This window comes from Homarus americanus, unplaced genomic scaffold (assembly GCF_018991925.1).
Source record: "Homarus americanus isolate GMGI-L3 unplaced genomic scaffold, GMGI_Hamer_2.0 scaffold11302, whole genome shotgun sequence".
NCBI classification, from domain to species: Eukaryota; Metazoa; Arthropoda; class Malacostraca; order Decapoda; family Nephropidae; genus Homarus; species Homarus americanus.
This window is the reverse complement of record NW_024736744.1, coordinates 459353-531441: the sequence shown is the minus strand read 5'-3', so window position 1 is coordinate 531441 and position 72089 is coordinate 459353. Positions and strand designations below refer to the sequence as shown.

General features: G+C 44.2%; 3 protein-coding genes across 5 annotated transcripts in view; 1 reads left to right on the top strand and 2 right to left on the bottom strand.

Moving 5' to 3' along the window:
- The first annotated feature begins 15829 nt into the window (after nt 1-15829).
- Nucleotides 15830-32035, top strand: LOC121872471 (trissin receptor-like). Its single transcript, XM_042375260.1, has 5 exons — nt 15830-15914; nt 16054-16198; nt 26519-26678; nt 28862-28927; nt 29335-32035. Exons 1-5 carry the CDS (start codon nt 15830-15832, stop codon nt 30268-30270), a joined length of 1392 nt encoding a protein of 463 aa, XP_042231194.1. The 3' UTR covers nt 30271-32035.
- Nucleotides 32036-40863: 8828 nt separating this feature from the next.
- LOC121872429 lies at nt 40864-61279 on the bottom strand. Of its 2 annotated transcripts, XM_042375173.1 has the most exons (8): nt 60679-61279; nt 49074-49234; nt 48320-48397; nt 47516-47648; nt 46362-46512; nt 44161-44309; nt 43065-43189; nt 40864-42493 (listed from the first exon to the last, which is right to left on the bottom strand). In XM_042375173.1, exons 1-7 carry the CDS (start codon nt 60776-60778, stop codon nt 43077-43079), a joined length of 885 nt encoding a protein of 294 aa, XP_042231107.1. In that variant the 5' UTR covers nt 60779-61279; the 3' UTR covers nt 40864-42493; nt 43065-43076. The 2 variants fall into 2 exon arrangements, 1 of the variants encoding a protein (XP_042231107.1); XR_006090075.1 differs by lacking the exon at nt 44161-44309.
- Nucleotides 61280-66796: 5517 nt separating this feature from the next.
- The window catches only part of LOC121872428 (facilitated trehalose transporter Tret1-like), a 16462-nt gene continuing 11169 nt past the window's right edge, over nt 66797-72089 (bottom strand). For both annotated transcript variants that reach the window (XM_042375171.1, XM_042375172.1), the window contains 4 exons: nt 69176-69338; nt 67937-68701; nt 67709-67835; nt 66797-67258 (listed from right to left, as the gene is read on the bottom strand). In XM_042375171.1, the coding sequence (XP_042231105.1) occupies nt 67076-67258; nt 67709-67835; nt 67937-68701; nt 69176-69338 (1238 nt within the window). In that variant the 3' untranslated portion in view covers nt 66797-67075. The remainder of the gene's footprint in view (nt 67259-67708; nt 67836-67936; nt 68702-69175; nt 69339-72089) is intronic.

The window sequence follows — 72089 nt, the reverse complement described above, 5'->3', positions numbered from 1 at the left end:
CCTTTGGGGAGGCTTTTCTCCTGGGACAGACGGACGTTTGGGGCATTGTCGTGAGTCAGCATTGTGACAGCCACCACAATTACAACACCTGGGGTCAACAACATAGCCCACACCACCCCCAATGAGGTGATCTTTGATTTTTTGGGCACAGACGGAGCAGTGATGGTTACGTGAACAGAAGCGACATCTGGGACGATCACGTCGGCAGCAGGCGGTGAAGGTGAGACCCAAATGGGAACAGATGAGACAAAAAGCAGGCCCGGGGTGATAGGGTTCTGCATACAGTTAAGGGAGGACTGGGTGGGCCTCAACAGTGGTTGGGCACTCCCTCTCCTTCCATTTAACTATGACAGCTGCTTGTGGGGTCTTCCCTCGGTAGTGTCGACATATACTGAGTATACGTGGATTAAAGTTACGAGCATCTTCGACTTCAGCGTATAGGGGGAACTGTTTAACTAGGCAGTGGCAACACTCTTCTGCATCAGCAGGTGGAGGCACGAGGACAACCCCGTGAAATCCAACAGTACTGAGTGTTGTCCAATTAAACCGTTCCTCGACGGTTTTCAATGAGTCCTTGGGGAAGTGCAGATTCATCTTACTTGGTTGGTTGGCAGAGGAGTGGCATTGGTGGCATTGGTGTTGCCACTCAAGCAAGTGTTTCTCATAGAAACATTACCGTTACTGTCACTATCACTGAGGTCTGACTCTTGCAGGGTGAAGGATGCAGTATGACTATCCGTATCAGAAATGTCTGTATCCATGAGAGATGGAACGCCTCTTCTGGGGCGCTTACGTCGACCCCGACCCCCCATCGCTGGCAACACTTGCCGGCGAAGGGGTAGGTAGAGACTGAGGTGGCCTTTGTGTGACGATCGGGATGACAGGAGCACCTATGGGCACACGTCTGTCCCCTTAGGTGGTCAGACCGCGACTGTGCCCGGGTTTAAGGAAGTATTTGATGAATGCTGCTCCCAGGGTCAAATTATTTTGGTAAACATGAAGACTTAATTATTAAACTAGCGCATGAAACCACAAACTTTTATAAAAAGATAATATAGGCTATAGGGATAATACATAGACAGAAGACGAAACTAATAGAGTTAACTTATATCAAAATACGAGACAATGTTGTCAGGACTAAGGAACTGTGACCAGAGACCACGAAAATTGTCGACGAGATCCAACGACATAAGACCGAGATAATTATTTAAGTGTATAAGCGACCTCAGCAAATATGAAGACATTCATTAGTCAAGGAAGGGAGAGGCCTTCATTAAGCATTCAAGTGATCAGGATAACTGTCGATAATGTGATAAAGAAAACAAATTACTTTTACCCAGTGGTCAGAGTCAGAGAGAAATACAAGAGTTGATCGCCGAGGTAAGGAAACATTAGGAGTTACTGCCGTGTTGACGTCATAATCCTCGTGGTGACCTGAACACCTGCCTCACCTCAGCCATCTTAATCACACTGCCTGGGTGTCCGACAGGCAGCGTGTACACCACATGCAACACACTCGATACTCTCACACTACTACTACTTTGCTGTCACTCGGAATCTAGTATGACGATCATCCAGCTACGATATAATGATATTAGGGATGTCACCTGGGTTGGTGAGCTCTGAGGTGACTAAAGTTGCACATGTGGGGGGCTACACACACACACACACACACACACACACACAATAAGCTGGAAACAGGGAAGGATCGTTGCGGCTCAGCCCAGAATCTTCTCCTGAATCCTCCATGTTACCTCGAGGCGTTGCTCCGGCTTCTTAGTTGGTATATTCGAGGACACATGCTTCACTGTATACCAACACATGCTTCATTATATACCAACACATGCTTCATTATACACCAACGCATGCTTCATTATATACCAACACATGTTTCACTATATACTAACGCATGCTTCACTATATACCAACACATGCTTCACTATACACCAACACATGCTTCATTATATACCAACACATGCTTCATTATATACCAACACATACTTCATTATATACCAACTCATGCTTCATTATATACCAACACATGCTTCATTATATACCAACACATGCTTCACTATATACCAACACATGCTTCATTATATACCAACACATGCTTCATTATATACCAACACATGCTTCACTATATACCAACACATGCATCATTATATACCAACACATGCTTCATTATATACCAACACATGCTTCATTATATACCAACACATGCTTCATTATATACCAACACATACTTCATTATATACCAACACATGCTTCATTATATACCAACACATGCTTCATTATATACCAACACATGCTTCACTATATACCAACACATGCTTCATTATATACCAACACATGCTATTATATACCAACACATGCTTCACTATATACCAACACTTGCTTTATTGTATACCAACATATGCTTCACTATAAATACATGCTTCATTATACCAACATGCTTCACTATATACCAACATATGCTTCAACACATGCTTCATTATATACCAACACATGCTTCATTATATACCAACACATGCTTCACTATATACCAACACATGCTTCATTATATACCAACACATGCTTCATTATATACCAACACATGCTTCACTATATACCAACACTTGCTTCATTGTATACCAACACATGCTTCACTATATACCAACACATGCTTCATTATGTACCAACACATGCTTCACTATATACCAACACATGCTTCAACACATGCTTCATTATATACCGACACATGCTTCACTATATACCAATACATGCTACACTATATACTAACACATGCTTCATTATATACCAACACATGCTTCATTATATACCAACACATACTTCATTATATACCAACTCATGCTTCATTATATACCAACACATGCTTCATTATATACCAACACATGCTTCACTATATACCAACACATGCTTCATTATATACCAACACATGCTTCATTATATACCAACACATGCTTCACTATATACCAACACATGCATCATTATATACCAACACATGCTTCATTATATACCAACACATGCTTCATTATATACCAACACATGCTTCATTATATACCAACACATACTTCATTATATACCAACACATGCTTCATTATATACCAACACATGCTTCATTATATACCAACACATGCTTCACTATATACCAACACATGCTCATTATATTGCCAACACATGCTTCACTATATGCTAATGCGTAGCTACTATATGCCAACACGTGGCTGCTGTAGCACCAGCACGTGGCTACTGTATATGACACGTAGCTGGGTATGTGTGACACGTGGCTAAATTTGTATGCCAACACATGCTTCAAATTGTATGCCGCACATTGACTGGGTATGTACTTGACACGTGGCTGCTGTATGCCAACACATTAGCTGGTATGTATGCCAACGTGGCTGCATTATGTGCCAACACGTGGCTTCATTATGTCTACCAACTTTGTGCTTCATTATATATAGCTTGTGTTTCACTAATATGTAACACAGTAGCTTCGCATAATACCAACACGTAGCTAAATTTATGTACTAAACACATGTTCATTATGTCACAAACACATTAGCTACACTAATAATATAACACAGTATTAGCTAGGTATATGCCAACATGTTCATTGTACACAACACGTAGCCCAAATTTAATAACACCAACACATGCTTCACTGTATGCCAACACAATGGCTATATATGCCAACACATGGCCCCAAATTATATGCCAACACATGCTTCACTATATGCTAATGGCCAGCATTATGTCACCAACACATGTACACTATATACCAACACATGCTTCACTATATGCCAACACATGCTTCACTATATACCAACACATGCTTCATTGTGTGTGTACCAACACGTAGCTACTATGCTTTGGCTTACATGCTTCATTATGTCTCCAACTTACATGCTTCATTATATACCACAATAGCTAAATTGCCATACCAACCACATAGCTACTATATACCAACACATGTACTATATGCCAACACGTAGCTATATACCAACACATTAGCCTAGAGTATATACCAACACATGCTTCATTATGTACCAACACATGCTTTACTATATACCAGCTTACATGCTTCATTATATACTACATTCATTATATACCAACACATGCTTCATTATATACCAACACATACTTCATTATATACCAACTCATGCTTCATTATATATCAACACATGCTTCATTATATTCCAACACATGCTTCACTATATACCAACACATGCTTCATTATATACCAACACATGCTTCATTATATACCAACACATGCTATATTATATACCAACACATGCTTCACTATATACCAACACATGCTTCATTATATACCAACACATGCTTCACTATATACCAACACATGCTTCACTATATACCAATACATGCTTCATTATATACCAACACATGCTTCACTATATACCAACACATGCTTCATTATATACCAACACATGCTTCATTATATACCAACACATGCTTCACTATATACCAACACATGCTTCACTATATACCAATACATGCTTCATTATATACCAACACATGCTTCACTATATACCAACACATGCTTCACTATCTCACCTTATATATACCAAGACTAGGGTCCATGGCATTTCATCAAGTTGGTATAGAACGAGGTGGTTTTGGCATGAGTTGATTTTGTATCATATATGTTAACATTAAAAGACTATTTTATGTAGGTATAACGGCGCTGTATACGTTTATGGTAAAAGTTAATCCTGGGGACGGCCAATATATACACCGCAGTATATCCTGAACTTAAAACTATTTAATCACATAATTTAGATTAACCTTAATGGGAAATATAATTTAATTTGTATCTGAATAGCGTGTTGTTGTGTACCGGGGTTTGTGTGACACTGATATAACTGTTTGGTTTAAAAAAGGTTATAGGAGAATATTTGTCAGTATGTGTGGTTTGGTTGATTCACAGCTTTACTTTACAGCGACCATTTATATTAATGACAAATTGATTGTGGCGCTGATCTTCCATCAGAGTAGTGATCCCCGCTGGCCCACGATGGCTCATGCTGATCGTTCCAAACTCCAACAAATATTATTTTCGTAAACGAAATTAATTCAGTATATACAGCGCTGGGAGTTGGTTGGTATGTATGTGAGGGTCTGAGATACGGTCTGTCTGGTTCGGTGTGTGTTGTGAGTACTGGACTGGACTGGACTGGACTGGACTGCCGATTTTCATATATTTTGTGACCTGGTGTGGAGCGGCTCGACTCAGAACAGCTTAGACTTCCCCAGCACTCGCTATTATCTCCTCTACTAAAGGACTTGTTCCTTAATGGTGTTCCTCTTCTACAACACACCGAGTCTTCACTAAGATAGTATAAGAAAAGGGTGGATAATAAAGTAACAAGAAACTGAACAAAACAATAAGTATGTAAATATAACAATGATACAACATAGTTTACAACCCACAGGTCAATACTAACACTCACTCTGGGTGTGGAGGGTTGTTACTCAAGGTGTTATGTGCACATTTTTCCTCTTATTTTTTCCCCTAATTGTGATATTCAGTGTTTACTTTTTATCTTGGGATGGAGGGGCGGCGGTGTGTTTACAAATGTTTGCCTCCTGTCCTGCGTGTGCCTGTTGTACCCGGGAGCCCACCAGTTATGGAGCCCACCAGCTAAGGAGCCCACCAGTTATGGAGCCCATCAGCTAAGGAGCCCACCAGTTATGGAGCCCATCAGCTAAGTAGCCCAACAGTTAAGGAGCCCACCAGTTATGGAGCCCACTTACACACACTCACATTTATCTCAAAACTATTAGGTAAATGATCTTCAGACTTCAGAAGAGTAATGTGATTTTTCTATCTCTTTCAGGTAAGCGTCGCCATTCAGCATCAGTTCCTGTGCAGGTATCGTGATGGAGTCAATTATAACAAATAAATGTGAACAGTTCCAGTGTATAGCTCGTGCACTGTACACCTGTCCCTCCAGGGAGACGTTAGAGGCCTTATTCTCATGGTGGCTTAAGGTTAGGTTAGGTTAACGTTAGGGTAATTAATCTTCAGGTTAAATAAACTATGCTATCAAATATTCAGGTGTTTCAAAGTGACTACTATACCTCAGAGGCACCACAGGTCTGTAGAGGCAGCTGGCGGGATAATATATATTTACAACACACCAGAACACGGCTGACTTCCGCGGTCAACAGCATATTACTCTAACTGTAGTATCCTTGGCGAGGGTTCAGTCAGTACCATAGTCAAATCTGGACCAAGTTTTCACAACATACAATTATATAATGGCTCACTGGAGGTCGTAACTACACCTTTATTTATTTATTTATTTATTTATTCATCGACATTCGTACTCACCCAGGGAAGACAAACCTTCATTCAGATATTATACAAATCTTTTTTTACTAGATACCGTATAATACGTTGAATCAATATGTAACCTTTGCGTAAAAAAAAATCGGTCACTTGTTTTATATTTGTACACACGCTTTGTATACAAGATTTATTCTGATGGTGAAACAACAATGACCAGTGTGTTAAGTTTATAACAGAGGTCGGGGCCCCGTCTGAACCAGCTGTTGTACTTTGACTCTCCAAGACTGACAGGCGTAGGATGTAGTCTCATTACCAGAGTTGAATTAATCTCTCTCTCTCTCTCTCTCTCTCTCTCTCTCTCTCTCTCTCCTAGTGCAATATTTGTTTGTGTATGTTAGTAATTATTTGTATCTATATGCACGTCTGCACATTGTATAGTTGACCTCTGTTCTACAAACCAGTTTCATTTTCCAAAACCCTGTGTGGTAGAAGAGCGTGTGTAGCAAATAATTAATATCTGTGAGGGATAAAATCCTTGTTCAGTCAGTGTTAAGAATTCCCAGATTAATATTAGTCAATTTGATCAAGGAAAGCCGACAAAGCCAGGAGATGTTTGCTGCCAGTAGAGTCCTTATGCTAGGCGGTCACCTATCCAACAACTACCCAGACCCAACGTGAACAAATATTAAATGGTTCGATCCTTACTTACCCAGCAGCGGTGAACACCACATCCCCTGACCTAACAGAGCAGCTCCGGGAACAAGAAAAATCAAATTCCTAATTTGGGCAAATCAACCTCTGAAAATATTAAGCAAGCCTACACACACATCTGCAGTTGTAGTGAGGTAGCGGCTTAGCAGTCAGGTACAACGGCCATCAAGACGGTGGGAAGGACTTTGTTGGCGCCAACATCAGGTCACAAGAATGTCTACAGACCAGCTCCCACAGTACCTGATCTACAGTTAATCTACAGTATATGTTGACTCTGTTTCTTATGTTTTCGTATTGAAAGCTTTTGTCAATCAAGTGACCCACTCCTCGATTTCACCATATCATCTCTGTTCATTGTATATTTTCAGCCTTCGGGCTGCCATATTACCTTAATAAACCGTTAATTATTATTATTACACACACACACACTTCTTCAGAACTCTTCAGAACGCCTCACTTGTCGTTGCTCCCCGTGTCCCAACACAACACACTCAAGATAATCATTATAATTAACGTTCATAAGGTTGACGGTGTGGCAGCAGGAAGTCAGCTTCAGTATCCCCCGACCCTACTACAGTATGTCCTTACATCACCTTCATTATTAACCTTTATATTAAGGAGAATGTTAACTCATTAGTGGTCTCTTTTTCCTGTACCTAATTTATTATGAGGAAAATGTAATAATAACAATAACACCAAAAACAACAGTAAAAATAATAATAATAATAATAATAATAACAAAAGTAATAACAATATTAATACTAAGCAATAATATTAGCCATAAACATAATGCATAATAATATTACAGGTAGGCAAACTCCCACACTCAGCAGCTAAAAGTGATCCACTAAACAAACTCAGGTGAATACCGGGTAAATATATAGGAATATGTTGATCGCTTAATTAACCTCACAGAAAAATCAGTCGAGTTGTCAATGGCAGTGACGCTGAAAATCAGAAACAAATGTAATTAACCTGTGAGGTATTTTATACTTACAAAGGTTCTGTAGTATTTACGTTGTTGAATAAACTGTATCTCTTTCATTCTCTCCTCTTCTCTTCCTTAATAACTCTTCTTTTTCTTCTTCTCTCTCCATCTTCTCTCCTTTTTCTTCCCTTGTTCATCTCACTGATCCTCTCCCTCATCCTCCCTTACTTCTCCCTCATTATCTCGCCCAGTGCCGGATTTAGACCTGTGGAGGCCCATGGGCAGCCTCTTTGTGGAGGTCCCTTCCTTATAACTACCCAAGAGGGTGAGGTGGCGAGCGAAAAGAGCCTAAACATCTGGGAGTTCCGGGGGGCGCTGTAAGCCCCCCGGGAAAATTTTGAAATTTGAACACTTCTTTGGAGAATTTTGAAGCCATATGCAGTTATACTGAGGAAATTAGAACATTGAGAAATTTTTAATTAACTGTATATTTATAGATAGTGTACAAATCCCCAACACACACACACACACAAAAGTGTGTGTGCGTGTGTTGGGAATTTGTACACATGACTTTTAAAGAATGAGAATAAAAATAATCTAAATGAATAAACAAATAAATAAAATATTGTAATATGTGGAGGCCCCCAGATTGTGGAGGCCCCTGGGCAGCTGCCCACTTTGCTCACTCCTGAATCCGGCCCAGATCTCGCCTCAATCAAATTCCTCTTTTTCCTTCTCTCCCCATCCTTTCTTCCCCTTTTCTTACCTTTGTTATCTCACAGATCCTCTCTCTCTCTCCCTCTCTCTCTCTCTCCCTCATCCACTTTCCCTTCCTCCATCTTTTCCTCTCCCACTTCTTCACTTTTCCTCACTCCCTCATTTTTAAGTAGGAATACAAATTAATGGTAAACTAATATAAAATAAACGCTCATAGATGATACTGTACTGCTTTTATCACAGATAGTGGAGAGGCATTAAAAAAATCGTTAACAGATTTGTAGAACGGCGAAGAATATGGGTTAAGAATTAATGCTGTAAAGACCAAAGTAATGGTCTTTTAATTAATAGATCCTTCAATAAGAATTATAAATTCGGCAACAGGAAGCTTAAACAAGTGACAATTTTGGTGCATTTAGGAAGTAACATTAGCTGTGATGGTAGATGTGCAAAAGAAATCAAAACAAGAATAGGTCATCTAAAAATAGCAAACCGTTATCTAAAATATTAAATAAAATGGGATATAAACTGGGAGGGTCACCTGTGAGTGGGGCGAAACAAGGCAGGTGCAGGCAAGCAGTGTAGGTGAGGGCGGAAGCAGTGTAGGTGCTGGGCAGGCAGTGTGGTGCTGGGCGAGGCAGTGTAGGTGTGGGAGCGAGCAGTGTGGGTGTGGGACTGAGCAAGGTGGGTGAGGGCGAGCAGTGTAGGTGCAGGGCCGAGCAAGGTGAGGTGTGGGGCAGAGCAGTGGAGGTGTGGGAGCGAGCAATTGTAGGTCAGACGAGCAAGGTAGGTAATGGGGCAGAGCAGTGTAGGTGTGGGGCAGGCAGTGTAGGTTGAGACGAGCAGTGTAGGTGCAGGGCAGGCAAAGGTAGGTCTGGGGCAGGCAAAGGTAGGTGGGGCAGGCAGTGTAGGTGAGGGGGCAGGCAGTGTAGGTGCTGGGCAGGCAGTGTGGGTGTGGGGCAGGCAAAGGTGGGTGTGGGGCAGGCAGTGTGGGTGTGGGGCGAGCAGTGTGGGTGCAGGGCCGAGCAGTGTGGGTGCAGGGGCAGGCAAGGTGAGTTGCAGGGGCAGGCAGTGTGGGTGCAGGGGCCGGGGCAGGGGTGTGGGTGAGGGGCAGGAGGAAGCAGTGTAGGTGCTGGGCAGGCAGTGTAGGTGTGGGGCAGACAGTGTAGGTGCAGGGCAGGCAATTGCAGGTATGGGGCAGGCAGTGTAGGTGTGGGGCAGGCAGTGTGGGTGTGGGGCAGGCAAGGTGGGTGAGGGCAGGCAGGTGGAGTGCGGAGACAAGCAGGGGTAGGTGTGGGACAGGCTGGTGGGTGTGGGGCCGAGCAGTGTGGGTGTGTGGGGCAGGCAAAGGGTGGGTGAGGAGCGAGCAAGGTGGGTGTGTGGAGCAGAGACAAGGTAGGTGTGGGGCGAGAGCAGTGTAGGTGTGGGGCGAGAGCAGGGTGTAGGTGCCAGGGCGAGCAGTGTGGGTGCGGGCGAGCAAAGGTAGGTGCAGGGAGCAGGCAAAGGTAGGTGGGGCAGAGCAGTGTAGGTGAGGGGCAGGCAGTGTAGGTGCTGGGCAGGCAGTGTAGCAGGTGTGGGGCGAGCAAAGGTAGGTGTGGGGCGAGCAGTGTAGGTGTGGGCAGGCAGTGGGGTGCCCAGGGGCAGGCAGTGTGGGTGCAGGGCAGAGCAAGATGGGTCTGGGGCAGGCAGTGTGGGTTGGGGCAGGCGGTGTGGGTGGGGGCAGGCAGGTGTGGGTGCTGGGCCAGGCAGTGTGGGTGTGGGGCGAACAGTGTGGGTGCGGGGCGGGCAGGTGCAGGTATGGGGCCAGAGCAGTGTGGGTGTGGGGCAGGCAGTGTGGGTGTGGGGCAGGCCAAGGTGGGTGAGGGGCAGGCAGTGTAGGTGCCCAGGGCAAGCAAGGTAGGTGTGGGACGGAGAGCAGTGTGGGTGTGGGGCAGAGCAGTGTGGAATGTGGGGCAGGCAAGGTGGGTGTGAGGAACAGGCAAGGTAGGTGTGGGGCAGGCAAGGTAGGTGTGGGGCGAGCAGTGTAGGTGTGGGGCCAGGCGGTGTAGGTGCAGGGCCGAGCAGTGTAAGGTGCCAGGCAGGAGGCAAGGTGGGTGCAGAGCCGAGCAGTGTATGTCTTGAGGGCGAGCAGGTGTGGGTGCTGGGCAGGCAGTGTAGGTGTGGGGTGAACAGTGTATGTGTGCAGGCAGGCAGTGCAGGTGTGGGGCAGAGCAGTGTAGGTGTGGGGCAGGCAAAGGTGGTTGAGGGGCAGAGTAGTGTAGGTGCAGAGACGAGCAGTGTGGGTGATGGGCGAGCAGTGTAGGTGCTGGGCGAGTGGTGTGGGTGCAGGGCAGAGAGCAGTGGGTGAGGGTGAGCATTGTAGGTGCAGGGGCAGAGCAGTGTGGGTGCAGGGCGAGCAAAGGTAGGTCGCAGGAGCAGGCAAAAGGTAGGTCTTGAGCCGAGCAGTGTAGGTGAGGGCGAGCAGTGTGGGTGCTGGGCAGGCAGTGGGTGTGGGGCAGGCAGTGTGGCTGTGGGGCGAGCAGTGTAGGTGTGGGGCAGGCAGTGTAGCTGTGTGGGCCAGACAGTGTAGGTGAGGGACAGGCAGTGTAGGTGCAGGGCCGAGCAGTGTAGGTGCAGAGACAGAGCAGTGTAGGTGCAGGGCAGAGCAAAAGTGGGTGCAGGAGCGAGCAGTGCTTGAGTGCTGGAGCAGGCAGTGTAGGTGTGGGGCAGAACAGTCTAGGTGCAGAACCAGCAATTAGCCAGGTGTGGGGCAGAGCAGTGTGGGTGTGGGGCAGAGCAGTGTAGGTGTGGGGTGAGCAGTGTAGGTGTGGGGCAGAGCAAAGGTGGAGTGAGGGGCAGACAGTGTAGGTGCAGGGCGAGTAGTGTTAGTGAGGGCGAGCAGTGTAGGTGCTGGGCGAGCAGTGTGGGTGTGGGGCAGACAGTGTGGGTGCAGGGGCGGAGCAGTGGTGTGGGTGTGGGGCAGGCAGGTGTGGGTGTGGGGCAGAGCAGTGTGGGTGTGGGGCAGAGCAAGGGTGGGTGGGGCAGGCAGGAGGGTGTAGGTGCGGGGCGAGCAGTGTAGGTGCGGGACGAGCACGGTAGGTGCGGGGCGAGCAAGGTAGGTGCGGGGCGAACAATGCAGGTGTGGGGTGAGTAAGGCAGGTGTGGGGCGAGTTAGGCAGATGTGGGGCGAGCAAGCCAGGTGTGGGGCAAACAGGACAGGTGTGGGTTAAGAGACAGGTAGAATTAAAATATGATTCATGGCTGAAGAGGAACATTGAAACGCCAATGAGATGTCAACACGAGGAGCAGCACCACTGTAATACCTCAGGAAGAATATGATGATGAGAGGTGGTGACAGTTCTGCTTGCCGTGAAAAAGAGAGAGCAAGTATAGGGAACAAAGAATAGGTGTGAGGGAGGGAAAAGTCTGGCGAGCGTGCTGGTAGAAGCTGCAGCAAGAAGAGGATTCACTGGGATGATGCCAGGATATCCGAAGATACGGGAGGCGGGAGAAAAATAACACCAGGGAACTTAAAGTCCTGTAACATTATTTTTTCAAGGTGATTGAATATTCACTTTTAGGGGCCAAAACTATGTTTAGTATTTAATGTGAATTTACTAGAGATTAGAATATCGCCTGATTTGTTTTCTTGTGGGGAAATAAGTTAGAGAAAGATAACTGCAAATATGGTTTTGGGATGTTAAGCGAGACATGGTGAAGTGGAGGCAGAGTTATCCGTCTGTGGCCAACACGATGAAAACCACAAGTCTGAAACAGAATCTCTCTTTTTTTTTAATACAGTATCCTTTCTCGATAGTGAATTAAAACATTTTAGAACCAGTTGTTACGAGATGGGGATTTAGAATATAGTTAAAAGTCTACCCAGATCCCAACAGGCAACAACAATAAAAAAACAAAGACAATCGGACTATAAAAGGGTAGACAAAGGATGCGAGTTTTTGTTGTGTATAATAAAGTACCATAAATTCCTTAAAAAAATATTCAGCTTTCTATAATTTACCCTTAACCATACTTAACCTAAACATTAACAGTATATACATATTTATACAACATACAATAATTTGAAGCAAGGTGGAGGTGGGGAGGCAATACAAGATTACAAATACTTAAGTGCGGAGCTGAGATGGCTGACGAGTAAGGCTGAGTATTGTAGAAGACGGTAGGTAGTCAATGTGCCGTAGGTTTCCAGGATAGATGATCCTGTGGTCACTTCCCAGAGTGAACTGAACTCTCATCGAACTAGAGCTGATGAGGAAGACTTTGAGGAGGTGACACAACAACCAGGATATGGAGAAGGGAAACCCCGGAGTGGTAACTAAGAGTAGTCATACTCGGGTTTCGTCCCTAGATGGCGTTGCTCGTGGTGCTGGGTAGGTAGATCAGGACAATAGATGGCGTGGTTCGTAGTGCTGGGTAGGTAGATCATGACAATTGATGGCGTGGTTCGTAACACCCCCCTCCAAAGACCTCCGTAGCGCGGGCGCGAAGGAGGTGATCACCTGGTGCGTCTGGAGAGTAGCTGCTGCATTTCCACTGGAGCTCGGGATAAGGAGTCCGCAATCAGGTTGTCCACCCCCTTTATGTGCCGGACTTGTAGCTTATAGGGCTGGGTGAGGAGAGCCCAGCGGAGGATTCGCTGGTTGGAGGTCTTGTTGGTTTGGATGAACGTGAGTGGGTTATGGTCAGTGAAGACTAGGGTTGTTTGTGGGCAAGACTGGAGGTAACATTCAAACTTCTTTATTGCCAACACCAGAGCCAGGGCCTCCTTCTCTATGGTCGAGTAGTTGGTCTGATGTTTTTTCAACTTGGCGGAGTAGTATGCCACAGGGTGAAGGACATCAGTGGTTGGGTCGGGTTGTAGGAGCACAGCCCCCACTCCGACACCGCTAGCGTCGATTTGCAGATGGAAGGGCAAGGTGTAGTCAGGGGGGTGGACTACAGGCTTGGAGGCAAGGAAGGCTTTGAGGCGGTGGAAAGACTGGTCGCACCTCTGGTTCCAGATGTAAGGGACCGCAGAACTGGTAAGGTCTGTGAGGGGTCCGGCCACGCTGGAGAAGTTACTGCAGAACCGACGGTAGTAGCCGCACATCCCCAGGAAGCGCATGAGTTCCTTCCTCGTCCTGGGAGTGGGGAAGGACAAGATGGCTTTAACGTTTGCGTCCTTGGGTCTCACCATACCATGCCCAACGATATGTCCCAGGTAAGTCACTGAGGCCCGGCCAAAAGCAGATTTAGCCAGGTTTATGGTGAATCCAGTCTCTTGCAGTCGTGCGAACAGTATCTCTAAACGCACCAGATGTTCGTTCCAGCCGTTCGACACCACCACCAGGTCATCCAGGTAGGCGAACGTCCCACCTAGGTCCTGAATCAGGTAATTGATTGCCCTCTGGAATGTGGCCGGAGCATTAGAAAAGCCAAACCATACTTAACCTAAACATTAACAGTATATACATATTTATACAACATACAATAATTTGAAGCAAGGTGGAGGTGGGGAGGCAATACAAGATTACAAATACTTAAGTGCGGAGCTGAGATGGCTGACGAGTAAGGCTGAGTATTGTAGAAGACGGTAGGTAGTCACTGTGCAGCAGGTTTCCAGGATAGGTGATCCTGTGGTCACTTCCCAGAGTGAAGTGAACTCTCATCCAACTAGAGCTGATGAGGAAGACTTTGAGGAGGTGACGCAACAACCAGGATATGGAGAAGGGAAAACCCGGAGTGGTAACTAAGAGTAGTCATACTCGGGTTTCGTCCCTAGATGGCGTTGCTCGTGGTGCTGGGTAGGTAGATCAGGACAATAGATGGCGTGGTTCGTAGTGCTGGGTAGGTAGACCATGACAATTGATGGCGTGGTTCGTAACACAGTGTTAACGAATAAGTCGTTCAAAAAACCATCTTTACAAAATTATTTTAGACATTATGAACGACGAGGAATTTTGTCAACCCTACCGAGACAACAAGAGTCACAGTGTTCATGAAATTCATCGACCTCCCCAGTAAAGATAGTTTTTTGAGCGACTGTACCTCTAAGGTCTGTCATCTCATTATATTTATTGTTCAACCTTTATGAGACAGACTGTGTGAATTGGCTTTTCCCATCATAAATAAAATGTAGCATTAAGTAGCCAGCCAACGCATGTATGGTAGAAAACTTATACTAACTGGTGAATATGCTTGTCAGAAGCGCAGTAGAAGGAAAGTGTTGCGAAAATTGGCGTGTACAAGCAGACCGAAGGCAGTTGGTGACTGGGGCCTGTTCACTACTACTGAAAATGAATATAAAAATATACAAGAGAAGAAAAATAATTTGAGCCAGCAAAACAGAAAAAAAAAATTCCTTGATCGGTCATATACTGCTCTCATATCTGGTGTGGCTCCTCTTCTGTCCAACTGTTAGATAGGATGGTATCAAAGTCATTTTGTCCTGTTAACTCTCCTCCTTTAGTCAATGATCTCTCCTCCCTTTCTCTTCGCCGCAATGTTGCTTCACTCTCTCTCTTTTACAGGTACTTTAATGGGCAATGTTCGGTGGATTTGGCATACTGTGTACCGCCGGCAAGGCCGTGGGCTCGTAACACTGGTCCTGCCCGCTGTGCCTGTCGGTCACACTATAATAACCCGTTATAGTATATCCTTCTTTCCTCACACAGCCAAACTGTGGAATGCTCTGCCTTCTTCTGTGCTTCCATCCTACTTACAATCTGCCTCACGTAAAAAAAATAGTTTTCCGGCATCTTCGTGGTGTAGATTAACATACTCTTTTTTTCCTCTCATTATTCTTCGCCACCAGACCCCGTTGTTGGTCGATGACCTGTGCCCGGGTGGACCATTCCCCATAAAAAATAAATAAACCTAAGCTATTTCCTGAAAACTTAAATACTAATCTAAGTTATAATTTCGAAAAATAATATTAACATTCGAATGCAAGGATTTTTAGAAAATATATCTCAGAATTTCCTTTCAACTATGTAATTAAATGTATGATATATTAATGAAAAAAAATGATGTTACACCCTTTTTATGACATTATTAAAAAAAATATATTGTTCCCGGGAAAAAAAAAACATGTAATAGATCTATTATTCTACTTTGGAGCAAAGTTCTTAGCTGAAAAACCCTGGTCCTAATCAATACGTTAAATTTTGTATCTTTTTGAAATGGAGAATTTTAATGTTGAAGCTTTCATAGCAGAGCCATCTACTGTCAAACTGCAGAACATAAATATTACTAAAGAACAGTGGTGTATGGAAGCATGTCATTATGAGGTCAAGTACATAATCTCTGCTGGAAAAGAGAAAATAAAGAACTTCTTTTTAAATGAACTAGTTGCTGGAGAGATACACCTGTACTTCCATGTTGATGATAACTTACCTCTCCCCAGGTAACCTGCTGGTGGTGTTGGTGATGGTGCTTCACCGTAGGATGAGGAGTCATACCAACTTCTTCCTGACCAACCTGGCTGTGGCCGACCTGTGCGTGGCTGTCTTCTGTATCTACCAGAATTTTGCCATGTACGTCATTAAAGAGTAAGTACTGTACACCTGTATATGTACGTCATTAAAGAGTAAGTACTGTACACCTGTATATGTACGTCATTAAAGAGTAAGTACTGTACACCTGTATATGTACGTCATTAAAGAGTAAGTACTGTACACCTGTATATGTACGTCATTAAAGAGTAAGTACTGTACACCTGTATATGTACATCATTAAAAAGTAAGTACTGTACACCTGTTGTACATCATTAAAGAGTAAGTACTGTACACCTGTATATGTATGTCATTAAAGAGTAAGTACTGTACACCTGTATATGTACATCATTAACGAGTAAGTACTGTACACCTGTATATGTACGTCATTAAAGAGTAAGTACTGTACACCTGTATATGTACGTCATTAAAGAGTAAGTGCTGTACAACTGTATATGTATGTCATTAAAGAGTAAGTACTGTACACCTGTATATGTACATCATTAAAGAGTAAGTACTGTACACCTGTATATGTACGTCATTAAAGAGTAAGTACTGTACACCTGTATATGTACATCATTAAAGAGTAAGTACACCTGTATATGTACATCATTAAAGAGTAAGTACACCTGTATATGTACATCATTAAAGAGTAAGTACACCTGTATATGTACATCATTAAAGAGTAAGTACACCTGTATATGTACATCATTAAAGAGTAAGTACTGTACACCTGCATATGTACATCATTAAAGAGTAAGTACTGTACACCTGTATATGTACGTCATTAAAGAGTAAGTACTGTACACCTGTATATGTACGTCATTAAAGAGTAAGTACTGTACACCTGTATATGTACATCATTAAAAAGTAAGTACTGTACACCTGTTGTACATCATTAAAGAGTAAGTACTGTACACCTGTATATGTATGTCATTAAAGAGTAAGTACTGTACACCTGTATATGTACATCATTAACGAGTAAGTACTGTACACCTGTATATGTACGTCATTAAAGAGTAAGTACTGTACACCTGTATATGTACGTCATTAAAGAGTAAGTGCTGTACAACTGTATATGTATGTCATTAAAGAGTAAGTACTGTACACCTGTATATGTACATCATTAAAGAGTAAGTACTGTACACCTGTATATGTACGTCATTAAAGAGTAAGTACACCTGTATATGTACATCATTAAAGAGTAAGTACTGTACACCTGTATATGTACATCATTAAAGAGTAAGTACTGTACACCTGTACATGTACGTCATTAAAGAGTAAGTACACCTGTATATGTACAATTGTACATCATTAAAGAGTAAGTACACCTGTATAGGTACGTCATTAAAGAGTAAGTACACCTGTATATGTACATCATTAAAGAGTAAGTACACCTGTATATGTACATCATTAAAGAGTAAGTACACCTGTATATGTACATCATTAAAGAGTAAGTACACCTGTATATGTACATCATTAAAGAGTAAGTACACTTGTATATGTACACCATTAAAGAGTAAGTACACCTGTATATGTATGTAGGTTATGTATCTAAGCTACTGTGCCGAGTAGCAACCTTGTAAATAAGCTACTGTGCCGAGTAGCATCTACGTATATAATTACATGGCAACACTGCACGTGTTATGTGGCAACATTGCCCAGAGGCTGCCATATGGCAAGGCAGTCTCAGTCTGACTGTGTGAGCCATGCATGGCACACGCTAGTCACCACTTGTATTTCTCCTATCCTTTAATAAATGGACTTCAGTGTTACCCGGTGTTTCCCTACTCATCACTGCCTTCTTCAGGGAACACTTGGAACCTTCATGGCGCAGTGACTAGGATCTGTGGACTTACAAGTGTGTGAACAATGGACAGTTAGCCGGCGATGTGCGACTGCCGGCGATGTGATGTGCGTGTCGACTCTTCATGTGTTGTGTGTGTTGTGTTGTGTTTCGCCGCGATGTGCAGTGTTGGGCCGTGACAGTGCTTTTTAGTGATGGTGGCAGTGTTAGTGTGTCTAGAGCTGAGAGTTGAGCATTGGCCTCTTTTTTTGTGGTACCCACGGAGCATGCAGACGTACACCCTTCTCGTGTGACATCCGGGCAGGCACTAACGTTCTCACCCCCGTGGCGGCTCTAGCCACCGGCATTAAGCCCACCACGAAGTGCATCTGCTGTCTCAGACACACACACACGCACGCACGCACTCACTCACGGACAGAACAGTGGACTCTATGCGTTATTTTTGCGCTGTTTATGTCATATATATGTGGTTCGAGCTGTTGAGGCGCCACTTTATGTACTAAACAGTGCAGTCCACGCACACACTAAGATGGGCGGTAAGAAGGGACAACGTCAAGATGGGAGACACGACTCCCCACCACCTTCCCCTCCACAGGGTGCAGACTCTCATCCTCCACCTCCAGTGACAGACATTGCCACAATTCTGAGGTGGATGGACGACCGGGACGAGCGACATAGAGAGATGGAATTTCAGAGGGAGGAGATACGAAGAGAGGAGGAAAAGGCGCGCTTTGATGCAATATTGGCGACCCTGGCGCTAACCCACCCTCCCTCACTCGCGCACCAAGGCGCCAGTACCCTCCCTCCTCCACCACACCAGCGTCCTCCAGGCACTCTTGCTACTCCAACAGCTCCCAAGGCATCTGTTCAAACCCCACCCGCCCTCTCACCAGACGTCACGTTTCAGCTTTTTCGTGAGTGGAGGCGGCGGTGGACAGATTACTCCACGATGGTGGACCTTGACAGCATGCCTCCAAACAAACAGCTCATACAACTGCGGATGTGTTTGTCGCTGGAGACCCAGAGAGTTTTGGAGCACACGTTGCAAGTGCCTCCCGATTCTACATATTCAGTGACGGATGTGCTCGACCTTTTACAGGAGCACGTTAAAGGTCGGAATAACGAGGCTTTGCGTCGCCGCGCCTTCACCAGCTGCAAGCAGGCAGAGAACGAATCCTTTGACGACTTTTTTGTACGCTTGAAGAGTTTGTCAGAGGAGATCGACGTCTGCAAGGCGCACAGCCGGGAATGTGAGGAAGCCTGGATCAAGCACGGGATCTTGACAGGTGTCAGGCACGAAGAGTTGGTGCAGCGACTCATCCCCCTGGACGCTTCCTCCACACTCCAGATGGTAGTGACTGAATGTCGGTCGTACGAGGCCACCAAGTCCGCCACCTCTGCCTTAAAGGCCCCACCTGCTGTGAGAGCTATCTCACAATACAAGAAGGATAAGAAGGCGGGCAACAACGTGAAGGCTGCCGCACGTTCTTCCACGCCTCCACCTAGTGCTTCCTGTGGCAGCTGTGGAAAGCAGCATGGCCCCAAGACATGCCCGGCCGCCGACGCACTGTGTCGTGGATGTGACCGTAAGGGCCACTGGTCTAACACAGACAGGTGCCCTGCACGAGGCCGCAAGTGTCAGGCCTGCGGTCGTTATGGACACTACGACAAGTGCTGCCGAGATGAGGAGGAAAGCAGCGCACTTCCCTCGGGGTGGTTCGCACGCATCCCCCTTCAGATGGCCTACACAGCCCCAAGCAGCAGCTGAGTCACATCAGGAGGGTGGAATCGACCACACGCCCCAGGGCTACCCCTTCCCCTACCATCCGCGTCGCCGTCACACACGGTGATGTGTCGGGTCACATCGAGGTGATACCGGACACCGGCGCTGATACTACGGTGATAGGCCTGAAGCACCTCCAGAAACTGTGCCTCACCAAAAGCGACCTGGGACCACCGCCGCAGCTGCAGTACTACAATGCGGACAGTTCCCAGATTCCGGACGCTGTGGGCTCCTTTCAAGCAGAGATCACCTGCGGCGACAGGTCATGTCACGGATGGATGGACGTGCAGCCTACTCTCGCTACACCCTTGTTGTCGTGGGAGCACTGCAAGGAGTAAGGTGTGGTGCCCAGAGACTTTCCTGAGCAGATCCCAGCTGCTCGGTACACCGCCAGCAGGGTGTGTGAATCAACGAGAGACGCGCCTGGCGCTGCCGCACAGAGCTGCCCAGAACCCGCGTCCACTCCCACCCACACAGGACGCTCCCCTGCCCAGATCCTGTATCGTCACCCTCTCCGCTCTTGCGTTCCTGCACACGCCAAGGCCTTCGCGAAGGAGGGGCAGACCAGAGCCGAGAGCTGCGACCACCGCGCCGCTACACGTGCCCAGGACGCCAAGGCTCGGTATGACGACCATGCCCGCCCTTTTCAGCCGCTGGAGATTGGTGCCCTTGTCCGCGTCCAGGACCCGAGGACGACACGTTGGGACAAGGTGGGCATAGTGATGGGCGTCGGCCGGTCGCGGGACTACAAGGTCAGGATGCCGAGCGGCCGTGTCTGGTGGAAGAACCGCCGCTTCCTCCGGCCAGTCCCACCCCCTGCTGCTGGCCCCCTGACCGAGGATGATTCACCTACACCTCACGAGGATCCGCCCCACAGTGCACCTCGATGCTCGGAGCGACTCAGGACTAAGAAGTCCGCTCAAGACAAAGACTATGAGCGTGAGGGGGGAGGGAGATGTAGGTTATGTATCTAAGCTACTGTGCCGAGTAGCAACCTTGTATATAAGCTACTGTGCCGAGTAGCAACCTTGTATATAAGCTACTGTGCCGAGTAGCAACCTTGTATATAAGCTACTGTGCCGAGTAGCATCTATGTAAATAATTACGTGGCAACACTGCACGTGTTATGTGGCAACATTGCCCCGAGGCTGCCATATGGCAAGGCAGTCTCAGTCTGACTGTGTGAGCCGTGCATGGCACACGCTAGTCACCACTTGTATTTCTCCTATCCTTTAATAAATGGACTTCAGTGTTACCCGGTGTTTCCCTACCCATCACTGCCTTCTTCAGGGAACACTTGGAACCTTCAATGTACATCATTAAAGAGTAAGTACACCTGTATATGTATGTCATTAAAGAGTAAGTACACCTGTATATGTACGTCATTAAAGAGTAAGTACACCTGTATATGTATGTCATTAAAGAGTAAGTACACCTGTATATGTACGTCATTAAAGAGTAAGTACACCTGTATATGTATGTCATTAAAGAGTAAGTACACCTGTATATGTACGTCATTAAAGAGTAAGTACACCTGTATATGTACATCATTAAAGAGTAAGTACACCTGTAGATGTACGTCATTAAAGATTAATTAGAAGTAAGTATATGTACGTCATTAAAGAGTAAGTACACCTGTATATGTACATCATTAAAGAGTAAGTACACCTGTAGATGTACGTCATTAAAGATTAATTAGAAGTAAGTATTGATGTTCGTGTATGTAATTAATGTCCTTTACAGAGTGTACAGCAGTACTTATTAGTCAATACGGAGTACGTACACTTGTACACTTAAGTCGTTATGGAGTAAGTACAGTTCACCTCTACATGAATATCATTAACCTTTGATTACTAAGTGTTCCCCTCAGCACCTGAAGTAAATCATCAGTTGTTGGCCAGAATAACATTTTAGTCATTGGCCAGAATAACTTTATATTTGTTATGACAGAACTCAGAGAGTTTATTATTAAGGAGTAAATGATCTTGTATACCGTTCGTACTTTTCATTCTCAAGCTTCGTTTTCATAGGTAATTATAGTGATAATACCTAAAGAATGACCCCTTATGACCTACGTGTCACACACAAACTCTTACCACTACCACTTCACAACCAGTACCACTTCCACTACTAGCTCACTGTCACTTTCCTGCTACTATTACTACCATGACCACAATCACTACCACTGTCTACTTCCCTGCCATTACCACTTCCCTACCATTACTATTACCACTGCAATTGCCACTACCATTACCACTTCACTACTAGTTCACTACCGCTTCACCACTAGTTCACTACCACTACATGATCTCATCTCTGGATTTGTTCCAGCTTAATTTTGTCTTTCACATAAACTTGTTTTGAGGCTGTCAGTTGATTGAAAATATTCAAAGGAGGGTCACCAGACTGGTGTCTGCACCTCGGCACCTCACCTACCTTGAGAGATTAGAGCGCCTGAACTTGCCTAGCTTATACTACAGACGGGCAAGGGGGGACCTAACTGAGGTATACTGTACTGTATAAGCATCTCAAGGGGCACTACTCAGTTGAGTGTCCTTACCTGGAGCTGGCGGACGCTCGCCCCACAAGGGGTCACAACTCAAGGTCAAAGAAGTCGCAGGCCCAGAAAACTGTGAGGGGTAACTTTTTTGGAGTGAGAGTTGTGAACTCTTGGAACAATTTGCCAGAGAGTGTTGTGACGGCACCGAGTGTAAGCTCTTTCAAGACCAGACCTGACCAACACTGGAGCAGGTTCAGATACATTCAGGAGCCGGTGCATGCCCAGTACTTGCCAACAGTGCGTAACAGAGACGTGACCGACCGCCCAAGCAGCTAACGAGCCGATCAGTGGCGAAGAGGATAAAAGAAAGTAAAAGTAAATATCCAGGTTTGTTGGCGATCCTTGAATATCCTGTTTCTCACTGTTTCAGTATATACCTGCACTGTCTATGTACATTTTTGGTATAATAGCACTGCCTGAATGCAAGCATTTCTAGCATGGTTATACTGTAGTTTTAATGCAGGTTACAAAATAGAATGGAATGTCGTTGACTCCTATTTGTTATCTGGTAGACGGTGGTGGCGGTGTTGATGTAAGGAGAGGGAGAGGTGCACCGACATTCTGTCGTGTTTAGTAATGTGTCCTCAATCTGTGATTGCTGATATTTATATGTGGATACACTGTAGGTAATATTAGGATAAACCAAAAAAACGTTATTGGATCTAATCTTTATTATGTGGACAACATTCATGCTCTCCATGCGAACATTTTTGCCATACCTGGGTACAATGAGGTAGTAGGCAGCTACCAAACAGGGAGGTACTACCGCCTGGGAAGAAATTGGAAGCATAATGTATTGTTTCATGGTAGACCCTGCTGCCATATGGCATCACAAAAAATTTGACCATGTCCCAAGTTGCTGATCTGACTTTCTGCCTCATTTACACACAATTGCAGGGTCTCAATTGTTTCTCTTACTATTGACAACACAACATACTCGGTCAATTAAACCCGTGGAGGTCCGCGTAAAACGAGGAACGTGTAAACAAAATAACAGAACATATGGGATTAATTGAAATAGAGACTGGGCCGACCCCCAGACTACACTTTTTCCGACACAATACGTACGTTGTAGTAAAAATAACATCTTAATTTTATGATGGTATGGACACACACATAATATATAAGATAAATATCAATAAGAGAATAATATATTGTACAGATGTAAGAGAAATACTGTATCACGGTTATTAACACTCACGTTAGTAGAAGAGATGGCTGGGCACACGGGGATGGCGGCTGGTTCCGAGGCAGAGGGTAGATTAGTGGCCCTCAGGTGAATCACTTGTATCACTATCCACCACAGAGGTTAGCAGGGCCTCCCTGACAAACCCCTCAAGGTCCATATCGTCACTGTCACCATCACTGACTTGGGCTGGCTGTGGTTGTGGTGGGTTGCGGGCGAAGAACTCGGTTATGTTACGTTGACGGCTAGCATTGATGTGGTCGTGATACATCTGGATATACGGCTCCATAGATTGCAACAGAAGGTTATTAGAGACTTCGTATCGGTGATTCACTGGGTCTGGAAAGTATGAGCTTGAGTTTCTCGGCAAACTCGATGGCCTCCTTTACATCACCATGTGTTAACTTCTGTTCTTCTTGTTCTGCCGTACCACCTGCCTCCTCACTGACGTCATCATCTTCCAACATCTCGTCTGCAGTCACCTCAGGTTGCCTGATTACCTCAGGATGTCGTCGTTGGTGGTCTCGGAGAAGCCTGCAGCTCTAACGCTCCGTTCAGCCTCTCTTGCAATGTCCAATGCCACAGTAACAGACTGAGCCTCTCCAGCCACCGCTTGACTCTGCCTCCCACCTGGGATACCCTGCAACACATGCCGCCACGCGTGACGAATCGTTGCCACAGACAGCTGCCCCCATGCCTCCACCAAGAAACCAACAGCTTTCTTGACGTTGAACATCTTCCAAAACTGTTTGACTCGTACTTCATGCTCCGCCAACTCTTGTTCTTGATCCTCGTCCTCACTCTCGCTATCGGTGCCACTCAGAAGGTTCCACAATTCATCCTTGGTGTTGGTCAAGTCGTTCAGGAGCCGAAACTTCTTTGCGGAGAAAGCAGCCTTGACGTTACATATCAACTCCTGATCCATGGGCTGGATTAACAACGTAGTGTTGGGGGGAAGGAAGACCATTTTTACATTGGGGTGACGATCCAACAGTAGGGGCGAGTGTCCTGGTGCGTTGTCAAGGCGCAACAAAATGTTGAATGGCACATTATTTTGAGCGCAGAATTTTTTCACGTCAGGAACGAAACAGTCGTCAAACCAGGAGAGGGACAGACCAGTGAACATCCACGCTTTCCTTGAGGTTAGCCAGTGGACATTTAACTTGCTCATGTCCATGTTTTTGTAGGCGTGCGGCTTGCTGGCTGTGTGGATCACAGACAACTTGAGCTTACAGGTGCCGGAGGCATTGGTGGCGAACAGGACGGTGATGCGCTCCTTCTGCAGCTTCCGGCCCCGACACTTGCTGGCAGACTTGACTACGAATGTCTTGGAAGATAATTTCTTCCAAAAGAGCCCGGATTCATCCATGTTGAACACCTGGTCGTCGGTGTACTGTCCTTCCTCCATAATTTCTTGTAAGAATGGAGGAAAATCCATCGACGCATCTGTCAGCACTCACTCCTTCACCAATAATTTCAACGTTTGTGATCTTGTTACTATGTTTAAACCCTTGCAGCCACCCAGCGGAAGCAGTGAAGGGTTTGGGCTCTGCAATGCCCATCTTTCACGCCACTGATGCGAACAGTTCTCTCGTGTAGTCCTGCACTGCCCGAGTGTCGACCGCCACGTTCCTTTTCGCCTGACGAATCAAATAGCTCACCAATAAATTCTCCTTCTTGAGTAGCACCTTATTCTGACAATACTTGACCAACGAGGCACCTGCAGACTTTGTGATGCTCATGTGTTCTTTTATCTTGGCGGCATCTTTCTTGATGGTGCGGATCGTAGATTCGTTAACGCCATGCTGTCGCACCAGATCCACCTGCCTCGTTCCTTTTTCGAACTCCTGAACGATTTTATATTTCAGTTCGTAGCTTAAGGCGCGTCGCACCTTCTTGGGCTTGGGGCGGCTTGGTCCAGGTAATTCAAGGTTCTTCTGGGGTGGTGAGGGTCCAGCAGATGCCATTGTTGAACAGATTAGCGGGCACAAGAGATACAGTAACTTTATACGCGGAGACTGAGAACAATGAGACTGGCGCACCTTAGGTCAGCGACTGGTGGCAGGGCACGTCATGTTACATGAGACCAATCACAGCTAGCGGCGGAGGGAATGCGTGGGTGGTAAGGATGCGTGGCCCAATCACAGTCCGATACGTCATATGACATCAGCGATAACGTAAGAACGACCTACTGCGCACCCTTCCAGTGCCGCTTACCGCGTATGGTCAAGAATGTACCGCGTAACTAATAATTGGAGTGTATGGACAGCGGTGGCGTGAGGGCGACCAGCTCGCAACCCGTCGTAAATGATGGAATGTACCGCGTAACTAATAATTGCCGTGTCTGGCCAGGTGCCACGTCAATGACCAAACGAGTTAAGGAATCGAGACTATAGTACTGTATATAATTTCTCACTATTGATCTTTTTTTATTTTTTTTATTTCTTTATGGTTCTTTATTATTAGTATTACAGTGTTGTTATTATTATTATTATCATTATTATTTTATTAATTATTTTTCAATTTTGTATTATTTTTTATAAATTTTATTTATCATGAATTATTATTATTATTATTACATTTTGGCCCCCCAGGCCCCGATGTGGGTCACTGACCTGTGCCCAGGTGGGCGAGTCCCCTTAAAAAAAACAAAAAAAACAATACTTTATTATGAAATTTAGCTAAATTTTGAAAAAAAAATTTCTATGCTCTCCTCCAAGGTGACCTGATATTGACTTATTTTACTTTAATCGAGTAAAACCAAGTTTGGTGTCTGTATGAATCACTCATGATGGCAATGAGAAAATATGTGAAGACAAGTTCTGGCACCACCACACAACCTGACACACCATGATAAAGCTAACCACTACCCTATTTGTACACATATATTGGTAGTTAGGTAGAGAGAGTGAACAGTGATGCTGTATTAACATAATAAGTACCACACTTGTGGCTTGGTGTCTCTATTCACAGCTAATATGTACTTTACTCCTACCAGTTCCTGTGCCTGTTGTACTAATATTTTGTTAATCTATCCACAGCTGGTACTTTGGAAAATTCTTGTGCCTCATGTATCAATTTATAAACCAACTGAGCTACACGGCATCAGTGATCATCCTGGTGGTGGTGAGCGGCGAGCGTTACCTAGCCATCGTAGAGCCACTAAGAGCCAAGAGCCTTCTCACCCGCAGGAATATGATAGTAGGTAACACGGCTGCTCTGTTACACCTGTACACACAACTTACCTGCCATTTTTATACCTGTACTACTTTTACTACACCTTTATCCCTGGCCTTGGTACACCTTAATGTTCACTTGCACCTGTGCTACTCCTCAACAGTTCTGTACACCTACTAAAGCCATACTATTGTACCTACACCTGTAGTACACCCATACTACTGTACTTACACCTACATCTGTAGTACTATAACTTTATCCTTATCTCACCCTATTATACAGTACTGTATTGTACCTGCCACTGTTACATCTGTATTTACACTTGCATTTATTTACTTTATTAACCTTATGACCATTTACTAAAGGTGGCCATGCTGAGGGAAGGAGGCCAGTGGCTGCTGTAGGATCCCTTCATTGTATATATGTACTGCACTTGATTCTTTTGTCAAGGGCTATTTCCAAGCCTAGTATTGTTCTTTATTCCACAGCTTGAGCTAGTAGACTAGGTCTACCACCCTCTTTATGAAGAAGTATTCACTTATGTTCATTCTGCATGATAACCTGGCGAGTTTGTAGTTATGTCTATTTGTGTTGGTCGTGCATGACTTCACAAAGAAGTGTCCTGGGTTCATGTATTCCATCCTTTTCAGGACTTTGTATGTTTCAGTGAGGTCTGCCCTGATTTTTCTTGTCTGAAGGGTTGTTACTCCTTAGGCCCTCAGTCTACTTGGATAATCAAGATGACATAGTTCCGGATTCTTCATAGTCGCTCTGTGTTGCATCTTTTCTAGGGATGTTAGATCTTTCTGGTTTCCTTGCCTGTATACAGTAATATACACTAGGATGTACAGACAGCTGAAGGAGCATTTTCCTGCCCTTGTATTTGAAGGTATGCCATATATCTTCTAAATCACAGTTTGATCTTCTCACTGCTGCCTCCACTTGTTGTGTCGCCTTCAGTGAGTGATCTATTATAAGGCGAAGATCTTTCTCCTTATTGACAGTATCCAGGAAAGTGTTATAAACAAGATAGTTATGAATAGGATTGTCATATCCTATGTGTAGGGTCTTGTATTTCATAATGTTAAAGAGCATTTACCTCTCTCAAGACCATTTGAACGGCTCATACAGGTCTTTTTAAATTGTTGTGACATCGTCTTGATTTGTTACCTTGCTAAATGTCTTTTAGCCATCCACAAATGCTGCGGCAGATGAGGTCATGAAATAAATGTTGTTCAAATTTCATATAAAGGTTTTCTTTTGTGTGCTGATGAAGGATTTGGGTTCCTAATTTAAATTTTTTAGTAAATAGTGTTAATTAATGACCATTGCAATAAAAAATCCTTTAAAATTTCTAAAACATCAATTAAGCTCTTCCTGTAAGTTTTAAATCCACCTTGTATATTATTTTCTCAAGAATATAGACTAACTTTACCATTTTCAGTACTTTTACTTACTTTTATCCTCTTCACCACTGATCGGCTCGTTAGCCGCTTGGGCGATTGGGCACGTTGTTTTTCACTTTCTAGAAAAATTCCATAAATTGACCCAAAAAAGGCCAGACCTAATACCTTGCATTTCCGAAGATGAGATCATGACAAATTTTTTTCATATGCGTACCGAAGGGGAGAGGGAGCGACGGAGGCAATCACTCCCCTTGCGCTGATAAATTATCCCAAATAAACATTTTAATAAGAAAAAACAATAATTAAATAAATAAAAATAATAGCATTTCAATTTCAGCAGTAAGCTCAGCATGAACGACCTGTGCAGAAAAAGATTAATTATCTCCTTCAGTATTTCAACAATACCTCGATATGTTTTGCTCAAAGTTTGCTCCTTCCGCCCACTTTGGCAAATTTATGGGTATGCCACTGGTCGTATCTGATCCCTGGTCAATTAATTATACAGGATTAGACAACCTGTTGGCCCAGTGATCTTATTTGACTTGCCTTAATCCATTTCAGCTTAATGTTGCCCATTTACATAATGATTTAATGTTTGTTTTTATTTTGAAGTATTTGTTAATTAATTTTGTGCATTTCTTCATTAAAACTGATTGAGATATTAACCTTAAAAAAGAGGACTCAACAACTTACCTTCCAGTTAAAGACAGAAAGACAGAATAGGTCAGTTTCAAGGTGAAGGTGACCGAGGAGCCTTAGTTGTTGTTAATGCTGCTTCAAATGTCTTTATTTTGGTTACAGATCACAATGGTGTTGGTGTGGATCATATCTGCTCTCTACTCCTGTCCCAGGCTTCTCTACTTTACGGTGAGTGTATGAAAGAATTATTAATTATTATAATCATAATAACTTGCTGCTTATTATTGAAGATTGGACACATTTACGGTAATTAGGACACAAATCACATGTTCACATAATAAAACAATCTCAATAAAAACCACACAGGAAAAGAGAAACACTGGAGCACCTACTTTCATTCCTTAAAGATAAATTGAATCTGTTAGATTTGACTATTGAACATTACATATTTCTCAAATTGATAGAGTTATGCATTACTGACAATGTTTTTAGAGCAAATGGAAAGTTTTACAAACAAATACTGTACTGTATATGTAGATGTACTTATCATTTTAAGAATTTTATTCCTGGGAAACTGTATTATGTGTTTGCCTGTGAGTATAGTAATACATGTAATGTGTTTTATTACATTGCAGGTGCAGGAGTATCCAGTGGAGGGCGGTGGGATAGAAGCCATGTGTTTGCTGCGTAGGGACCAATTTGACACCCGCATATGGGATGTGGTGAGCCTCACACTGCTCTATCTCCTGCCACTTGTCCTTCTGTCACTGCTGTATGCCCGCATTGCTCACACCCTCTGGCGCTCCGGACAGCTCCTGGCCAATGCAACCTCGCCCAATTATAACTCTGTGGAGGCAGCATCAGCGGCAGCATCAGCGGCAGCAGAGTATGGCACGTTCAAGACCCAACACACAGCCTCCGTCAGTTCCAACTCCAGCAGTGCAGGGGCAGCTAGTGCTGGGGTTGAAGATGGTGGACCATCAAAGATTCTGGCCAGAGATGCAACACTCCACGTGACCCGTGGCTCCGTCAAATCAATTATGTCCACTTATGTGTCCATGACATCTGTGAAGGAGGAGGGGTTGCGGGTCAACCATTTTGCTCCTGACATCATCCCCCTGACCCCCCGAGGTCACTCCCGGTTCGATAGGGTGGGGCGGGGCCAGCATGTATCGTCACCGAGGGTTCCCCGCCGCACCATGCACCTACATCCTTCACCACTGGTGTTGCGGGCACGTCGCAAGGTGATCAACATGCTGGTAGTGGTGGTGGTGAGCTTTGCAGCTTGTTCGCTGCCCTTCCACACAAGAAAGATGCTGCAGTATTACTGGGCCAGCTACAACCATAACTCTGATGCCTCCTACATCCTCACACCTGTCACCTTCCTTCTCATGTATGCCAATTCTGCTGTAAACCCCATCCTCTACACCTTCATGAGCCGCAAGTTCCGAACTTCCTCCTGTGACCTGCTCACTTGCCGCTTATGGCAGACACGTCTTTCCCGACCCCAGCGACCCACAGTGGTGGCCAGGCTCACTGGCCGAGACAAGGTCATCACACATTTGGTGTGAGACCACCACACTCTACCTGCTGTGGTTACCGCCTTCACTTCCCCAACAACCAAGTTATATAGTTATATACCTATTCACAGCTGAGTGGACTGGTGCTGCCCAAACTAACGACCTCAAGGACAGGAGACAACCACTTGGTTGATGCACCACTTCTTGACTTGACTGAGGAATTGCTGTTACTATAATTGACTCTCTCGTAGATCCTGTATGTTAGACTTGGGAATTTCACAAAGCCGAAGCCAAAACAAGCTATATAAAAAGTCATGAAGCCAAAGCCAAGGTTTCATGAAACCTTAACTCCATTTCTTATGTATTGTATTAACTTATATGTTGACAGGAATACAAATTGTATTCTAAGTTAAAGCAAGACTTTGACTCTCCCAGTTTACAGAAAAGGGCTGCTTATACTAATATTTTTACTTTCTTTGTTTTCTTTTATTCATTATTCATCATCATTCATTTTACTAATTTATTTCACTCATGCAATTATTAATTCATCTATTTTATCAACTATTTAAAACAAATTAATAATGCAAAACAAAGTCTGCAAAATATACATAAACATAGTAATTTACAGTCACAAATCACAGAGAAGCATATCAACAACTCATCTTAAGACTTTCAAAGGTGCAATGCTGAACAGATTCTACTGGGGCTGAGGAGGCAGAAGTGGTATTTGTCTGGGGTTCAGGTCAGGTTATTGTGAGAATAAACCAATAGAAAAAGGAAAGATCACTTATGATGTCATTGAGGTTGTAACGACCACTGGGCTTTCTTAGCAAGTCGGGTCATTGTGAGAACAGAAAGGTCAGGGATCAGCACAACTGTGATGTCACATTATGGTCAGTGTTTCTGTGTAAAGAGAATAATCGGAAGTAAGGCCTGTGGCTTGGAAGCCGAAGCCAGAACCATGCTTCTGGCTTTGAAGCTGAAGCCTTTAGATCGTTTCAGCCCATGTCTGCTGTATACAGAGTTACCAGTACAGAGGTGTATTGCATTTGATATATGTATATAAATAAGATATAGTTGGTAGCTTTAATATTGAGATATACTGCATGTTTCCACAGTATAAATGAAATAATTTTTATTAACGGTTTGTTGAGAGAAAATGGAAGCCAAGGGCTGAAAGTACGCAATGAATAGAAATTATGTAAATTACATTTTGTGATATTGGGGGACGGGTCATTTAACAAAAGCTTTTGACACAAATGGAGGAGGAAACAGCCAGGTATCTCTTGTCAAACTTATTATCCCACATGACCTCATGTTTCTCAGGTGGTCAAGTAGTTGGGAGATCAAAATCGTGATGAGCTGGTGTGTCAGCGATCGTATCCTTGCCCAAGTCAAGTGTCATTTTAAATGTGAATTTCTAAATTATGGCTGCATTGAAGTTATTGTCATTTTAGTCGACTCTCTCTCCTAACTCCTTCACTATGGGATGCCACTTTTGATATTTTATTTGGTTAATGCCTGACTACTTTGTACAGCACAGACAGGGTAAATGGGAAAGAATTTGATTCCAGTCTGTTGTTTATTTTTTCAATTTAAATCTAATACAAGTTATTGACATACTGTACTGTATTATGGTAGGTGTATTAAAGACTATTAAAGGCAATGTGGTCTTTGTAAAAAGAATTCCATTCTGAGAGATACAGGATATACATACAGTGTAGTGCTAGAATGGCACTTACATTAACCGAGAATAAGATGTCTTAGTACACCAACTTGCCATGATTAGTTTCCCGCCTACACAGCCTCCCGGGTAAGTAGCTACTTCCTATGGTTTAAGTATTCTGATTTCACTCATTTTATATCTCTCTACTGTGTTTCTTATTCACCAAAATTCTTTGTGTGATTCATCATCCTCTCTATTTCCTTTAAACAAGTGAGTTGATCTCTGTGTAAGATGCATTCTATTATCTCACTAGTCACCCAAAGGTCAATCCTAGTTTAAATGCTTATCACCTTTCATGGTTCTATGCCATCAAGAATGTCCATTTTCACACAAAACCAGTCAATATATTGTAGTTTATTTTGAACTAAGTCATTATTTTTATCCCTCATTAATCATACAGTATTTTGTTTACCAGGTGTTTTTTTATTATTTCTTTGATTATTTCTGCTGCAGTAAGTGATAAAGTGGTCATTAAGTCTAATAGGGATAAGCCCCATCCTGTTTGATTTTGTCTTGGCTGTTACACAAAAGAGTATAATATATGGTGACTGAGGAATTTACTATCTTGGTTGATGTACTAATTAATTGTCTATATCCATTTGTATCTAAAAAAAAAAAATTATGCATACCATTTCATTCCTGTCCATTGTATGTACAGTATTGAAGTCTATTTGTACTCAGGTTTCACAGTTTAACCTAATGTATGAAAACTCCTAGCAAAGTGTTCCAGAAACTAACTTTCATTCAGTGGGTGGTACTGTAGTGAATACCATCTAGGAGGGGGTTAAGCCCAGTAGGTGTAGGCCAAGTTGTTTCTTATGTGAGCACGTACATCAACACCTTATCTAATTCATGTTTGAAGATCTCGCCTCACACAAGAAACTTTTTTACTACGAGTTATGGTACAGTATGTTTTGTAACTGAAACTTGAGTTTTAAGGAAAGTTCTTTCTTGTATACATCACAATGTTGACAGGTTCTTAAGCCTCACACTCTCCTCCAAACATATTTGTGTGATGCCAGCCAGTCACTCTGCTTAATCCACTAAGCTATTATGTCTGCAATAAAATACTGATTCACCAAAACAAAAGGCTCTCTTATAAGTTTCTGCATCAAACTAAATACAGTACTGTACTGTACTGTACTGCACTGTACTGTACTGTACTGTACTGTACTGTACTGTACTGTATTGTACTGTACTATTCTGTGTTAACAAGAAACCCCACCTTTACAGTTACCAACTTTATTGTTACACAACTTTACAGAAATTCCCAAACATGACAATACTGTACAGTATTCACATTGTCATTCTTGTAAGTTGTTGAACCTTTTATTGTGTAAATTGAAGTTTATACAGTGTATATATATATATATATATTATATATATATATATATATATATATATATATATATATATATATATATATATATATATATATATATATATATATATATATATATATATATATATATATAGCATTGATAATAGAACTGAAGTATTATATCACTTTAGTTTATAGTATATGTACTGCATTAATATCTATATAACTGCACTATACAATACTGTACAGTATTTATATAATAATTTGTCAATTTATATTTAATCATAAAGTTATCATCACTGAGTGTTCTCGGGTGGTTAGACAGTATAGTCTCGATTTAGGAGGATTTCCTTTACGCTGTTGGTCATTTACGCGGTACCTTGCCAGATGCGACAATTATTAGTTACGCGGTACATTCCATCATTTAAGCTGGAAGCGGCACGGGCAGAGTGTGCGCTAGGTCGCCCAGTCAACAAAACATTACCGAGTTCTTTACCCGCCACCCACCACAGCCAGCCCAAGTCAGTGATAGTGATTGTGATAGTGAGGATATGGATTTTGAGGGGGTTTGACAAAGAGGCCCTGCAAGCCTCTGTGGTGGATAGTGATACAGGTGATACAAGTGATACAGGTGAGGGCCAATAATCTGCCCTCTGCCTCGGAACCAACCCCCCATCCCCGTGTGCCCAGCCATCTCTTCTACTAACGTAAGTGTTAAAAAACCTAATAATTTTGATATTTCTCTTAAATATTAATTGTGTGTGTCCATACCATCATAAAATTAAGATGTTATTTTTACGACAACGTACGTATTGTGTCGGAAAAATGGTAGTCTGGGGGTCGGCCCAGTCTCTATTTCAATTAATCCCATATGTTCTGTTATTTTGTTTACGAGTTTCTCGTTTTATGCGGACCTCCACGGGTTTAATTGACCGCGTAAATCGAGACTTTACTGTAGTATTATCTGTCTCTGATTAATAGGTCTTTAAATTTTACTTTTTTATTGTTTAAATATTGTATTATTTATTTTGTCCTCAATCACATTTTGTCTCTCCTAGTTTTACTCAATTTGTTTATTTATATCTTATTTTCAACATTTAACAAAGGTAAAACACCAAGAAAATAAATCTTGCATCACCCTGATGTGTGCACCAGTGGGTCTGTCACTCCAAAGTCATAACTCTCGACATCACGATAAACTATTTGAGTTATACTGTACTGGATGATACAGCGTTCACACGTTAGGTCACCTCTTGTGACGGCACTCCTGGTGTGACCACAACTGATGAAGTCAAGGTTATGCTGAGGCAGAAAGACAAGTTGATAAAGTAATTTAATTCGTTTTGGATTTTATATGTTTACTAGGCCAATACATTTTTTAAATATAGACAATAATTCAAATAATTTTAAGATTATCTACACTTTCCGTCTTCGTGTAATTTTTAAAGGAGATTTCCGAGGGTAAATTATGTGTATGTGGTATCCGTTGGTTTTAAAAAAACAAAGAAATATTTTCATACTGAAAAGATCATGACACGTGCGTGAACCACATTTTAAAAATTAAAAGACACCTATAAACTCCTGCTTGACTTATCTTGACACAGTTCAGTTAGTTGTGACGTCACTCTAGGACAGCCGGGAAGACGTGAGTTTTTAACTGTTTATTCTGTTTACAGTTTCGTGGTTTTCTCAAGTCAATATAAAAAAGTTTGGAAATTCCCAAGGTTGAATTAAATAATTTATGTAAGTAAATAAATCAAAGTAATGGCTTGTGCATATATGATAAGACATGGAAAGTGTGATGGCGATGCTTGTAAAGGGTTAATATAGTATTAGCAGTGATATCACCTGGTCGGCAGAACAGTTGGAGCAGATCACTTCTGAGGATCAAAGACTTACGGGTAATAGAAAATCTCTCAAATCCAGTAAGATCCCTCATCCCCAGAATTTTTCCAGGTTCTAGGAAAAATATCTCGGAATTTTCCAGAAATTACGCATTATTTCATCCCCCAGAATTTGCTCCCAGACCCGGAAAAAAAAATATTTGGAGATTGTCTTGATATTTTCTCAGAATTGTCAGAAAATGTGCCTGATTTTCAACCTCGGAATTTGTTCCCGGACCCAGGAAAAAAATGGAGAGAGTCCGGAATTTTCCAGAAAATATGCCCGACTTTCAACCTCAGAAAATTTTTTGACAGACCAGGAATTGAGAGAAATTTTCTGGAAAAATTCTGAGCAAATTTCAATTCCGGGTATTGGAGGGTTGTGGCTAAGAGGGTTCCGGATAACAGAGTTTTTTTTATCAGTTTTAAGTTATTTGGTTTATGTACTGTACCATGTTTTACATTACACATTAAGACGCTACAAAAAAATTGACCCATAACAAAGGAGAAACAGATTTACTCGTCTCTTTAGATACGATATGACTTGTTCAAACTATGATATTATTTTGATATTTCAAATTTGTATCCATTTTGTGGATCTGAGGTTGACCTTCAATAATCATGTACTTATTTATAATGTATGTTTTATTGTACTTTTTTTATTTTCTGAACATAGTACTGAACATTATTAGTTATACTTTAGTAATTAAAATTAAATTTTTAATTCATTTCAATCTTTATAAATAAACTTTAATTGTGATGTTGTATCACTAATTATAAATGCTCACAACAATATAATGTTCAATATATATATAATCAAAGTGTGTTTATATTTTGTGTCGGAAATAAAGTATTTCATGTAAAGTTTGTGTTTTATGTCTATATAGTAAACTCTGTAGTGTTCCAGGGTTCACCTGTACCTTTACCATCTTATTTTTACATTATATCTATACTATGAAGAATTTATTAAGTACAGTAAATTACAGTGCAGTACAGAACAGTAGAGTACAGTACAGCACAGTACAATACAGCACAGCACAGTACAATACAGTACAGCCCAGTACAGCACAGTACAGCACAGTACAATGCACCACAGCACAGTACAATACAGCACAGCACAGTACAGGACAGTACAGTACAGCACAGTGCAGCACAGTACAGTACAGTACAGTACAGCACAGCACAATACAGCACAGCACAGTACAGTGCAGCACAGTACAGTACAGTGCAGCACAGTACAATACAGCACAGCACAGTACAGTATAGTGCAGCACAGTACAGCACAGTACAGTACAATACAGCACAGCACAGTGCAGCACAGCACAGTACAGTACAGCACAGTACAGTACAGTACAGTAGTACAGTACAGTACAGTACAGCACAGCACAGTACAATACAATACAGCACAGCACAGTACAGTGTAGCACAGCACACTGCACAGTACAGTACAGCACAGTACAGTACAATACAGCACAGTACAGTACAATACAGTACAGCCAGTACAGCACAGTACAGCACGTACAATGCACCACAGCCGTAATACAGCACAGCGTACAGGACGTGAGCACAGTGCAGCACAGTACAGTACAGTACAGTACAGCACAGCACAATACACACAGTACAGTGCGCGTACAGTACGTGCAGCACGCAATACACAGCACAGTACGTATAGTGCAGCACAGTACAGCACAGTACAGTACAATACAGCACAGCACAGTGCAGCACAGCACAGTACAGTACAGCACAGTACAGTACAGTTCAGTATAGTACAGTACAGTACAGTACAGCACAGCACAGTACAGTACAATACAGCACAGCACAGTACAGTGCACAGCACACTGCACAGTACAGTACAGCACAGTACAGTACAATACAGCTACAGTACAACACAGTACAGCACGTACAGTACAGTGCAGTATACTCAACACAGTACAACACAGCACAGCACAGTACAGCACATACAGTACAGCACAGTACAGTGCAGCACAGTACAACACAGCACAGCACAGTACAGCACAGCATAGAACAGTACAGTACAGTACAGTACAGTATAGTGCAATACAACACAGTACAGCACAGTACAGTACAGCACAGTACAATACCGCACAGCACAGTACAGCACAGTACAGCAGCATAGTACAGTACAGTACAGCACAGTACAGTACAGTACAGTACAGCACAATACAATGCACAGCACAGCACAGTACAGCGCAGTACATCAGTACAGCACAGTACAACAGTACAGTACAGCACAGTACAGTACAGTACAACAGTACAATACCGCACAGCACAGTACAACTGTACAGCACAGCATAGTGCATAACAGTACAGCACAGTACAGTACAGTACAGTACAGCACAGTACAATACAGCACAGTACAGTACAGTTCAGCACAGTACAGTACAGCACAGTACAGCACAGTACAGCACAGTACAGTACAGCACAGTACAGCACAGTACAATACAGCACAGCACAGTACAGCACAGTACAGCACAGCATAGTACAGTACAGTGCAGTACAGCACAGTACAGTACAGTACAGTACAGTACAGTACAATACAGCACAGTACAGTACAGTTCAGCACAGTACAGTCAAGTATGTACAGAAGTATTAAAAAAAAATACTTTATATTATTACAGTAGTGTACGTCTATAGAAAATTGTATTAATTGCAATGATTGTTAATCTGTTTATAAAATATAGTTGTGTAGCTTTGTACTTTTCTTGTACCTCACAGTTGGTTATACTAGAAGGAATGGTGGTACAGTACTGTACTGCTTCTGTCACCCCTTTCAAACACATCATATTAAGCTTTTTAATGCCTATTGAAAGTTGTTTTATGTATCCCATTAAAAGTATTGTAAGTAAAAAGGAGTCCCATAGAGCAGAGTAGGGTAGTGTGGATACAGTACACTCAAGTCAAAGCCTTTTTTTTCAGCAGAGAGAGAGAGAGAGGGGTGATGTGGCCAGCCCTGCACACGATCGCCTTCACTTTCCAACTTGTAAGGTTAGGAACCCATGTTTAGTTGTGGGATCGAGCATTATATGTTCTCACTCATTGTACTGTACTATAGTCCTTCCTATTTTTAATATGGTAAGTCCTGTACATTTGTCTTAACTATTTAACACGTTTAATGGTCTTAGTACATTACATTACATTACATAGCTCATCATATAACAGCAGTACATATCAAAATTAATGACATCAGATAAAATAACATCTTATACCATTATAACATTCAGAAACGCTAATACTTAAACCCAAACACCAAGTTGAGCATGCATACCAACACAACACTTACATATTTGTAACAATATACTGTGTATTATGTGTAGGCTATATATATAAAATATGTGAAAATGCTCTGTTTAATGCTGTGTATGTTGTGTTTAGGTTAAGTTGGGTTAGACCAGGGTAGGTAAGATTTGGCCCAATGTGAAGTTTAAATAATTTTTTTGCAGTTCTCTCCTGAACAATCTAACCTGTCACTCTGGGCAGCCATATAAGACTTGTTAACTTCTTTCCTTCCTTAAAATACCAAGCTTAAAACCCCAGAAGGAATAAACCCCCACTCAGCAACTCTCTCAGATAATTGTGATAATTGTGTTAATAAAGAATACAGTTTGAAGAATGAGTTCTTATATAGAACAAGACTATTAAACACTTGCTTGGGAATCAGTTAATAAAGTTGATAAGGTTACTGGATTATAACTGTTTGCTTTCACCTCTAACTTTTTTTTTATTTGAAAAATAATCCATTTAGGTTTCACTAATCTTTACCCAATTATATATGTACCATATCCAATTCAGTTCACTTTAACATGTCTAAACAAAACAAAACAATGTGATATTCTTACCAATCATTAGGTTTCCTTAACACACAGAATAATAACTTTGTTATTGTTGATTTGATGTATTGGCTGTCAACACCTGTAACATAGTCAGGTTTGCCTCTCGTAGGTTTATCTTGATGGACTGTTTCTGCAGCTTGGAATAGCACAGGAGGATCCAAGACAGTGCTGGTGTTCTTGTAGGATGTTGCTGTTGTTTCTTCTTCCATGAGCCGACCAATCAAAGGAACAGCGCACAGACACATTTTGGGGGTTGATGGACTGCTTGGAAGGTGAAGGGTTGATGGACTGCTTGGAAGGTGAAGGGTTGATGGACTGCTTGGAAGGTGAAGGGTTGATGGACTGCTTGGAAGGTGAAAGGTTGATGGACTGCTTGGAAGGTGAAGGGTTGATGGACTGCTTGGAGGTGAAGGGTTGATGGACTGCTTGGAAGGTGAAGGGTTGATGGACTGCTTGGAAGGTGAAGGGTTGATGGACTGCTTGGAAGGTGAAGGGTTGATGGACTGCTTGGAAGGTGAAAGGTTGATGGACTGCTTGGAAGGTGAAGGGTTGATGGACTGCTTGGAAGGTTGTCTGATTGAATTTAAGATGACTGAAGTAGTAACACAGGTATGAGTTGGGACTGTACAGTACAGTACTACAAAAATTGGTGAAATTAATTTACAAATGTAATTATGTAATTTGATTTTAGTCCCTTTTTTATTATATTTTAATACATTTTAATATTTTATTGGTTTTTAATCACTTTTTCTGAATCTTTGGCAAAGCTGTATATATGGTTAATACTGTACAGTATATACCTTATCAATAGGAAACAGCTCCACTGTGAACACTGTTATGTGGTCTGACAAATGATCTCGATGCTAGTATCAGTTTTGGACCCATCTGTATTAAGACACACGTGGTACCAAAACACCAGGAGGAGCTCCAAGAATTTAATACATATCTCCTTCGGGGGGTCTGCTTCTTCCTTCGTAGCCACTCAGTGCAGACAAGTGGTCTCATGGCTGCCCAATGGGGAATCTTGGCATATACATGGTGGTCTGTATTAGTAAATGAGACCCCATTTTGTTGTGTTAGGAGGTGGAGGTGGGCGGCTTAGCAATTTATACCCACAAGGGCGTCGTAACCTCCATGGGCCAGAGCTCTCTAAGCTGGGTGAGAGGCCTTATGTTTCCTTGCCACCTTGTACCCTCTTCTACAGAAGAGGGTGACAATTATAGGCCTGTCCTGCGGCAGTAAACACGTTGATTCATCTATCCAGTTACCTGTATCTTCTTGGCCTATTACCATCACGTGGGACACATTGGAGGAACATGTTGACCCAGGGAGCATCTTATCCTGTTCTTGTGAGTTTATCCCAGATTAAATTTTTCCTTTATGTTTGCAATGGTTTGAATTTTTGGTACAACTTTCACAATAGATCATTTTGTATCATTTATGTGAGTCAATACAGTATTTCAATATTTGTCAAGTACAGTAACATGCTTCTCTGATGCATTATGTTGTGTCTGATATAAGTTATTTTACCATTAATATGTTATGAAATTTCCTTCCTTGTCTTAAATTATTTACAAATTGAAATTGGGTCCCATAGGCATGACTGCCCATTAAGGACAGTGTGGACACAGCACACTGTATACTAAGCCTTCGGTACACAAGGAGGCAGCATGGCCGGTACTGCACTCGACCGCCTTCACTTCCCCAAGTTGTAAACTTAGGTACCCATTTACAGCTGGGTGAACTGGGAACGTCCAAGACTTGAACCACTGGCCACTGAAACAGGAGGCGAGCGCTGTATAAACTCAACCACCGCACACCAAATATATTCTTCTGATCTTTAAGGGTAAACAAAACATCAAGAAGAGTTTACACAATATAATTATCAATCACAAAGTTGATTTTTATCAAGAGGAAAGTTTCATCTAACTCAGGGGTGGGGAAACTGGCCCCCAGGCCATTTGTGGCCCGCCGAGGTCCCAGGATGGCCTGTGGCCATACTCAAGTTCAGTGTTTTTGTCTCCTTTAAAGGAAGGCTCGGAGGTATAAAATTAGTCGATAGATTTGAATGAAATTTAGAGGATTAATATACACTCTTATATGACTAAATTAAAATATTGGAGTTGCATTGGAATGATCTTCCAGGGTAGCGGTCATACCCATTAATTCTGCACAGAAAATAATTAACATTGAAAATAATAGGTGACCCCATAAAACCCTTAATAATTTCAATCTGGCTCACCGACCTCAAAAGTTTCCCTGCCCCTGATCTCAGTAGATGTTTGTATTATACAACAGATACAATCACTGCATCACCAACAAGTATAAAAATATAACCATTATGTTTGCATTTGTATATTAAAAATATTTTGTACCTGGACACACTATATACAGTATCCTGAAATGTACATGATGGTGATCCTTGTCCTGTGAGCCCTACGTGGTCTATGTTCCTCCTGACCCTCACACCTCAAGTGCTGCTCTTGAGGTGTTATTCCTGACCCTCACACCTCAACTGTTGCATCTGATCCTCACATCTGATACAATTAGTACAGGTGGTACAGCTGGTGCAACTAATGCAGATGGAAATGGGTTTCATAAACCAGGTGACCTGATATCGTGTGCATAGAGCACAGTGTACACTAAGCCTTTGGAACATAAGTAGCAGAATAGCCAATACTACATCTGACTGTGTTCACTTTGCAGCTGTAATGTTAGGTATTCATCTACAGCTGGGTGGACTGTGGTCGCCCTTACAACAAGAGGCGAAAACTGTATCCACTTAGCCACCTCACTAAACCCTAACTTAATCAAACCATAACCTAACCTAGCCAGATTTACCCCATATTTTACTTTATCAAATTTTACCAACCCCTAACCTAATCAAACCTAACCTAAACAAACGGTAATCTAACCTAGCAAGATTTACCTCATACTTAACTAAATAAAATATTACCAACCTCTACCCTAACATAACTTAACACTTATACCCAAAAATAACTTAACCTAAAGGAATACATTATTCTAATATTGAGATACTGATCCAATTCTGTGTCCGGTGATCTCTCGACACCTGTGATGTGACTACTAAATTAAGGTTGCGTTGTAAGTGGTGGGAGACAGCCATGCTGGAATACATGAAGAGTTACATCACTCACTGTGTTTCCTTCCTTTTATTAAAACAACACTTATGTACTGTTGCCGACAGGTATAGTGTTCCACCCTTCACGTTACCGATTCATTTATAAAGTGATGCCGACGTTGTCACATGTTTGGAAAGGCCACTGAGGGGTGGAAACACTGTACTTGTGGGCAACTGTACAAGTATTTTTATTAAGGCAGATACATGTGTGTTTTCTGCCCTCAACCTCATCTTGTGACATTACAACACTGTGTCCTGGGTAAGTGATGTGGCAAGACTGTCTCCCAGGGAACGTGACACCAGAAGCAGTCAACCATTAACATCACAGTTGGCAGGTTTTCATTGTTGGTTCTGTAAAGTATAAAGTTAATGAGGACTTCCACACAGTTTATTACCTTTAAGTTTTAATTATTGATGGCTTGTGTAATCCCTTACCTAGCAGTAGTACTGTAGTACCATTATTATTATTATTATTATTATTATTATTATTATTATTATTATTATTATTATTATTATTATTATTATTATTATTATTATTATTATTATTATTATTATTATTATTATTATTATTATTATTATTATTATTATTATTATTATTATTATTATTATCATTATTATTATTATTATTATTATTATTATTTGAGGTCATATAAAAAAGTAGTAATGATAGTAGCAACATTAAACAAACCCTTTTTAACGAGAATTAACATTGCCATACCATCATAACGACAATCATTACCACCACAATCCCTTCCACTACCACCAATAATATCACAGCCACAAACACCACACTATAATTTACACCATCACCACAACCACTATTGCTGCAACCATCACCACCATCATCATTATCACCATCTCCACCACTATCACCACCACTACTATCACCATCATCACCATCACTACTACTAACATCACTTACCAAGAAACTGGGTCACCGGGGGACTGGTGACAACAACAGCAGCAGCAATACACAGCAACACAGCATCCGCAAGTCACAGCATAATGTGATACAGTTGGCTGTGTGTACAGCAGCTGACTCTTCCCCTGCAACGCATAGTGAAGTGTTTATAATAGTCACCAACTTTTAGAGAATATAACTAAATATGTTTGAGTGTAGAGCAAAGGAAGGATCCCTCTGTCTGGAGTACCATGTGAGACAGTCTGTATGAAGGTACCTATGGTGTAATGGTCAGCATGCTCGCCTCGCAAGTGAGTGGTCCTGGGTTCGATCCCCGGGCAGGGTGAACTATGGCAAGTTTATTTATGCCATTTGCCTCTGTCTACCCAGAAGTAATTGGGAACCTAGATGTTAACGATTTGTGGATGGTGTTCTGGGATAATGGTTAGCCAATGCAGTAGTGAGTTGTCCGGTCTTCTCGGACTATTCCTTGACACTGGGTCATGCAACTCATTAACTTAGGGTGTGGTTGTTGTGTTGGCAACAGCTTCTACACTATAAAAAAAAATATCACGCCTAGGTGGCCCTTGGGCCGGCCATCCTCGTATAAGAGGGGCAACCATTATTATATATTATATGAAGCACACTATGAGTACTGAGCCTCGATACACAAGGAGTCTAAATGAAACTGGTTAGATTAGGTTAATAGTAAGCTAGAGTCAGGTTATATGTTAAATGTCTGGGTACAGTGGCAGATTGGCTACAGCACTCACCTTTTATCCTGAAGTTACCTTGTTCGACCCCAGGACACCACCAATCTACCTCATGGAAATGAAAACCCAACTCAAAAAAATGGGAAAAGTAAGGTGGTTGAGTGCAGTGCTGGCCTCACTGTCTCATGTTTAGAAGGATTAGCATACAATGTGCTATACACACACTGTCCCCTAATTGCCCATCATACCTATGGGACCTATGCTCACTTTTAAGTTAATTAGGTGTTAAGATAGGCAGTTTTTAGCATTACCAGTCACCACTCACTCATCACTCAGTCATGGAACAAGACTCACTCATCACAAAGTTATGGATCAAGACTAAACAGTGTTGAGTCGTGACTCACCATTAACAACATGCACCATAACAGATGCGGGGTCGGCCAAGTGGGGTACACAGCTATAGTTGCCTGAGTCTCCTCTCATGGCTCTGGTAAGGAAGAGCTTGGAGATGGTCCTTGTGGGTGTCTTCTCTATCTCCAGACTGACGCCACCCCTGTGGAGAGTATCACCACTGATGAGTTACCTCCTCTTCCTCCTCCTGAACTAACAAAATGAACCCCAGTAGGATTATACCTCATCCTAACCTTTACCATCATATCCCTTTCCTGACATTTCATAGTGCAGTGATATCCCCATTAGCCAGAACAATTGGTGCTGAGCACTTCTGGGAATGAAAGATTTCCGGGTAACGGAAAATTGTTCTCGGAATTTCCAGAAAATGTGCCTGATTTTCATCTATCAAACCCGGAAAAAACTCCCCCATCCCCGTAATTTTACGGAAATCGGGAAAATTTTCTTGGAATTTTCCGAAAAATGTGCCCCATGAAAATTTCATTTCCGGCTATCGGAGAGTTCCGGGTTTGAGAGATTCCGGCTAACAGAGATATTACTGTAAACTAATTGGGACTGGGGCACACTAGGACTGGGGCACACTAGGACTGGGGCACACTAGGACTGGGACACACTAGGACTGGGACACACTAGGACTGGGGCACACTAGGACTGGGAAATGATATAATATTAACACAAGAAGTTACAAAAAAATTCCGAAGGGTCTGTTTCTCAGTTGATGGGGTGTATTTCTCAGTTGATGGAGGTGTATTTCTCAGTTGATGGAATGTATTTCTCAGTTGATGGGGGTGTATTTCTCAGTTGATGGGGGTGTATTTCTCAGTTGATGGGGGTGTATTTCTCAGTTGATGGGGTGTATTTCTCAGTTGATGGGGTGTATTTCTCAGTTGATGGGGTGTATTTCTCAGTTGATGGGGTGTATTTCTCAGTTGATGGGGTGTATTTCTCAGTTGATGGGGTATGTTTTCCAGTATTGTTCTGAGTTTTTTTAGCCAATTTCATTACAGGTTATCACACTTCCCAAGGCCAGAGTTATCAGGTTTTGTAACAATTTTAGGTTGTGGGGGCACGACCCAGCTTTGTCCTCCGTGTAAAATACCTCTTGTACCTGAGGTGCGGTGGCTGAGTGGATACAATGCTTGCTTCTTGTCCTAAGGGTTGTTCGTTTGTGACCGGCATACCACCAGTCAACCCAGCACTAGATGAGGTCCGTAGTTAACTTTATAACCGGGATTGAGAAGGCAGTCAAGTGCACTGTCGGTCTCACAGCTTCCTCATGTAGCGAGGGATTATTAATTAGTGTGCTATTTTTATACTGCCACAGCTGGTCGCCAGGCCTGTGTCGCCTACATTCACTTTCACCTCAAGCAGAACCTAACTCTCGATCCTACTGATAACTGTGTCTGCTGTTGATGTCAGCTTGGCCTGCTGGTCTCAACCTAACCAAGGCATTTAGTCTTGAGCTTATTAGGTCTGATTCTCATTGGGTTTGGGGTCCAATGGGTCTGAGGCCAACTGAGATTGGAGCACATTAGGATGGGGGCCCACTAGTAGTGGAGCCCATTATACCTGTTGCCCATTGGGACTGGGGCCCATTAGGACTGAAGTTAAGTAAGATTGAGACTAACTAGGAATGGGACCTACTAGGATTGAGGCCCATTAGAATTGTGGGTGTATGCATGTGTGTGTGTAATTGGGAACCTGGATGTTAATCGATTTGCGGATCGTGTTCCGGGGTAATGGTTAGCCAGTGCAGTTGGTGAGTTGTCCGGTCTTCTCGGACTATTCCTTGACACTGGGTCATGTACCCTGTTAACTTAGAGGTGTGGTTATTGTGTTGGCGACAACTTTTACACCTAAATCAAATTCACACCCACTTTTACTTTTATCCTCTTCACCACTGATCTGCTCGTTAGACGCTTAGGCTATCGGCCCTAGCACCGGCCATCCTCGAACACGGGAGGCAACCGTTATAGTGACTCACCTGGTGAATAATGGGATACTAGTGACTCACCTGATGAGTAACGGGGTACTAGTGACTCACCTGGTGAATAATGGGATACTAGTGACTAACCTAGTGAGTAATGGGGTACTAGTGACTCACCTGGTGAGTAATGGGGTACTAGTGACTCACCTAGTGAGTAATGGGGTACTAGTGACTCACCTGGTGAGTAATGGGGTACTAGTGACTCACCTGGGAGAGTCGTAGTCCAGTTCATTAGAGTCCCGGTACCAGGTGACCACACCGATGTTGTCCTCATGTGTAGTGACGTGACAAGTAAGTTTGATGGTGGAGCCGTTCTGGATGTACACTTCACGGGGCCCGTGGATCCTCGCTTGCTGCACTGTAATACAGGCCTTTCTCACAGCTGGACCGAAAGTCAAACTTAACTTATCCCTAACACAACCTAATGCACAGTACATATACGGTACATGCACTGAGGGTATATATATATATATATATATATATATATATATATATATATATATATATATATATATATATAGGATAGTGAAAGAAAATTTAGTTTGCGCTTTCGTGTAATTCACCCCTGAAGATGTGAATTACACGAAAGCGCTTGGGAACTTCGTGTTTTCTTCTTTCCTTGTGGTTATCAGCATATACCTAGATCGCACCTACAGTGATTTACTTGCATACATATATATATATATATATATATATATAATAATTTACACCAATTGTGTACAGTACATGAAATGCCTTGCACTAACACTGGAAACTAGAACGCTGAATTGTTAATTGCTTAAATTGAATATATTTAACAAAACAAAGCAAAATGACAAAGTTCTACGACTACAAAGTGAAGTAACTGTAGACTAGAGATCGTGACTCACTTGTGGCCTACAGCAGCATTACTTCTCTTCCTCAAGTAATCTCAACATACTGTATGTACTCACCGCCCACAAAATTAAACACAGCCAGTAGGAAGCGTCACTGCTGTCACCACTAATATACTGTACTCAGGAGTATCATTCACTATTGCATTACTGTACTTTACGTACAGTAATGAGTGTACACAAAGTAACAAGTACTGCAGACTGCAGCTTTAACGTGTGCTACTGCCAGGCCGTTACCATGGAAACATCTCAATCCTCACACCTTCTGTCCTCACATCTATTTTCCTCACTTCTACTGATCTCATTATTGTCCTCACTTCTACTGATCTCATTATTGTCCTCACTTCTACTGATCTATTGTCCTCACTTCTACTGATCTCATTATTGTCCTCACTTCTACTGATCTCATTATTGTCCTCACTTCTACTGATCTCATTATTTTCCTCACTCCTACTGACCAAACAGAGTAGGTTAGTGTGATGTGCTGACCTTCCACGGCGAGGTTGATGGGTAGGAAGATCTTGGGGTTGGTTGGAACTTGACACTCGTACACGCCACCGTCTCTGAAGGTGACCGAACTGATCTCCAGGAACCACTCATCACTGTCCACCGGGTGATACACCTGCGGGAGAGGTAGTGCTGGTGAGTGGGAAGGTGGTGATGAGTGGGATAGTGTTGGTTAATGGGGATTTAGTTATGAATGGGGTAATGTTGGTGAGTGGGAAGGTGTAGGACATAGAATACATTTAAAAAAACTTTAGTCATATATATGAAAGGTATTTTGATATATGACACTATAACTTAATTCATCCGCTATAGTAATCCCGTAACTGTTATTTATGGGACCAAAATGAGACCTCGGTTGGATCTATCACACCGTCCTTCATATATTAGCCACACTGTCAGGTATATTGGTATCCGTACCTTCAATACTGGCAGACTGAGGTGTTAGTGGAGACACACAGCCCATTAGTCGTTACCCAAACAGATGCATCTCTCTTGGTGTTGAATTGCCATTTTTGAGAGTATTTATTTAACGTAGGTGTCGCTCTTAATGACCAAAGGGTTGAATATATACACGTTAACACTGCCAACCAAAAAGAACTAACAGAATAAATACTATCAAGAGACACGTAAACAAAAAATTAACATAAGGAGGCGCTCCAGTGTGTGAAGCAAATGTGACGCACCATCAGTAAACAACAGTGTGACGCACCATCAGTAAACAACAGTGTGACGCACCATCAGTAAACAACAGTGTGACGCACCATCAGTAACAACAGTGTGACGCACCTTAAACCGGTCGTCACTGGTGTAGGTGTAGATGCCAGCCGTCAGGATGTGAAGGTCCCGCTTCCGGATCCACGATACCTGAGGTTTAAAAAAGAGGATTATGGTAATAGTGGTGGATCATGGTAATGGTGGTGGATCATGGTAATGGTGGTGAATCTGGTAACGGTGGTGGATCATGGTAATGATGGTGGATCATGGTGGTGGTGGCGGATCATGGTAGTATTGGTGGTGGATCATGGTAATGGTGGTGGTAGATCATTATAGAGGTGGTAGGTCATGGTAGTGGTGGTGGATCATGGTAGTGATGTGATGATGACGCAAGTAATGGTGAAGTCAGCTGGTGATGCGGATATCATGTTAATGGTGAGAATGAACAAACATGAGTGGCACAGGTAACACTCGTCCCTGGTGGCTCCCGTGCAGTACGTCTGGGTAGCCTTAAAGAACCAGGGAGATATAATGATAGATGTTTGACCCAATGCTAGACGTTGTCAAACTCTTACAGGTATCAAGAAGAACAACATAAGGTTTACCGAGGTTATTTAATTCTAGATCACCTGAAGATTAGGTATCCCAGGTTATATCACGCGATAATGCTAACCTAACCTAACCAAGCCTAACCTTACTTAACCTAACTTAACCTAACCCCTACAGATAATGTGTTTAATCATCACGTAAAATAAGCTGGGATGCCTAATCTACAGTAGATCCATCCTTGGATAAAAGATTTGTGGAGATTATTATGTCAACTTACAGTTCTCTTGTCCAGGTTAAGTACCTTGCAGGGCAGTCGTGCCTGCTGCCCCACTACAGCCGTCACGTTAGTGTTGATGTCTCTGGCGAAGTACGCTGTGTTTGTATTGGGTCGTCCCCACGTGATTTGTTGCTGGGACGACCTGGCCCCACTCTGTCTGCCTGTGACAACACAACACACCATGGTTAACTTAATGTTAGGTTAAGGTTGCCTTCAGGCTAGGTTAAGGTTAGTAAGGCTTGGTTAAAATTATGTTAAGCTTAGGTCCGACCCCTCTCTTTTCATCTGAAAATTCAATACTTTTTCTTTAATACAATATTATACGGAGGCGTTTTTGTATAGTTAAAAGTGATTACTATTGACCTCAGAATATCTCTTAATATCATGTGCACATGGCTTCAAAATGGTCTCAAAATGCCCATAATATTGGTCAAATTAAAAAAAAAACATCGGGGTATTACAGCGCTCCCCTCAAACCGCCGTCGGCTAGGTGGGCTCGATGTGCTCTCCATGCTCCTCCGCCCACAACATCTTGACTCCCCTTTGATAATCCTGTATCCGCCCTGGAAAGTTATATTAAGACTAGGTTAATGATTACGTTAGGGTTACGTTAATGCTAGGCTAGGCACCATCAAGGACACTCCATCACCCTGGCACCATCAAGGACACTCCATCACCCCGGCACCATCAAGGACACTCCATCACCCCGGCACCATCAAGGACACTCCATCACCCTGGCACCATCAAGGACACTCCATCACCCAGGACACACTCCATCACCCCGGCACCATCAAGGACACCCATCACCCCGCACCATCAGGGCACCATCACCTCGGCACCATCAAGACACCCATCACCCGCACCATCAGCACTCTATCACCTGGCACCAGGACACTCTATCACCCTGGCACCACCAGGACACTCCATCACCCCAGCACCATCAAGGACACTCCATCACCCTGGCACCATCAGACACCCATCACCCCTGGCACCACCAAGGACACTCCATCACCCCGGCACCATCAAGGACACCCATCACCCTGGCACCATCAAGACACTCCATCACCCCGGCACCATCAGGACACTCCATCACCTGGCACTATCAAGACACTCCATCACCTGGCACCATCAAGGTCCTCCATCACACCGGCACCATCAAGGACACTCCATCACCGGCACCATCAGGACACCCATCACCCCCCCATCAAGGACACCCATCACCAGCACCACCGGACACTCCATCACCCCGGCACCATCAAGGACACCCATCACCCCGGCACCATCAAGACACTCCATCACCCCGGCACCATCAAGGACACTCCATCACCCCGGCACCATCAAGGACACTCCATCACCCCGGCACCATCAAGGACACCCATCACCCGGCACCATCATGACACTCCATCACCCCGGCACCATCAAGGACACTCCATCACCCCGGCACCATCAAGGACACTCCATCACCCCGGCACCATCAAGGACACTCCATCACCCCGGCACCATCAAGGACACCCATCACCCGGCACCATCAAGGACACTCCATCACCCGGCACCATCAAGTACACCCATCACCCGGCACCATCAAGGACACCCATCACCCCGGCACCATCAAGGACACCCATCACCCCGGCACCATCAAGTACACTCCATCACCTCGGCACCATCAAGGCCACTCCATCACCCTGGCACCATCAAGGACACCCATCACCCTGGCACCATCAAGGATACCCATCACCCTTGCACCATCAAGGACACTCCATCACCCCGGCACCATCAAGGACACCATACCTCTGCACCATCAAGGACACTCCATCACCCTGGCACCATCAAGGACACTCCATCACCTCGGCACATCAAGGACACTCCATCACCCACCATCACCCATCACCTGGCACCATCAAGGACACCCATCACCCTGCACCATCAAGGACACTCCATCACCTCTGCACCATCATGACACTCCATCACCTCGGCACCATCAAGGACACTCCATCACCCCGGCACCATCAGGACACCCATCACCCCGACACATCAAGGCACTCCATCACCCGGCACCATCAAGGACACCATCACCCTGGCACCATCAAGGACACTCTATCACCCTGGCACCACCATGACACCCATCACCCCGGCACCATCAAGACACTCCATCACCTCGGCACCATCAAGGACACTCCATCACCCCGGCACCATCAAGGACACTCCATCACCCCGGCCCATCAAGGACACTCCATCACCCTGGCACCACCAAGGACACCCATCACCCCGGCACCATCAAGGACACTCCATCACCCTGGCACCACCAAGGACACCATCACCCCGGCACCATCAAGACACTCCATCACCCTGGCACCACCAAGGACACCCATCACCCTGGCACCACCAAGGACACTCTATCACCCTGGCACCACCAGGACACTCCATCACCCCGGCACCATCAAGGACACTCCATCACCCTGGCACCATCAAGACACTCCATCACCCTGGCACCACCAGGACACTCAAAAGACACTCCATCACCCTGGCACCACCAGGACACCCATCACCCCGCACATCAGGACACCCATCCTGGCACATCGGACACTCTATCACCCTGGCACCACCGGACACCCATCACCCCGGCACCATCAAGGACACTCCATCACCCGGCACCATCAAGGACACCCATCACCCCGGCACCATCAAGGACACCCATCACCCTGGCACCATCAAGGACACTCCATCACCTGGCACCATCAGGACACTCCATCACCCTGGCACCATCAAGGACACTCCATCACCCCGGCACCATCAAGACACTCCATCACCCTGGCACCATCAAGGACACTCAATCACCCGGTACCATGAAGGACACTCCATCACCCGGCACCACCAGACACCCATCACCCTGGCACCATCAAGGACACTCAATCACCCCGGCACCATCAAGGGACACCCATCACCCTGGCACCATCAAGGACACTCCATCACCCTGGCACCATCAAGGACACTCCATCACCCTGGCACCATCAAGGACACTCCATCACCCTGGCACCATCAAGTACACCCACCCTGGCATCATCAAGACACCCATCACCCTGGCACCATCAAGGACACTCCATCACCCTGGCACCATCAAGTACACTCCATCACCCTGGCACCATCAAGGACACTCCATCACCCCGGCACCATCAAGGACACTCCATCATCTCGGCACCATCAAGGACACTCCATCACGCTGGCACCCTTAAGTGTAGCTAGTTTTAACCTTGGTAATACTCGTTGTACTGTACAGTCTTCGTGGCTCACCTGCTCTCCATTTGTAGCAGCACAGGAAAGGTTGACAACTACTATAGTATACATCTTTTTGTTTCACTATATTTGTTTGGTCTGTTGTATTACCTTAGTGTTTCCTTCCATTTATAAAATAATAATGACTAAAATTCTGACAATTTTAGGGAAGCTTATCAACAGATAAAATATATGGGTATTTTTTTTGGTGTGTCAGGTGAATATTGCACTTTAAATCTAAGTGAGTTTTGGGGGGCACCCGGTATATGGTATTGCCTGAGTTTGGTGGCCACATTCTCATACATATATATACAGTTATCCCCCACAGTTAGTGTTAACTGGCCCTCCCTAGTGGGCCACAATGAGGTGCTCTGCATGCAGTGGTGATCGTGGCGGCAGTTGTAGTATGATGGTGACTTTTGGCTGAACCTCACCAAGTACAGGTTATATCTCTTAATATTTTCTTTTATCAGCTTGATGGGCTACAGACAGACAGACCGACTGAACTGATAACAAAGCTTCTGTCATCGACGGTGATAAAAACTTTTGTATCGAAAAATTACTAAGAGTGACAACACTACCTAATAACAAGGTACGCTAACTCACTGTGGGTTAACAAGAGTGTAAGAATGGGGGTGTAAGGTGTGACAGTGTGTGTAAGGTGTGACAGTGTGTGTAAGGTGTGACAGTGTGTGTAAGGTGTGACAGTGTGTGTAAGGTGTGACAGTGGGTGAAAGGTGTGACAGTGTGTGTAAGGTGTGACAGTGTGTGTAAGGTGTGACAGTGGGTGTAAGGTGTGACAGTGTGTGTAAGGTGTGACAGTGTGCGTATGGTGTGACAGTGTGTGTAAGGTGTGAGAGTGTGTGTAAGGTGTGACAGTGTGTGTAAGGTGTGACAGTGTGTGTAAGGTGTGACAGTGTGTGTAGGTGTGACAGTGGGTGTAAGGTGTGACAGTGTGCGTATGGTGTGACAGTGTGTGTAAGGTGTGACAGTGTGTGTAAGGTGTGACAGTGTGTGTAAGATGACAGTGTGTGTAAGGTATGACAGGGTGTAAGGTGTGACAGTGGGGTGTAAGGTGACAGTGTGTGTAAGGTGTGACAGTAAGGCAGACAGTGGGTGTAGGTGTGACAGTGGGTGTAAGTGTGACAGTGTGCGTATGGTGTGACAGTGTGTGTAAGGTGTGAGAGTGTGTGGAAGGTGTGACAGTGTGTGTGGGTGTGACAGTGTGTGTAAGGTGTGACAGTGTGTGTAAGGTGTGACAGTGGGTGTAGGTGTGACAGTGTGCGTATGGTGTGACAGTGTGTAAAGTGTGACAGTGTGTAAGGTGACAGTGTGTGTAAGATGTGACAGTGGGGTGGGTGTGACAGTGGGTGTAAGATGTGACAGTGTGTGTAGGTGTGACAGTGGTGAAAGGTGTGACAGTGTGTGTAAGGTGTGACAGTGTGTGGGTGGACAGTGTGTGTAAGGTGTGACAGTGTGTGTAAGGTGTGACAGTGGGTGTAAGGTGACAGTGTGTGTAGGTGTGACAGTGGGTGCAAGGTGTGACAGTGTGCGTATGGTGTGACAGTGTGTGTAAGGTGACAGTGTGTGTAAGGTGTGACAGTGTTTGTATGTGTGACAGTGTGTGTAAGGTGTGACAGTGTGTGTAAGGTGTGACAGTGGGTGTAAGGTGTGACAGTGTGTGTAGGTGTGACAGGGTGTAAGGTGTGACAGTGTGTGTATGGTGTGACAGGGTGTAAGGTGACAATGTGTGTAAGGTGTGACAGTGTGTGTAGGGTGACAGTGTGTGTAGGTGTGACAGTGTGTGTGTAAGGTGTGACAGTGTGTGTAAGGTGTGACAGTGGGTGTAGGTGTGACAGTGGGTGTAAGGTGTGACAGTGGGTGTAAGGTGTGACAGTGGGTGTAAGGTGACAGGGTGTAAGGTGACAGTGTGTGTAAGGTGACAGTGTGTGTAAGGTGTGACAGTGTGTGTAAGGTGTAACAGTGGGTGTAAGGTGACAGTGTGTGTAAGGTGACAGTGGGTGTAAGGTGTGACAGTGTGTGTGAAGGTGTGACAGTGGGTGTAAGGTGTGACAGTGGGTGTAAGGTGACAGTGTGTAAGGTGTGACAGTGTGTGTAAGGTGTGACAGTGTGTGTAAGGTGTGACAGGGTGTAAGGTGTGACAGTGTGTAAGGTGTGACAGTGGGTGTAAGGTGTGACAGTGTGTGTAAGGTGTGACAGTGTAAGGTGTGACAGTGGGTGTAAGGTGACAGTGTGTGGTAAGGTGACAGTGTGTGTAAGGTGTGACAGTGGGTGTAAGGTGTGACAGTGTGTGTAAGGTGTGACAGTGGGTGTAAGGTGACAGAGTGGGTGGAGTGACAGTGTGTGTAAGGTGTGACAGTGGGTGTAAGGTGTGACAGTGGGTGTAAGGTGTGACAGTGGGTGTAAGGTGTGACAGTGTGTGTGTAAGGTGTGACAGTGTGCGTATGTGACAGTGGGTGTAAGGTGCAGTGTGTGTGTAAGGTGTGACAGTGGGTGTAAGGTGTGACAGTGGGTGTGGAGGTGTGACAGTGGGTGTAAGGTGTGACAGTGGGTGTAAGGTGTGACAGTGTGTGTTAGGTGTGACAGTGGGTGTAGGTGTGACAGTGGGTGTAAGGTGTAACAGTGGGTGTGAAGGTGACAGTGTGTGTATGGTGTGACAGGGTGTAAGGTGTGACAGTGTGTGTAAGGTGTAACAGTGGGTGTAGGTGTGACAGTGGGGTGTAAGGTGACAGTGTGAGGTGGACAGTGCGTGTAAGGTGTGACAGTGTGTGTAAGGTGTAACAGTGGGTGTAAGGTGGTGACAGTGGGTGTAAGGTGATAGTGTGTGTATGTGACAGTGGGTGTAAGGTGTGACAGTGTGTGTAAGGTGTGACAGTGGGTGTAAGGTATGACAGTGGGTGTAAGGTGACAGTGTGTGTATGGTGTGACAGGGTGTAAGGTGTGACAGTGTGTGTAAGGTGTAATAGTGGGTGTAAGGTGTGACAGTGGGTGTAAGGTGTGGACAGTGTGTAAGGTGTGACAGTGGGTGTAAGGTGTGACAGTGGGTGTAAGGTGTGACAGTGGGTGTAGGTGTAACAGTGGGTGTAAGGTGTGACACTGGATGTAAGGTGTGACAGTGGGTGTAAGGTTTGACAGTGGGTGTAGGTAACAGTGGGTGTAAGGTAACACTGGATGTAAGGTGTAACAGCGGGTGTAAGGTGTGACAGTGGGTGTAAGGTGTAACAGTGGGTGTAAGGTGTGACACTGGATGTAAGGTGACAGTGGGTGTAAGGTTTGACAGTGGGTGTAGACAGTGGGTGTAAGGATGACAGTGTGTGTAAGGTGTGACAGTGGGTGTAAGGTGTGCAGGGTGGGGTGGTGTGACAGTGGGTGTAAGGTGACAGTGGTGTAAGGTGTGACAGTGGGTGTAAGGTGTAACAGTGGGTGTAAGGTGTGACAGTGTGTGTGGGGTGACAGGTGTGTAGGTGTGACAGTGGGTGTAAGGTGTGACAGGGGTGTAAGGTGTGACAGTGGGTGTGGGTGTGATAGTGGGTGTAAGGTGTGACAGTGGGGTAAGTGTGACAGTGGGTGGGTGACAGGTGTAAGATGTGACAGGTGTGTAAGGTGTGTGACAGTGGGTGTAAGGTGTGACAGTGTGTGTAAGGTGTGACAGTGGGTGGGAGTGACAGTGGGTGTAAGGTGACAGTGGGTGGGTGGTGACAGTGGGTGGAGTGTACAGTGGGTGTAAGGTGTGACAGTGTGTGTAAGGTGTGACAGTGTGTGTAAGGTGACAGTGGGGTGTAAGGTGACAGTGGGTGAAGGTGTGACAGTGGGTGTAAGGTGTGATAGTGGGTGTAGGTGTGACAGTGGGTGTAGGTGTGACAGTGGGTGTAAGGTGTGACAGTGTGTGTAAGATGTGACAGTTTGTGAAGGTGTGACAGTGGGTGTAAGGTGTGACAGTGGGGTAAGGTGTGACAGTGTGTGAGGTGTGACAGTGGGTGTAAGGTGTGACAGTGTGTGTAAGGTGTGACAGTGTGTGTAAGGTGTGACAGTGGGTGTAAGGTGTGACAGTGTGAGTGTAGTGGACAGTAGGGGCGGACAGTGACGGTGTGGTGACAGTAGGGCGGGACAGTAGGGTGAAGTGACAGTAGGGGCGACAGTAGGTATGGACAGTAGGGCACAGTAGGTGAAGTGGACAGTAGGGCGGGCAGCAGGGTGAAGTGGACAGTAGGGCAGGACAGTAGGTGAAGTGGACAGTAGGGCGGGACAGTAGGTGAAGTGGACAGTAGGGCGGGACAGTAGGGTGAAGTGGACAGTAGGGCGGGACAGTGAGTGAAGTGGACAGTAGGGCGGGACAGTAGGTGAAGTGGACAGTAGGGCAGGACAGTAGGGTGAAGTGGACAGTAGGGCGGGACAGTAGGTGAAGTGGACAGTAGGGCGGGACAGTAGGTGAAGTGGACAGTAGGGCGGGACAGTAGGTGAAGTGGAGTGCAGGGCGGGACAGTAGGTGAAGTGGACAGTAGGGGCAGGACAGTAGGTGAAGTGGACAGTAGGGCGGGACAGTAGGTGAAGTGGACAGTAGGGCGGACAATAGGGTGAGAGGTGCACACTGTCAGGACAGCTGCACTCCTCCATTCTTCTCCTCAGAATATTGATTATTCTCCCTCGAGCATTCCCTCCTCCCACCCTCCTTCTCTCCCTTCCTCCTCCTTCTCCCTCCCCAGTCACTTCTTACCCTCTTTCCTACATCCCTCTCACTACACCTCCCTCCCTCGTTCCCATCTCCCTAAATCCCAACTCCCCTCCTCAATATTTTTCCTCTGCCTCCTTCCCTTACCCACTCTCGCTCGCTGGTGATGGTGGAGGATGGTGATGGATAGTGGTAGTGGACGATGGTGATGGATAGTGGTAGTGGACGATGGCGATGGATAGTGGTAGTGGAGGATGGTGATGGATAGTGGTAGTGGAGGATGGTGATGGATAGTGGTAGTGGACGATGGTGATGGATAGTGGTAGTGGACGATGGCGATGGATAGTGGTAGTGGAGGATGGTGATGGATAGTGGTAGTGGACGATGGTGATGGATAGTGGTAGTGGACGATGGTGATGGATAGTGGTAGTGGACGATGGTGATGGATAGTGGTAGTAGAGGATGGTGATGGATGGTGGTAGTAGACGATGGTGATGGATAGTGGTAGTAGACGATGGTGATGGATAGTGGTAGTAGAGGGTTTGTGATGGATAGTGGTTGTAGAGGATGGCGATGGATAGTGGTAGTGGACGATGGTGATGGATAGTGGTAGTAGAGGATGGTGATGGATAGTGGAGGATGGTGATGGATAGTGGTAGTAGAGGATGGTGGTGGATAGTGGTAGTGGACGATGGCGATGGATAGTGGTAGTGGAGGATGGTGATGGATAGTGAGTAGTGGAGGATGGTGATGGATAGTGGTAGTGAGGGATGGTGATGGATAGTGGTAGTAGAGGATGGTGATGGATGAGTGGTAGTAGACGATGGTGATGGATAGTGGTAGTAGAGAGAGTTGTGATGGATAGTGGTAGTGAGGGATGGCGATGGATGGTGGTAGTGGACCATGAGTGGATAGTGGTAGTGAGGGGGATGGTGATGGATAGAGGAGGATGGTGATGGACAGTGGTAGTAGAGGATGGTGATGGATAGTGGTAGTAGAGGATGGTGATGGATAGTGGTAGTAGACGATGGTGATGGATAGTGGTAGTGGAGGATGGTGATGGATAGTGGTAGTGGACGATGGCGATGGATAGTGGTAGTAGACGATGGTGATGGATAGTGGTAGTAGAGGATGGTGATGGATAGTGGTAGTAGAGGATGGTGATGGATAGTGGTAGTGGAGGATGGTGATGGATAGTGGTAGTGGAGGATGGTGATGGATAGTGGTAGTGGACGATGGTGATGGATAGTGGTAGTAGACGATGGTGATGGATAGTGGTAGTAGAGGATGGTGATGGATAGTGGAGGATGGTGATGGATAGTGGTAGTGGAGGATGGTGATAGTGATGGAGGGTGAAAGATAGTGGTGTAAATCCATAATCCCGATCTCGCGTTGTCTTGAGGCCAGACAGACAGACAGACAGACAGACAGAGTAAGACCCTGTCACGGAACTACAGGTTGTGGTAATAACATCAACTATCTGGTACAGGTAACGTGGCTATCAGAGAATACAATACCAGTAGAGGAGTCGGGTAAATTTGTTCTCTTACACCCCAGGGCGTCTTGTGTACTACAGATGTGTTGAGGAAAAATGTGTATAACACATCGGCCGTGTACAAAATGTGTAAAACACATGTGCTGAAGGTATTATATGTATGAATTACACATGTCTTCATTGTTTTAAGAACTTGTTCGCTGATAAAATAATAATAATAATGATGATAATAATAATTATAATAATAATAATAATAATAATAATAATAATAATAATAATAATAATAATAATAATAATAATAATAATAAAACTACTACTACAACTACTACTACTACTTCTACTACTACTACTACTACTTTTTTTTTTTTTTTTTTTAACGTGGCCTCCAGCCTCCCCCAATAGCCACACCTTCGCCACCATTTATTTACCTTAATATTAAATATCCTAATACATAAGAAACTATCCTATCTGTGTTAAATTAGTTGAGCCGCAGATCCATGCGGCATTCGGTGACTGTAGCCTCATAGTCGATATCTGCAGCAGTTGTCGGAGTAGGGGCAGAAGCTCTCGTTCCCCTGAGGCAGAGCAAAGCCGACCGAAGGAGAGAGAAGGACAGTCGACATCTCATCCAGGCTGTGACATAACTTCTGGGCTGCTGCTTCTGTTCGGAGATCAGCTCCGCGAGTCTGGCGTAGAAACATCTTGCACTTGGGCCCATCCCACCAGAGGTTGTGAACACTAGAGGAGTGAAGCTGCCTTGATCAACATTTTGAATTCTCTCCCCATATGCCCTTCTCTTGTCGTTCTCGTTCCTCCTATGCGCAGCATCGAGAGCTAGGTTACGGTGACAAACGGCCATGGGATCAAAAATCCTGATGTCGAAGAAAGCTCGCTGTCCCCGCGTCCAGAATCCTCGAGCACTGACGTCCACACGGGCTTCGTTAGATGTGTTTGAAGTCCTGTGTTGGAGGATCTCGCCATCCAGTGGAAGGAGGGTCGGTTCTACCATGACGTCCCGGCAGATTTCCTTCAACATATTTGCTGTGAGATCCCTTACCTCGTCATGCCTCATGCATATGAAGCCCCCCTTCTTGCAAACCATGGCGTGATCGCCATCATAGGAATAGCCACACACGCATTGGGAGGGCAAACCATCTACTGGCCAACCGTACCTTAGAGCAATGGCATCTGTAAATTCTTGTTTGTTAAGGCTGAAACCATTTGCCCTTATCGGTAATGTAGTTAACCAGTTCGAGGCGCCCACCTCCTGCGCTATAGCTACTTTTTTTGTCAAATTTTCTGGAACCAGCAGCAATAGTTGCTGCAACATGTCATTTTGGCAGTGCTGCCGATCTGTTGTAATGGACCTACGGATCTTATTAACTTCGCTGGTGTCCACTTCCCCTGTTGCATTCTGGGCTATTATGTGGTCAGTGAGGGCTGCCGTGAGCTTCAGTGAATTTTGATGTTCAGAGTCAGCAATCTCCTCTGGATTAGTTAGTCCCATCCCTCCCAGTCTTGGTGGAAGTGCAAGAAGTGTTCTTTCTTCTAGAGTTAAGTCGTGGTGTTTCACTAGTTTGGGAATGAACTTGACACTGATTGCTTCTTCCAAAGGGTGGAGGAGGGGTCGGATCTCAGGGATGGTACGCATCAGGTAGTTCCAACGATGCTTGACTCCATGTGTGAATGCTGCAAAGGCCGCATGTGGCTCTGTGTTTGCAATCTCCGATAGAGCATGGACTTCGCTAACCCACTCATTCACCTTTCCCCCTACGTACTGGGTCTTGAAGTCCGTAGTGCCAATTACTGCGCCTAGATGTCTTTGGCCGTCCTTAGTAATTTTGACCTCACTTTCGCCGAAAACCTCCAAAGCCCGATCATAATGATCTGGCTTCACGATGAGGAAGGATTTGCTGGCGTTAGGGTGGTACCCTATTTGTGGACCTCGCGATGTTACCAGGTCCCACCACTTTTTGATGTCCTCCTACTACTACTGCTACCACTACTACTACTACAACTACCACTACTACTACTCCTACTACTACTAATAATAATAATAATAAAACTACAACTACTACTACTACTACTACTACTACTACTAATAATAATAATAATAATAATAATAATAATACTAATAATAATAAACGCACCTTGTGTGGGCAGCACAGTGAAACAGACGAGCAAGATGATGGCGGACGCTCTGTACTTGATGATGGTCATGTTTGGCAACTTACATGTTACAGTAGACATGGTCGTCGGTATTTATGGTGCAGGGTCTGTGTCTCACACACAGTCGTGAAGGGTCTTATAATTCACTCACTGGTCTTCGTATATGAGGTACTACTTCCTTACACGGCCAAGAGGGAACACGATGTGCTGTGGTTCATGACTACCTGTACATAAATATGGTTCACAAGATCAGTATCGACTTGTTCTTACGTTTAGTTTTCCACTTGAAGAGAATCTGTCCTGTCGAAGTGGACGTGTGTTGCTCCTCACACAGGCTGTTGTCTTATCCTCCCTGATGTTTCTTACAGACTACTGCAGACGTATAGCACCTCGGGCGTTGCCGACCAAGTTTAATCAATTTATAGTTGCTTCCATTGACACCTTGAAAAATAATATTGCACCCTCTCAGTGTATATTAAGAACAGCATTCCGAGGTAATGAAAGTATCAAACACACAGAAGCCGAGCGAGACTGAGTTAGTGAGGTGGTAGACGCAGCTGACGCCAGGAGCTGCGTCCCACGCATGCTCACAACCCACTAGTGGCACCTAGGCAACACACACACTCTTAATAAAATAACACCAACACGGTCACGACACAAATATTCTCCTTCTGAAAGTACACAAACTAACCTAACGATTTTCGGGTAGTTTTGCTTAATAAAGCATTGTGGAAAGAACAAAGTGAGTCACTTGTTTATCTATTGATTAAGCGAACTGGGAACCAACCCAAGCTAACTTAACGATCCCGGAGGGTATATTTTTACGGTACATTTATACAATGTAGAATAACTCTTAGTTTACACCACTTTACACCACCACTACACCATCACCATACATCACCACCATGTACCGCCATACATCACCACCATGTACCACCATACATCACCATACATCACCACCATGTACCGCCATACATCACCACCATATACCACCATACATCATCACCATGTACCACCATACATCACCATACATCACCACCATATACCACCATACATCACCATACATCACCACCATATACCACCATACATCACCACCATGTACCGCCATACATCACCACCATGTACCACCATACATCACCATACATCACCACCATGCACCGCCATACATCACCACCATATACCACCATACATCACCACCATGCCATACATCACCACCATGTACCACCATACATCACCATACATCACCACCATGCACCGCCATATATCACACCATATACCACCATACATCACCACCATATACCATACACATACACACCACCATGTACCACCATACATCACCATACATCACCACCATGTACCACCATACATCACCACCATATACCACCATACATCACCACCATGTACCGCCATACATCACCACCATGTACCATACATCACCATACATCACCACCATGCACCGCCATATATCACCACCATATACCACCATACATCACCACCATATACCACCACCATCACCACCATGTACCATACATCACCACCATGTACCACCATACATCACCATACATCACCACCATGTGCCGCCATACATCACCACCATATACCACCATACATCACCACCATGTACCGCCATACATCACCACCATATACCACCATACATCACCACCATATACCACCATACATCATCACATGTACCACCATACATCACCATACATCACCACCATATACCACCATCACCATACATCACCACCATGTGCCGCCATACATCACCATACCACCATACATCACCATACATCACCACCATGCACCGCCATACATCACCACCATGTACCACCATACATCACCATACATCACCACCATGCCGCCATACATCACCACCATGTACCACCATACATCACCATACATCACCACCATGTGCCATACATCACCACCATATGTACCACCATACATCACCATACATCACCACCATACACCACCATACATCATACATCCACCATGTGCCGCCATACATCACCACCATATACCACCATACATCACCATACATCACCACCATGTACCGCCATACATCACCACCATGTACCACCCATACATCACCATACATCACCACCATGCACCATACATCACCACCATGTGCCACCATACACCACCACCATATACCACCATACATCACCACCATGTACCACGATACACCACCACCATATACCAACCATATATCACCATACATCACCACCATGTACCACCATACACCACCACTAAACCACCACCATACATCACCACCACTACACCATCACCATACATCACCACTAAACCACCAATACACTATCACCATACATCACCACTAAACCACAACCATACACAACTACCATGCACCACCACCACACACCACCACCATAAAGCACCACACACCACCACCATAAAGCACCACACACCACCACCACACAGCACCACACACCACAACACACCACCACCATACAGCACCACACACCACCACACACCAACACCATACACCACCACCACACACCACTAACACTCATTAAGCTGTCGCGAATTTAATGTCTTTCAAACACGAAATAAAACTAAGGCAATAACAATAATCTTCATTACACATAAATATATAATTTTCGCCACTTAACAGGTTACTAGGTTAACGAACACGAAATTAATGTCCCGTAAAATATAATAAAATGGCGGGAAAATAGTGTGTTTCCATCCACCACAATAATAAGAGTGATTCTAGTAATTGTAATGCAACAATTTAAATTAATTCATAAAACACCGCCATTCAGCAACCTACTACTGTGTACTCTTGTGTTTACACCAGTATTTGACATCGTCATTTAACTCAGTAGTTATAAACCTGGTATTTAAATACTACAAAATACTAGTTTGTTTACAATATCATTTAATTCTGTCATTTAAGTTCATTCATACGTATATCAGATTATTTTCATTTACTTCAGCTTAAAATAAAAAAAAAATCGGTCTGTTTTTGTCCATGAATATGAGTTTACTGTGTATATATTTCATATGTAAACATTATCACGATTATTTTAATTTACCGTAGATAAATATATAAGTATAGTAGTACTATTAACTCTATAACGTATGGATATACTGTAATTATTAATAAGGTCATAAAAATTACATAAGTTTACCTTAAACAAACTATTACATGGTTAATAAAGAAAACGAACTTTATTTATGGAAAACTTAACTATTTCTCTGTAGCCGATGAGCGGTGTGTTCAATTGACTTTTACCTTTATCCTCTTTGCCACTCATCGGCTCGTTATCCTCTTGGGAGGTTTTCCACATCTATGCTACGCACGTGGTCATTTTAAGATAATATAAACGTGGGAGGAAACTTTAAAATGGCATTTTAAACTAGCGACCCTAAGAATGGTGTTTATATCAGGAGTTTCTTCACGACGGTTGTTTTAATCCACATACAGAGTGCAACTCCCTTGAGCTGGAGGATGTCCTCCCCACTAGAGGTATCAGCTTAAGGTTTAAGAAACCACAAATTCAGAAAAGTGTCAGGGCAAACTTTTTTGGAGTGAGAGTTGTGAACTCTTGGAGCAATCTGCCAAAGTGTTGTGACGTCACCGAGTGTGAGGTCATTCAAGACCAGACTTGACCAACACTGGCGCAGGTACAGATACATTCTAGAGCCAGTACATGCTCAGTACTTGCCAACAGTGGTTAACAGAGCCAGTAGATGCCCAGTACTTGCCAACAGTGTGTAACAGAGAGCCAGTACATGTCCATTACTTGCCAACAGTGTGTAACAGAAAGCCAGTACATGCCCTTAGAGAAAGTAGATTCTTAACGCAATGTATTTTGTCTAAATTCCCACACCTGACATAAACCTCCCCACCAAGCCCGTGCGCGTGTACGTGTGTATGTATTTCCACAACTTTATTATTTTCAAGAATATAATTTTATGAGCATTTATGTCTTTTGTCTTGCATTAAAAATTACAAACACAACACCCAATTGATAGTCCAAATAACTCGTTTATAGACCCCGTCCAAATATGACGTCAATACCAGGACCTCAAAACATAGGGGATTCGAAACCCTGAATCAGGTCTCGAACAATGAATCAATTCTATCAAGGATTTTAAGTAAAGTTGCAAGTAATTAAGCTTGATTAAGTTAGTTGGTTAATAGTGTAACTAAATATTATGTATTTTCTGGTTGGCGCTTAAGTAATAGTGTTTCTATATTCATTTGCAAAGTGAGAATTGGATGATAGATGGTTCACTATGGGGGAGTCGAGTCCTCATTCACAAATTAAGAAGTTTCACAGTGAACTTGAGACAGATGTGATGTAACACTCAGTCATTGAGGTTGGTGGTGAAGAGCTGCTTGCCCTGTAGAAAAAAATAAATGATTTTGTGAGAGCTGGATGAATAAGAGATCAAAGGATTGTAGTGAACACAACATACCTGCCATTTGCCTGTACTGTCTTATACAAAATGTACATAATGTTTCTCAACTGTGGAAGAATCATCTGCTTCATGTACTTCGCCAGTTCCACAAACAACTTCTGCTTGTTCTGGTCCACTTGCAGGAAAGCCGCCCAGTTACCAGGAACTTTAGTTGCAAGGGTCACGAGCCTACGTGTGCCACTACCTCGTTGCTCTCTTGTGGATGATTCCAGACTTGTCTCAGAGTATACATCCCAGACGACGTCGACCCTCTGGTTATTTTCAAACCATTTGAAAACACAAGGGAAGAGGACACTTGTACAGTAATGGACAATCGTCGTGGCATTACCTGGACGCAGCATCTGCACAAGCACTGGCCTATCGAGCACAGCACAAGAGGTGGGAAGCCTGGCATCCACAGCAGTGTCTGACATGATACATTTAAGGATCTCGCTCTTTGCCCCATGGTACATCTTCCCTTTTCGTGTGAAGCTCATTGAAAGCTTGAGCTTTCATTACTTTGGCAGCATAGCTTTCACGATCATATGGATCACAATCAACTACATCTGCCTTTCTGTAAAGTCTACTCAGGCATGCACGGTGGTACACAGCATCTATCGCAATCATGTCTCCTTTCGACAGTTTGCCCTGAAGTTTCACATCACTGATTTTCTTTGAAGCATCATTGACTCTCTGGTTTAGGCTAGGAGTGGAAGCTTTTCTCAAGTCCTTCTTGACTCCAGATTTTACAAAAGAAGCATATTGTTGCAGAAGAGTCCTTGCCTTCACTTGATGTAACCTGGTACTCCTGTGTGACACAAACTCTACCAGAGCTCATCCGCCGTGTTTTCATTGGGCTTCCTTGGTGTTTACTCCTCTCTTCATTACTCTTGGCCCGCTCCACCTTCTGTTTGTTGACGGCACTTCTGCAATTTTTGTGCCACACTGCAAGGTTAGTTTTCATAAGTTCCACTATACTGCTTGCACCACCACCCCCGCCATCAATGTCATCTAGTACTATGAAGCTGGGTGACTTTCTAACTCGTAGAGCTCTGAGATATTGTCCAGAAATTCTTGGTAAAATGCTTCTAGTTTCTTGGGTTGGCCACGTAATTTTATAAATGATGCAGTATCTATAACTGCTTCATTTGTATCTGACTGACATATAAAACATAAGTTCCAGTCACGTGTATCCATACTGGTCATTTTGAATCAACTATACCTCATTGTAATCAATATTGTAACCTGAAAATACCTAAAAATGTCATGCATTATAAAGTTTGTCCTTGGTGAATTCAAATGTTAAGATGTACTCCAAGATAAGTCTGATGCATCATGCTTTTCTGATATTGGGGTAAGGACGCATGTACTCTATAGTGTAGTTTCATGGGTAAGGAGGCATGTACTGTGTAGTGTAGTGTCATGGGGTAAGGAATGGCCGCTGTTAAATCTTGGGATTCCAAATATTATCTCACAAAGATACACCTGTTTTTGCCGCTTCAATTCCAGCGTCCTCAATATAAAGTATAGAACTAAAACAACTTAATTATAATTGTTAGAGTAGTTAATCCTATTACAATAAAATCCAACACATGCAGATGTACTCTTAAATATAATAATAATATAATATGACCTATGATCACCTATTTGTGGGGAAGTAAAAACATACCATAATAGAAAATTATATTTTAGGGTAAACAATACTCTAAATTATGACACTAATATAACCACACTTCCTTTAACATACAAAATAATAATCATTGACTTTAACACAGGAATGAAACGGTGATTTGTTTACATTCCTTGTGATTGATAACACGGGTGATTGACCAGACTGGGCATCATTTAGTAACCAGACTGCCTCTGTCTTAATAACTACACAGATCATTGATCAGACTGTATATATTGTAAGGGTCAGACAGCCCGCTATATGCAATGTTATTGTCTTTATTAGCCAACCCTCCTACCAGCTGTCTCCTTCACGAACAAGAGAGAGTAAGGTATTCCTACAGCTGCCACTAAGCCGTATGTCCAGTAAAGGCCAGCTTGGGTCAGACTAGCCTGCATGGGGCTGTACAACTGTAGGGCAGCAACAGTCTGCAGGCCGCCTAGCAGGAGGCACACACTTGAAGCCTGTAAGAGAATAAGATGATCACTTGTTCCTCCTCCATCAGTTAAATAAGGATCAGGAAAGGTTAGGTCAGCCACAATAATAAAGGTCATATTAGTTCAATTCACAATGAAAAACACAAGAACAAACTTTAGTTATAGAATTCCCGGTTGGGCATAAAACGAGTTTTATTCATAATGAAGAAAGAAACATATCTTCCATTTCTCTGTGAGACTGAAGGTAAATCTTGATCTCATCTTTATTGTTGATAGAGTTATAATTTAAGGACCTGACCGGCGACCAACTTAAAGTGAGACAGTCACTGTTTTGGGACTGTGTCTGACGTGAGAGAAAAGTTTTTAAACCATAACTGATGTGAGACTGCCGCTACTTTAAACTAATCATTGGCGTGAGAAAAACTATCTTTAAACAATAATTAACTTATAACAAATATGTTTAGGACCAGCACCGACCTGTGACCTGATGACAGTAGGGAAATACTCAGGAGTCAAAATCCAAGGGATGGGCCCAGCGCCCACGCTCTGGCCGACGGCGATCACCAGAACACACATCAGCGGCACCCACGACCAAGACGCTGACCTGGAGACATGGATCATCATGAGCCACATATTGAAGAACTTTCCCTATTCATGCCTTTCAAGCTACACCATGGTACATACTAAAGAACGTGGGCAACTCACCCAGCATCACTCTGGTATATCATAGTTGAGTTGACTTCTAGAGGTGTTCCCAGAGCCACCTCCATCATGGCAGGCGACCCTCCCGAGTCAGTCAGGAACACGTAGGTGCCAAAGCAGGAGTTACCAATCGTGATTAACAACAATGAGAGCACCAAGCAGCGGCGTCGTCCTATACGGTCCAACAGATACATTATGGTCACGTTGCCTGCTATCAATAGCAAGTTGAACATGATTGTGCTGACAGTTTCATCGAACTCCAGGCCAGCAGTAACCAGTATTCTCACTGTGTTCATCTTCATGACCTGAACACCACTGAAGCTGCACATCATGAAGAGACCAAACATCACCAGGATATTCTTTATGACGTCCCGCTTGATCAGAGCTCCCCATCCTGATGTTCCATCTTCTCGCTGGTTCATCATCTTCAGAATTCTCAACTCCTCCTTAATATCCGCGTTGGAACCTCTGAGGCGGCGGAGAATGACGGTGGCTTCAGCTTCTCTGTTCTTTACGGCCAAGTAAGTGGGACTCTCAACAAGAAACATAGCTACGAGAAAGCAGTGTAGTAGTGCGACGGCAAAACTGACGAACACAACATAGTACCAACTCAACTTGATGCCCAAACCAACGATTGCGACACTACCCATATTCATCACGACGGCGTACATGACCGATGCTGTGCCTCGGATGTTTGTGTCCACTATCTCTGATGCATATGTCCTCACTACTACTCCCAACATACCGAATGTGATGCCTTCTAAGAATCTGAAATAAGAAACTATGAAAAGGAGTTTGCTTAGAACCTTAAAATTATTAATTTATGTATGATTATAGAAACAACGGTCATTCGCAGTGAGATAATGTGCTGCAGTATTAGTACAGTGCAGTATTATGACCACATCCCTGATGCTGACATAAAAGATGAACTCGTTTAATGATATCAAGACAAAACTTGGAGAGTCACAATGCCTATGTGCCTAGTGCCAAGGATTAAGTTATAAGACTTTCAGGAGCAAGATTCTGTGATATTAAGAATAATCAAAGTTTGGTCATCAACTGTTTGGGAAGCCTGAGTCAGTGGCATGAGACACCAGAGGAGGAGAGAGAAGGTTTTCATAGAGCTGATAACGCAGCTAACATCTCACCTTGTGCCGCCTTCTGTCAATTCATAAATGTTTGAAGCTCTACAGTTTTTGCGGGCCAGTATATTACCTGTAGATATAAGAGATCATTACTCACCTGCCAACCAGCAGCATGGGCGGGTTGAGGGAGAAGCCGATTAATAAACTGCCGAGGGCACCGGGCAGCGCAGACACCAGTTGAGACCAACGTCGACCTATTGTGTCCAGCAGCCACCCCGCCAACAGAAACCCCGGCAGTGACCCCAAGAAGATCATGCTTCCTGACATGCAAAGTACAGTATCCAATAGTATTTCTCAATCGATTCCTTGTTTGATGATCTGCACAAAATTACATTTCTGAAAACTTGTTTTCTTTGATTCATCCTAAGCCTTTAAGTCCTATTTGCCTTATGTCCATAGAAAAATATGCAGAAACTTGTGTCCATTAATATAATTCCTTATAGAGAAATAAGTTTCCGTGAACTGTAGTTTTTGGTCCCAACTTTATTCCTGAAGAAACTACAAGTTTTCGTTGCCATCTAACTGTAACCTCAGCCCACAGTGCCAGCTAACTGTAACCTCAGCCCACAGTGCCAGCAAACTGTATCCTCAGCCCACAGTGCCAGTTACCTGTAACTCAGCCCACAGTGCCAGCTAACTTTAACTTCAGCCCACAGTGCCAGCTAACTTTATCTCAGCCCACAGTGCCAGCTACCTGTAACTCAGCCCACAGTGCCAGCTACCTGTAACTCAGCCCATAGTGGCAGCTAACTGTAACTCAGCCCACAGTGCCAGCTAACTGTAACTTAGCCCACAGTGCCAGCTAACTGTAACTCAGCTCACAGTGCCAGCTACCTGTAACTCAGCCCACAGTGCCAGCTACCTGTAACTCAGGCCACAGTGCCAGCTACCTGTAACTCAGCCGACAGTGCAATTTACCTGTAACTCAACCCACTGTGCCAGTTACCTGTAAATCAGCTCACAGTGCCAGCTACATGTAACTCAGCCCACAGTGCCAGCTACCTGTAATGTGCCCACAGTGCCAGCTACCTGTAATCAGCCCACAGTGCCAGCTACCTATAACTCAGCCCACAGTGCCAGCTACCTGTAACTCATCCCACAGCCAGCTACCTGTAAATCAGCTCACAGTGCCAGCTACCTGTAACTCAGCCCACAGTGCCAGCTAACTGTAACTTAGCCCACAGTGCCAGCTAACTGTAACTCAGCTCACAGTGCCAGCTACCTGTAACTCAGCCCACAGTGCCAGCTACCTATAACTCAGCCCATAGTGCCAGCTAACTATAACTCAGCCCACAGTGTCAGCTAACTGTAACTCAGTCCACAGTGCCAGCTACCTGTAACTCAGCTCACAGTGACAGCTACCTGTAACTCAGCCCATAGTGCCAGCTACCTTTAACTCAGCCCACAGTGCCTGCTAACTGTAACTCAGCTCACATTGCCAGCTACCTGTAACTCAGCCCACAGTGCCAGCTACCTATAACTCAGCCCACAGTGCCAGCTACCTGTAACTCAGCCCATAGTGCCAGCTACCTTTAACTCAGCCCACAGTGCCAGCTAACTGTAACTCAGCTCATGTCAGCTAACTGTAACTCAGTCCACAGTGCCAGCTACCTGTAACTCAGCTCACAGTGCCAGCTACCTGTAACTCAGCCCATAGTGCCAGCTACTTTTAACTCAGCCCACAGTGCCAGCTAACTGTAACTTAGCCCACAGTGCCAGCTAACTGTAACTCAGCTCACAGTGCCAGCTACCTGTAACTCAGCCCACAGTGCCAGCTACCTGTAACTCAGGCCACAGTGCCAGCTACCTGTAACTCAGCCGACAGTGCAATTTACCTGTAACTCAACCCACTGTGCCAGTTACCTGTAAATCAGCTCACAGTGCCAGCTACATGTAACTCAGCCCACAGTGCCAGCTACCTGTAACTGTGCCCACAGTGCCAGCTACCTGTAAATCAGCTCACAGTGCTAGCTACCTATAACTCAGCCCACAGTGCCAGCTACCTGTAACTCAGCCCACAGTGCCAGCTACCTGTAATCAGCCTCACAGTGCCAACTAACTGTAACTCAGCCCACAGTGCCAGCTAACTGTAACTTAGCCCACAGTGCCAGCTAACTGTAACTCAGCTCACAGTGCCAGCTACCTGTAACTCAGCCGACAGTGCCAGCTACCTATAACTCAGCCCATAGTGCCAGCTAACTATAACTCAGCCCACAGTGTCAGCTAACTGGAACTCAGTCCACGCAGTGCCAGCTACCTGTAACTCAGCTCAAAGTGACAGCTACCTGTAACTCCAGCCCATAGTGCCAGCTACCTTTAACTCAGCCCACAGTGCCTGTTAACTGTAACTCAGCCTCACATTGCCAGCTACCTGTAATCCAGCCCATAGTGCCAGCTACCTATAACTCAGCCCACAGTGCCACAGCTACCTGTAATCTCCAGCCCATAGTGCCAGCTACCTTTTAACTCAGCCCACAGTGCCAGCTAACTGTAACTCAGCTCACAGTGTCAGCTAACTGCACCCAGTCCACAGTGCCAGCTACCTGTAACTCCAGCTCACAGTGCCAGCTACCTGTAACTCCAGCTCCATAGTGCCAGCTACTGTAACTCAGCCCACAGTGCCAGCTAACTGTAACTTAGCCCACAGTGCCAGCTAACTGTAACTCAGCTCACAGTGCCAGCTACCTGTAACTCAGCCCACAGTGCCAGCTACCTGTAACTCAGGCCACAGTGCCAGCTACCTGTAACTCAGCCGACAGTGCAATTTACCTGTAACTCAACCCACTGTGCCAGTTACCTGTAAATCAGCTCACAGTGCCAGCTACATGTAACTCAGCCCACAGTGCCAGCTACCTGTAACTGTGCCCACAGTGCCAGCTACCTGTAAATCAGCTCACAGTGCTAGCTACCTATAACTCAGCCCACAGTGCCAGCTACCTGTAACTCAGCCCACAGTGCCAGCTACCTGTAATCAGCTCACAGTGCCGCTACCTGTAACTCAGCCCACAGTG

Excerpts from the sequence above, each read along its gene's own strand:
- LOC121872471 (XM_042375260.1), top strand. The coding sequence starts at position 15,830 with ATGGAGAATTTTAATGTTGAAGCTTTCATAGCAGAGCCATCTACTGTC. Across the intron at positions 16,199-26,518 it reads GCCATGTACGTCATTAAAGA|CTGGTACTTTGGAAAATTCT; the intron begins GTAAGTACTGTA and ends ATCTATCCACAG. Across the intron at positions 26,679-28,861 it reads TCACCCGCAGGAATATGATA|ATCACAATGGTGTTGGTGTG; the intron begins GTAGGTAACACG and ends TTTTGGTTACAG.
- LOC121872429 (XM_042375173.1), bottom strand. The coding sequence starts at position 60,778 with ATGTCTACTGTAACATGTAAGTTGCCAAACATGACCATCATCAAGTAC. Across the intron at positions 48,398-49,073 it reads TTAACCTGGACAAGAGAACT|GTATCGTGGATCCGGAAGCG; the intron begins GTAAGTTGACAT and ends TTTAAACCTCAG. Across the intron at positions 47,649-48,319 it reads CCAGTGACGACCGGTTTAAG|GTGTATCACCCGGTGGACAG; the intron begins GTGCGTCACACT and ends CCTCTCCCGCAG.